This window comes from Lygodium microphyllum, chromosome 22 (assembly GCF_053477565.2).
Source record: "Lygodium microphyllum isolate KBCC chromosome 22, Lygodium_microphyllum_v1.1.10, whole genome shotgun sequence".
Taxonomy (NCBI): Eukaryota; Viridiplantae; Streptophyta; class Polypodiopsida; order Schizaeales; family Lygodiaceae; genus Lygodium; species Lygodium microphyllum.
The window spans coordinates 14,997,712-15,069,800 of NC_141156.1; the positions used below are offsets into that span (position 1 = coordinate 14,997,712).

At 39.5% G+C, this 72,089-nt stretch overlaps 1 protein-coding gene across 1 annotated transcript; it reads left to right on the forward strand.

The window, feature by feature from the left end:
* Nucleotides 1–16,442: 16,442 nt before the first annotated feature.
* Nucleotides 16,443–30,324, forward strand: LOC148016915 (nucleophosmin). Its single transcript, XM_087663309.1, has 7 exons — nucleotides 16,443–16,770; nucleotides 17,752–17,862; nucleotides 28,015–28,083; nucleotides 28,174–28,305; nucleotides 28,405–28,482; nucleotides 28,555–28,677; nucleotides 29,778–30,324. Exons 1-7 carry the CDS (start codon nucleotides 16,549–16,551, stop codon nucleotides 29,979–29,981), a joined length of 939 nt encoding a protein of 312 aa, XP_087519435.1. The 5' UTR covers nucleotides 16,443–16,548; the 3' UTR covers nucleotides 29,982–30,324.
* Nucleotides 30,325–72,089: the final 41,765 nt, after the last annotated feature.

The window sequence follows — 72,089 nt, forward strand, 5'->3', positions numbered from 1 at the left end:
CAAGTCACTACTTTTGTAAAAGAGCGCAAGCGCATCATGATTTAATTTAAGGAGCGTCGGGCTCTCACCCGTGCAATTTGTAAATGTAGATGGACGGTGGAAAGGAAGCTAGGAAGATAAAAGGACAATGGGAAAAAAGGGCCTAGGCCACAACCGGCCATGTAAAAAAGGGGATAAGGGGATGACCACCCAAAAGGGATTTAGGGTTTTGTATATAAAGTTGAAAAGTGAATGAGAAGCTCATTCTTGTGTGTAGCCAAAAGTGGCTCTCCTCTTCTTCTTCTTCTTCTTCTTCTTGCTTGCTTGATCTTGTGCTTGAGAGAGGGAGTGTGAGAGTGTGAGGGAGTGAGTGTGCGAGGGTGAGGGACCGGGGAGGAGAAGCTCTCCATCTTCTCCTCTCTTCTTCTCTTCTCTTCTCTTCTCTTCTCTTGCTCGCGGTGATGGAGCTTGGAGCGTGAAGCTTGAGGATGGAGCTTGCTTGAAGCTTGCACTTGAATCGTGGAGCTACCGGAGTGCATGGGAGAGGAGGTAACTCGATCGGCATAGAGGTAAGCTCACTACACGCGTAGATATGGATGGCACGTCGGCTATGTGAGAGGTAGCCATTAGTGCTCGGCTTGGAACGCTTGAACCAATAAGCAGTCCATAGGTCTTGGTGATTGAGCGAAAGCTCCCACAATGGGGACATTACAAATAGCCACCCAATAGAGACAAATAACTGACCTAAAGAAGAAGTTGAAAGTGAAAAAGGAAGTGGAGGCAAAAAAGGAAGGAGAGAGTGGAAAAGAACCCCATGATGCGAAGGTAAGGGAGGAGATAGGGTTGGAGATGGATTTTTCAGTCCTTTTACAACAAAATGAGAACATGGAGGAGCACCTCAAGCAACTAAAGAAAATCAAAGATGAGCTCACTGAGGAGCTAGAAAGAGTGAAGACTCAAGCATATGCAAAGTTTCGTAAGGAGAAATAGCAAAATAAATAGCTACTCAAAGAACTGTATGATGCCAGGGTACCGAAAGATGAGGTGTCAGCTAAAAGGCTAGCAAAGGTGCAAGACCAACTCCATACGACCCTCCAAGAGCAAGAATTATTGGAAAAGCAAATGAACCTCCACAAATAGTATAAGAAGAAGATGCTCAAGATCTGAAAGAAGCAAGAATAGATGATAATGATGTTGTCTCAATACCAGACTCATGGCATAGAAAAGATGGAGGAGAAGGCTAGGGCTTGGAAAGAAAAGAGTGCGAGAAGGCTCAAGGACCTTGTTGAATGCCTTGCCTTGGTGGAAAGGCAATGAATCGTGGCACTAGCAAGGGCAAAAGTAGTGGAGACAGGTATAGAAGTCCAACAACAAGCCTTTCTTAATACAACGATGCATGTGATCGAGGCTGAAGGTGAGGACATAGTAGAAGGGCTAAAAAGGAATCTAGAAATTACAAGAAGAGCCATAAGGTACACTCTCCAGGAGTGCACCCCCACAGCTAGCACTAGCCTAAGCATAGACCAACAACAAAAGTACTTGAGGCAGGCTAGGATCTCGACAAAGGAGCTGGCAGAGTTAGGGTTTGGAGAGCAGGAACAGCAAATGCAAATGCCCTATTGAAAAGCCAAGAAAGCCAAAGTAGGGAGAGGGGTCAGACTTTGAGCAAGGCCAAGATGAGGAAGAGCAACCACGTGAACCTAGCCCACCATGGTAAGAGATGCCACCTAAAGATCCCAAGGGAAGCGTGGTTCCAAAAAGGGTGATGTAAGAAAAAAGGAAGAAAAAAGAGATGGTGGAGCAAGCATAGAGAAGGCTGAGAGCCCAATTGTAGCAAGTTCCTGATGTCCAAATCCCTCAAAGAGAAGAATGCTATCTTTAAAGTGGGCCTAGGAACTAGCTATTTGGGAGTAGTGGGAGAACAAAGGCCAACCTTTTGAGTTCTCGTTTCACTACCCTCGCTCCTTAGACAAGGTTCTATCTCTAAGAGTGGTGAAGCAGGTGATTAGGCTTGCACAACAACTAGGAAACCGATGGATAGATGAAAGAGAAAAATATACTACAAGGTGGCAAAAAAGCTTGTGGACTACTAGTAGCAAGGCAATGTTTGTGAGATCCCAATGACCGTCAGCCGATAGGAAGCCCAACTGAAATGGTAGCGATGTGTCTAGGACTCCACCCTTGATGCTTGGATGGCCTTTTGTAACACCATATCAGAGGAGCGCAACGATCCCACTACATGCCATATCTGCAAAGAATAGGGGTAGGATGTGCATGGTAGGCATAATTTTCCCAAGATATATAATGCGAATGCAAGGAGTCCAAAGGAGTGCTTAATCTTCACTAAGTGGAACATCCGTCATCCATTACGCACTTCCTCGATGAGTTCTCATCCTGCCCCAAACCCGCATTCATCACTACCTTGTAGTTATCTCCAAGTACTTAGGATTTTGCTTGAGCAAAAACCCACAGGCGAAAGAGGCCTGACTGCCACCACTCTTTTTTTATCTCAATATAAGAATCATAGCTACACAATGGCCTGAGGGCCACACTCCTACCTTCCTTTTGTATGGCAATCCTTGAAGATATGAACGATAGCCACTTCACCAAGTGTCGTCACCCCTTCTTGTCAACAAGACCTCTAAACGTACGTATTGAAATAAAAAGCTACTTGCAAACTAGACCCTTCCTTACCAAGTCTAATAGGCCTCCTCGCAAGGTAGCTCCTGAAGAGTATCGGGATAACATCTAGCATGCTTCCTCTTAATGTATTAAATATTAAAAAGCAAAAATAAAAATAAAAAAGGAGAAAAAGAAAGTAAGTAAAGAAAAGGCAAGACTAATCACAAGAAAAGGAAGAAATGGAATTCTCATGTACCACCAGAGTGCCACAGACATTGCACCTAGGGACAATTATATCCCTAGCCCCTTTTCCCACTTCATACTTAGGGCACATCAAGGGTAGGACACACCTAAGGATTTTAAACTTGTCTACGGTAGACTTGTCTCCCTAAGTCACACCCACAGCACCTCCCCTTGCACGATATGGGTCCTCAAGTGTGGGACAATACCACATGCTTTTGCGTGAGATTCGACTCCCAGCTCTATTGGCACATACACCATACACTGCATGGTCAAGTAGGCATACCCTAGGTAGTGCACTTCCTTTTCCTTTTCAAGTACATTCGATAACCCACAACCAACCATTGACCTCAAAGGTCCCTTGTCACCCACTCAATCTCTTCTCGGCCTCCACAACCTCACATCCATTTTGTTATGCTTCTTCTCCATGGCCAATCTCCCCAAAGCCCCATCATCGACCCACATGGCAAATATTCAAACACTTGAACCCTCACTAACAAGTGCCATGGTACTGACACTCGATTAGGAGGGGGGTAATGTTAACCCCAATGCAAAGAAATTGAAAAAGAAAGTAAAAGAAAATCAAAAGACGCAGGGCAAAGCGGAAAAAAGGCAACCCAACAAAAAAATAAGAGGAAAAAGGCCAAAAGCATAGGAGCAACTTTAAAAGTCCAAGGTGAGTGCAAAAAGGGAAAGGTGCATTTTAAATATTAAATCACACCCTAAATTTTTGTAAAAGAGCTCGAGGCTCCCTCCTATACAATTTTTAAATATAGACGGGCATGGGTGAATGAATAATGTAAATAGGAAGGGCATAGGGAAAGAGGACCTAGGCTAAAATGCTTTGTCATGTAAAAAAGGGATGGGTGTCCAAGGAGGAGGTAGAGCATGTGTAAAAAGCAAAAAGTGAATGAAGAGCTCATTCTTATGTGCGGCCAAAACTAGCTCTCTTTTCCGTCTTCTCCTTCTTCTTCTTCTTCTTCTTCTTCTTGCTTGTGCTTGTGCTTGAGAGAGGGAGTGTGAGGGAGTGAGTGTGTGAGGGTGAGGAACCGTTGTTGTGCCGCTACGCAGTCACAGTGTGAAAAACTCTAAAGTGCAACGTCATTCAGCTTTCTTATCGATCTAGAGAGTCAATGCCACATTAGACATTAGTGTCAGTTTCCTAGTGTGGATGGTCCAAAAATATTAGATTTTTGGACAAGTTTAGCCAATCTTTGATATTTTAGATATTATCTCTTGTAAAAATCCAAAAATTTTAGATAACTTCTAGAATAGGATGACATGTAAAAGAAAGTAGGTAGCCATTTTGGGAGGATTTTATGTAAAAATAAGGATTGGGGTTAACATGTAAAATTCCTCTATTCAAAATTCTAGCCAAGTGTCCTAGTATTTTACCCCCTTTCGAAGCCAATGAAAGTATCAGATTTATATTCTCATAATGCAAAAATAAATTGACAGGATTCACCTCTGTGAGTATTCTTCTACATCTTCTATTTCTTTCAACCCCTTCTCTTCTGTCTACTCCTCTCCCTGAATCTCCCTTCACCCTAATGTCTCTTACCCCCGTGGTAGACTTTTGACCCCAAACGCTCCGACAGTGGTGAACCCAACATGAAAGTTGGCATTAGATGTGTAAAGATGGGGGATTCTACATATTCAAGTGGTGGTGATGCTTTACAAGAGATGATTACTTTGTTGCAGCAACAACATCAACAACAGTTGTTGTTACAATAACAGATGCGAACTCGATAGGAAGTAGAAAGAATTGATTCCTTAGCTATGAATGCATTGTAGGTAGTGGGACAAGAATTGAAGTAGTTTAAAGGTCAAAATGTTTCTGCCTTCATTCAATTGTATGAAGAAAAGATGTTTCATGGGGTACCGCAATATGCATGGAGTTAGTATTTCTATCGTTTGGCCATGCATGCATTGCATGATTGAATTGATGAGTTACATAGAAGAGATGTTGATTGGGCAGCTTTTAAGAAAGCTTTAAGAGAAGAGTTTTCCTTGGAAGATGCAAGATTGGTAACTAAAAAGACATTTACAAATTGGATTGAAAAGCCCAATAAAGGATTGCCTGCTAACAGCTTTGCTCCGTGAATTTGAAAGTCGGTATGCGCAATTGGATGCTGATGAGTGTCAATCATTGGAGAGTCAGGATATTGATTTGTTTCTGAAGGCTAAAGATCTTATCTTGCAAGAAAAGTTGATTGATTGTTTAGAAGATGCCTCTTCTGAAACGTGGCTGAAATCAAATTGGGCTAATGTAACTGAGGTAGTGCATATGTTGGTAAAGAGAGAGCAGATGAAATTAAGATGGGGTACATGCACCACACCTGCCATAGCTCAAAAGGGGATTGAAATTGCAGGCAAGGCACTTGTAGCTATGACGGAACAACCAGCTATACTTGTTGGTCTGGCTTTTAAAGGTGATGTTGTGGATGAATTAATCAAAGGCATGTCTAATTTGAGGCTGAATTTGACAAAAACCTATGCAAAGGTCAAAAAGTTGGATGTCAAGGTAGAAGAGAAGGCTCATGCAATAGCCCAAAGGCTATATAGAGAAGGATACAAGAGGAGATGCATTTTGTGTGACAGTTTACAGCATGAAAAGCGAGATTATATAGCCTACCATGAAGCGGAAGCAAAAAGGTTAATCTTTTGGAAAGATAGTAAAATACATGCAATAGAAATTGGTCTTCCAATAGAGCCAAATTTTGGAAATGGTGGCATACATAAGAGGTATGGATGCAAGGACAGCATTTTTTGCCATAGATGTAGCCACATATGGATTGAGAATTGAAAGGACTGATGAAGCTCATAAAGGAGGCATGGCTGAAGCAAAACCTTGCATTTGGATGCAAACATTAGATTGCATGGAAAAGGGAAAAACAACAAAGTTTGAATTGGCTGAGTGCACCATTGGATTCATTTTCAACCTATACTTATTTGACTGAGGTTCATAATCAAGAAGCTCTTGTGGAAGAAAAGAGAAGAAGAGATGAGGATAGTGCTGGTCCTTCCTCTTCAGGCCCATCTAAACGCATAACACGAAGTAAAATGGAGCAACAAAAGGAGGGTGAGAAAGCCATACATGAGCATGTTATGGAGGATGCATCTCAAGAGGAAAAAATAAGAAGGGAAGAAAAGGGGCAAGCATCCTCGTTATAGGTTACAATCGGATCTTAAGACTGCCATAAACCTTAAAAGGGTCTTGGAAGATCGCATACTTGGTAGTAGAGTGGAATTCACACTTGACAATGTTCTTGGAATCACAAAGCGTGAATTTCATGATGCAATCATTAATATACTGAAAAGAAAAAGATAGTTTGATGGCAAAGTTTTGCAAGCATTGACGCAGGTTGACAAAGACATAGAGAAACAACTTCAAAGGGAATATGATGATGCATGTAATGCTTATTTGAAGCAGGATGATGTTAAAAATAATGAGAATGTAGACAGTAAGCTTGTGGCTGAAATTGGTCTTATGGGTAGCACTAAGCATAGAGAGAAGGCTATGTATAATGGGGATGTCCATCAACAAGCACATGAAGAAGAAGATGCTCATTTTATTCCAAGCAGTCATTATTCATGAATGCACTAGGCTTGTGCTACAACAGAGACAATTGTTAAAGTGGGAGAAAGAGAGACGCCTTGCATAGCTCTCTTGGATCATGGTTTCAAAATCAATTTTATGGCACGTAGCTTGTATGAGAATGGAGGTTAGCTGATTGGTGTAGATCCGGGATGGCATATGCGAGCATCAAACAATTTATCAGGGGATCTTTATGCGGCTTGTCCAAATGTACCCATGATTATTGTAGATTTTAGGGATGAATATCATTTTTTTGTACAGGATTCATGTAGTTATCCAGTGAGTTTAGGGCAGCCCTATATTTTGGAATCAAAGCTGGAAACAAAAGCCTTGGATGATGGTTCTTCATACGCTTGGGTTCGAAGTAAAGATAATACAAAGGTGGTACAATTTCTCACTGTTTGTGGAAATCATCTCTAGTGTTCGTAGTGTCCGTAGTGTAGATGGTCCAAAAATATTATAATTTTGGATAAGTTTAGCCAAATTTTGATATTTTAGATATTATATCTTGTAAAAATCCAAAAATTGTAGACAACTTCTAGAATAGGATGACATGTAAAAGAAAGCAGATAGCTTTCAGTCATTTTGGGAGGATTTTATGTAAAAAGAAGGATTGGCAAATCGCGCGACACATGATCGCAGTTTTCAAACAATGAAGAGCACTTCGAACTCGGAGATGAAGAAGGAGTGATCTGGCAAAATTCTGGGCAAGTGTCTTGTTATTTTACCCCCCTTTCAAAGCCAATGAAAGCATCAAATTGGTGGTCTGAGCAGCATAGAGGAAGGTATTGTTTTATACATGTTTTTGCCTACAAGAGATTTATCTTCTCATAATGCAAAAATAAATTAACATGCTTCACCTCTATGAGTATTCTTCTACATCTTCTATTTCTTTCAACCCCTTCTCTTTTGTCTACTCCTCTCCCTGAATCTCCCTTCACCCTGCTGTGTCTTACCCCCGTGGTAGACTTTCGACCCTAAACGCTCCGACACCGTGGTGGAGAAGCTCTCCACATTCTCCTCCCTTCTTCTCTTCTCTTCTCTTCACTTTTCTTGTCTCACACATGGCAATGAAGCTTGGAGCTTGGAGCTTGAGGATTGAGCTTGCACCTTGGATCGTGGAGCTACTGGAAAGCTCGTGGAAGGAGGCAACTCGATCGGGCATGAAGGTAAGCTCACTACACTCATAGATATGAGAGTACCCATGGCTATATGAGAGGTAGCCATTGCACTTGGCTTGAAACAATAAGCAGTCAATGGGTCTTGGTGGTCGAGCATGAGCTCCCACAAATTACAACTAATCTATTGAACAATGAAGAAGGTGTATATTGATACAACCTCTACAAATAAGAGTATTTCATGGTGATAAAGCCTTACAAGTAAGGATAATGATTACACCTAATTAAATTTTCATACAATAATATATCATTATATAATAAAATAATCAACGTCAAGCAAAAATCTACAAATAGAGGACTTGAAAATCTTTAAGAAATGTTAATATATACCTTGCAACTAAGCAAATTTTGTGAGATGCACATTTAAAGACTAACATTTACTAAATGTTTTAATTCAATTAGGGATTTGTTGTACCTTGTTTTTTCTTTTTGGAATGATAAGACACTATCATGTAAACATTGAAAGATTGAACAAAATATATATCCTAATTCTAATCTTCTTGCTTAAGACAAACCTACTCCTATTCTTTTAGTGACCTAATTGCAGTAGCCCTTATTAGAATTTTATTTTCTTAAGGTACATAGGGCACCATGGTGATTATTGCATGAACTTGGCTAAATGACATTTAGTACTCAACTTCTTTGCAATCACCTTCCATCATAGTGGTTGAAGACGAAAGGATATGGATATAAGATAGGGTTCAAGTTGTTAGGAAAGCAATATAATAATATATATTGTGTGTATATTGACATGCGTGTGTATACTATAATAATGTATATATATAATGTATATATATCATTATAGTTAATATAGTTATATATTACATTAATATATATGTAATTAGCGTAATGATATGTTGTTTACTTACATACGTACATTCATCAAGTGCTAAGTGGATTCTGCCTCAAATTGGTGTGGCCAACACCTATGGTGAAAATAGCATTTTCAAGTTTAAAGCTTCAACACTCTATGTAGAAGACCAAGGTATTTTAATTGTTGGTGAAACTCTTGCCCAAGACCAACATGTTAATTTATTATCACTTGTAATGCATAAAATACAAAAACAAAAACCTTAACAAAAATGTCCCTATCTCCATTTAGGCTATATTGCAATAGGTATTATTCCTCTCTTTTGTCATGGGCTCAATATAAGTTGTATGGTTGCTATCTTAGGTACCCGCCATCATTAACTAAAGGACATGATTGTAGATGTTGTTGTCTCAGCTCTTTTTAATGGCCCTATATTCTTTGAATTGCGTCCTAACTATGTAATTGCTACAAAAAATCCCTATCTTCGTCTTCTTCATCAAAAGTAAAAGCATCATTTGTAGAAGCTTCATCCCAATAACTCCGAGTATTTATGGAGTATGTGTCAGACACAAAGGCAATAGATTCAAAGTGAGTACGAGCATCAGAATAGTCATCTAGAGATGAGTACTTGTTAGTCTCCAAGTCATAGGAATAAGAGGTGAGATATTCTTTAGTAGTAGAAGAATAATCAAAATATGAAGAAGTTGCTTCAGAAAGAGAGTGATGAAGATTAGCCACTTTAGGTTTGTCATCATTTTTAGCCTCTTCTTTGCCCTTCTAAGGACATTTATTGGCTAAATGCTTGGCACTTCCACAAATGTAACATTTTAACTCCTTATTTGGAAAAGATATGTGTGCATACTTGATCCTATGCATATCTATGAGAGGAATATCGGTGTGATTGATGGTGTCAATGGTAGAAAGAAGATTTGGATCTCCACTAGCTAGATTGAGATCGAGAAGAATTCCAAGGGGAGTAGATACATTTATCACAACCAAAATCTTTGTAGTATTTCCTAGTATGCTTACAGACTCCATTGGGAAACCTTTGTTATAAGGAAATCAATTTTTGTTGATGCCACACTTTTTTGATTGTCTCTCTATGGTTTGTGTGATCTAGCCAACACTATCATTAAATTCTCTTTTCTCTTGTTGCATTTTTTGCTTACAGAATAAAGGGATTGGTTCAAGAAAACAACACACTAAATGCTCTTTCATTGATGCATCATGTGCACCCATACGTTCATATAGCAGGTCTCTCATGTAAATGAGATAATCCTTGTATTGTTTGGGGTCACAATAGCTTTGCCTTAAATTTTTTTCCCTCACTTCTAGAATATCATCCAATTTGTTACCAACTAATTCACCTGTCAATAGTTCGAAGAACAACGTGACTAGTTTTGGTTGTTGTGCAATGGCCAACTTAATCTAGGGATGAATGGAAGTCTATAAGCCACCTACAAAACCATGAGTCATAGCATTCAAAACATCTAGATGGTTGGCTATAGGCCTTTCCAACCATTTTTGCCCCACATATGCATATATCATGTAGATAAGCAATTTTATTTCATCAAGGTTCTTTCCATCAATAGACCAAATGGGGAGACTTCCCACCTTATTAGGGACACCAAGATTATCAGGTTTCTTGGAAGATTCAGCATCCTTGGAAGAGTGAGCATTTAGAAACTCAGGTTCAGGTGCAGCATGGTGATGGGGGTTGATAGGGATAAATTGATCATCAACCAAGTCTATAACACTATCACCATCATCATCAAAAGAAGAAATGTTGTATATCAAATGATTGTGAGCATTAGCATCCAAGATGTACCAAGTAGGAATTAGAGCTCATAAATCCTCTTTGAAGTCCAATAAGTCCTATGGCTGCTCAAGAAATTTGAGTTCTAAAACTTGCTTAACAAGAATTAGAAGAATATGTGGATATGATGTTTCTAGAATGAGATCCTATAGAATATCAAATTGCTTTTGATCATATGGGTCATTTAGCATTTTGCATGGCACAACAGAAGGAAGATGCTCTTCTCAGAGAAATGCCCCTGAAGATTGCTCCTAAACGCTTTGATATGGATGAGATTTGTAGGTATGTACAAAATAAGTATGATTCAAGAATGATGGGCAAATCACTGGAACACCCTCCAATATCTTATATTCTTGCTTGGTACATCTTGGATGCTAATGGTCACAATCATTTGATCTATATCATCTCTTCGTCTAATGATGATGGTGATAGTGTTATAGACTTGGTTGATGATCAGTTTATCCCTATCAACCCCCATCACCATGCTGCATTTGTCACTCTTCCAAGGATGCCAAATCTTCCAAGAAACCTGATAAACTTGGTGTCCTTGAAAAAGTGGAAAGTTTCCCCAATTGGTCCATTGATGAAAGAACCTTGATGAAATAAAATTGCTTATCTACATGATGCATGCATATGTGGAGAAAAAATGGTTGGAAAAGCCTACAGCCAATAGTCTAGATGTTTTAAATGCTATTACTCATGGTTTTGTAGGTGGCTTACATCAATGGTGGACTTATATTCATCCCTAGATTAAGCTGGCCGTTGCACAATAACCAACCCTAGTCACATTGCTCTTTGAATTATTGCTAGGTGAATTAGTTGGTAACAAATTGGATGATATTGTAGAAGTGAGGGAAGCATTTTTAAAGCCAAAGCTATGTGACCTTAGATAATAAGATCCAAATCTTCTTCCCACCATCGATATCACCAGTCACATCAATATTCCTCTCAACACAGATATGCACAGGATCAATCCTATTATAAGCATAAGAATGACAGCTATGGCAACAATGGCAAAACAAATGACACAATAGGTATGCACATAGATATTTTCCAAAGTAGTTGAAATGTTGCATTTGCGGTAGTACCGACCATTCAGCCCATAAGAATGACCGATATGGCAACAATGGAAATAGATGCCACAACATGTATGCACATAGATCTTTTCCAAAGAAGGAGTTGAAATGTTACATTTGTGACAGTACCAACCATTTAGCCAATAAATGTCCTTAGAAGGGCAAAGAAGAGGCTCAAAATGACGACAAACCCAAAGTGCCTAATCTTCATCACTATCTTTCTGAAGCAACTTATTCATATTCTAATTATTCTTCTATTACTAAAGAATCTCTCACCTCTTATTCCTATGACTTGGAGACTGACGAGTACTCATCCCTGGATGACTTCTTTGATGCTAGTACTCACTCTGAATCTACTGACTCTGTGTCATCTGACACAGACTCCATAGATACTCGGAGTTATTGGGATGATGAAGCTTCTACAAATGATGCTTTTACTTTTGATGAAGAAGATGAAGATGAACAATATTTGAAACAATTACAAACTCTCAATGCACATGCCATCCCTTCTACCTTTTCACCAAAAGGTTTTTTTAAAAAAATTCCCATCTACTTTATATTCAAAGAAATCACACCACAAAGGGAAAAGTAAAAAAGAATCCTCAGAAGACAAATCCTTGAAGATATAGTCCTCCTCCGATGACTCGAATACTACTTTTCAGCATAGGAAGTAGAAACAAAAAGATAAGATTAAAGCAGAACTGTTCTCCAACCCTCATGACTTTCCTAGGCATGGTACATTAAGCATAGAGACCCTGAAAAATACAAATATATTTTTACTACATAAGTTAGAGCAAATGCACAACCCCAAATCTCTACAACAATTTGTGGATGATTCTCTAAGACTACTACTGAAACAACTAGTGAATGGATTGAAATGGTTGCAACATTTCAAACTATGTAAGAAGGAGTTACATTCTCTGTGCAAGTGTTTCAAGCGAACAATTAGGTCTCAAAAGCAAATTGCACAATCTATTCCAAAAATCCTCTGAGATCTCTCTACATCTATGTCATCACCTCCATTACACGAATCTTCCCCCAAACTAATCAATCAAATTCATGCTACTTCTTCTCAGCACAAACTCAACATCCTTGAAGGTGGTGGATCAATACCCACAATTTGTGTGAAACTTCACTCCTCTGGTAAAATCATGCTATTTTTAGATGCATTACTAAACACATGCCCTAGTTTAACTATAGCTCCTTATGAGTTGTTTTCCCTAGATTGCATATAGGATAGTAGTCCTATTATAACAGAACTCTCTAATAACAAAAGAATCACTCTATCCAAAATTGTCAAAGATTTCCTATATCTGGGAGAGATCAAACTTCCTATTGAGATCCAACTTATGTGCCAAATGCGCTATGATCTACTAATAAGTACTGACATTCTCCAGCATCTAAACCCAAATACCTTTTAGAATGATCATGTTGCCTTTTCCTATCAAGGGTAGAAGTCACAGATTCCATTATTTGAAAAAAGTTGGTAGAAGTATTTACTCAATCTCTCAAGTACCTCTTTTAGAAAAGATGCAACAAATAGAACAATGGTTACATCAAGAAATGCAAAAATATCAAGAAGAAATCAAGCAAATGGAAACTAAGCTCAAAGCTTATATGCATAATGATCCATTGGTGTTTTAGAAAAAAAGACAAAAATATGCTATTGCCTTGCCTCGAAAGGATAATGCGGTCCCTTCCAAAGCTATCTAGAAAGGTATGAAAGAAGAAGACTTGGTTCTATGTAAATCATAAATATCTGAGGTTTTGTAGAAAAAACTCATTGAACCTACCATATCCGCTTAATCTTGCCAAGCTTTCTATGTAAATAAGCATTTTGGGCAAAAGAAGGGCAAAAAAAGGTTGGTGATAAACTATAAACCTCTAAACAAGTATCTTATTGGACATGGGCATCCTATTCCTCTCAAGGATGTATTGATTAAGAAAATCAAAAAGGCAAAAATCTTTAGTAAGTTCGACTTGAAATCTGGATTTTGGAAACTACCCATTAAGGCCGAAGATAGACATAAAGCAACATTTTGTGTCTCCAAGGACATTATCAATGGACCGTTCTTTCTTTTGATATCAAGATAGCTCCAACATATTTCCAAGGATGGACAAACTCAATGATCCCCAAGTTTATTTTTTGCTCAGTCTACATTGATGACATTTTGGTTTCCTTTGAAACCATTCAAGAACATCTTAATCATTTGACACAAATTGTCCTAGCAGTGGAAGAAGCAGGGATGGTGTTATCCCTAACTAAATCCATTCTCTTTGTCACATAGGTGATTTCTTGGGTTTAAGACTCATCATGGTATGGTGGAATCACATGATCGTGTTAAAAAACATTTACAATTTTTATGCAAAATTACCCAATGTAAAAATGTTGCAGCAATTATTAGGTTGCTTAAACTAGATCAACTCTTCCACTCCTAATCTTACTTTATATACATAAGATTTGTGTACTCTCCTAAGGAAAATGGTTTTCATTGGAAGCCTCTACATGCTACTACTCTATAACAGATAAAGGCTCTTGTACAAAATTTTCCACCATTACATCTTCCTACTAGCTATCCTTTAGTTGACTACACCGATGCTTCTAATGTTGGCTGGGGTGCTATCTTATATGAAGATCTTCTCAACCTTCACAAACTAAAACTCAACTTGCCACTAAGCTTAAATCCCTCTAGATTTGTTGCTATGCTTTGGGCATATTTTCGCCAACACAAAAGGATTACCCCTCCTACCAAAGGGAGATACTCAGCATAATCAAAGTTATCAAAGCATTCCACATTTTTGTGAATTTTGTTCCTTTCATAGTGTGGACCGACTTGCAACATGTGCAGGGTTACCGCACCAAGAAAGCCCCTATAGAAATAGGAAATAAAAGATTACTTCGGTGGTCATTATTCTTTGATGAGCTTGACATCAATTTCAAATATGTACCTAGAAAAGAGAACGCCCTTGCGGACCTTCTCTCTCTCACTCATGACACAAAACCACCATAAAAGCTAACCACTTTAGCCATTAATATGTAAATGTAGCCACTACAACGATAACTTTATTCGGATGCTCTGACGTCCCATCAGGTACAAAGATGCTTACCCCACTTTGATAATGGATTGTTGACTTAATCTGCATCTTGGACCCTTTGTAAACTTTATAAATACCTCTTGTAAATCATAATTGAGGGAGAGGTAATACAACTTTCATTTCTGTATCTCGTTTGCACTTACTACTTCTCTCCTTTGTTGCCCTTCCGTTCTATGTCGACATTTTATATCTCTCTTTTGCTGCATGCTCTGTGTCTATGGTGTCGATGCTCTGTATCTCTCCTCCGCTCTGTGCTATCATGCCGCTACGCAAATATAGTGTGAAAAACCCTGGTGTGTATCATCATTTGGTTTCCTTATTAATCTAGAGAGTTAATGTCATATTAGTCATTAGTGTTAATGTCCATAGTATGGATGGTTTGGACCATTTTAACCTATTTTTGATATTTTGGTCATTATTTCTTATAGATATCCTCAAAAGGTGTTGTAAACTTCTAGAATAGGGTGACATGCAGAAAGCAAGTGACTTTTTAGCTAGTTTTGAAAAATCTCATATAAAAAGAAGGGCTCTCGAATTTCGAATTCGCATGACATGCGATTGCAATTTTCAAGTTGCAAATATATTCCAAATGGAAGGAAATAAGAATGATAGATTCATAAAATTTTTGACCAATTGTTCTTGTTTTTAACCCCTCTTTCGAAAGCAACAAAACCATCAAATTTGCCATTTGAGTAAAGGTGGGTTCAGACCGCGGCAGACAAACAGGCATCCCAAATACAGATGGCCAATCAAATTTCAGCATGGAAAACTGTATGTTCACACACATGGTGGAAGGCCAAAAAAATTAGGGGCCTTTTTTGACACGTCATGGCCAAGTTTTTGCTCCTCTCTTCCAGCCTGCCCAGCATGGATACTTCTCCTTCATGCCATGTCTTCTCTTTGGCTCCTTTCCTTGTCCACCACTAATGTGAATGAGATGGCGGACAACTCTTGGGAAATCCTTGTAGATGGGTGGAAAAGGGGATTTTTCACCCTTTTGTCCACCGGGCAAGTGTGAACGTGGGTTCAGACCGCGGCAGACAAACAGGCATCCCAAATACAGATGGCCAATCAAATTTCAGCATGGAAAACTGTATGTTCACACACATGGTGGAAGGCCAAAAAAATTAGGGGCCTTTTTTGACACATCATGGCCAAGTTTTTGCTCCTCTCTTCCAGCCTGCCCAGCATGGATACTTCTCCTTCATGCCATGTCTTCTCTTTGCCTCCTTTCCTTGTCCACCACTAATGTGAATGAGATGGCGGACAACTCTTGGGAAATCCTTGTAGATGGGTGGAAAAGGGGATTTTTCACCCTTTTGTCCACCGGGCAAGTGTGAACGTGGGTTCAGACCGCGGCAGACAAACAGGCATCCCAAATACAGATGGCCAATCAAATTTCAGCATGGAAAACTGTATGTTCACACACATGGTGGAAGGCCAAAAAAATTAGGGGCCTTTTTTGACACATCATGGCCAAGTTTTTGCTCCTCTCTTCCAGCCTGCCCAGCATGGATACTTCTCCTTCATGCCATGTCTTCTCTTTGGCTCCTTTCCTTGTCCACCACTAATGTGAATGAGATGGCGGACAACTCTTGGGAAATCCTTGTAGATGGGTGGAAAAGGGGATTTTTCACCCTTTTGTCCACCGGGCAAGTGTGAACGTGGGTTCAGACCGCGGCAGACAAACATGCATCCCAAATACAGATGGCCAATCAAATTTCAACATGGAAAACTGTATGTTCACACACATGGTGGAAGGCCAAAAAAATTAGGGGCCTTTTTTGACACGTCATGGCCAAGTTTTTGCTCCTCTCTTCCAGCCTGCCCAGCATGGATACTTCTCCTTCATGCCATGTCTTCTCTTTGCCTCCTTTCCTTGTCCACCACTAATGCGAATGAGATGGCGGACAACTCTTGGGAAATCCTTGTAGATGGGTGGAAAAGGGGATTTTTCACCCTTTTGTGCACCGGGCAAGTGTGAACCCACCCTAAGAGAGTAGAAACTAATGTTTGGTGCGCGTTAGCTGATGTTGTATCTAGTACCGTATGTGTGGCCGTACTAGAGAAAAGCCGGCTTCCATTTGCCGTCACCTACACTCGCGAGGCGCTGTAGCTGGAGAAAAACAAACATGGAGACAAGGCACAGAAGAAGGATAGCGTTCTTCTACTTCGCAGTCTTCATCGTCCTCTTCGTTCTCTCTCTGACGCTTCTTGCTGCTTCCAAGAAATCTGCACCTGCGATTGCTCGCAAGGAGGACATCAAATACATCAAATGCGAAGTCTGCAATGCAATCTCCAAGCAGCTCTCCCACCAGGTTGCGCAGAAACGCCAGCAAGTGGCCCCGAAACAGGTCTGCTTTCCCCGCGATCTGTTGAAATTCTGCAAAATTTCTCCGAGCTTTGAATTGTGCCATGGGATGGTTGTGCCCCTATCAGTATCTGAATTGACATAGGACAATTGCCTGAGTTCACATACCACAATTTATTTACCGTGTCTGTCTATCGTCCACTCCATTCGTTCCAGGATTGTGAGATGTGTTTGATTACTCCGATGAACTCGCATTTCACAAATAACGTAGTCTCTGAGTTCACATTTTCGTTCCATTGGCTCGTTCCAGAAGTGTGGGATGTGTCTGATTACCAATCTAAAGTCCCAGTTCCATTTCACCCTTGATCTTAGTCTCCGACTCCACATTTCATGGTCACAAGTGATATTTTTGGACTTGATGATTTGTGGGGATGGTAGCTTCTCTCCATCCCAAATCCCATTCCATGTGAGTACATAGTCACAAGTGATGGCAATTCCTCCCCAACCTCCATCCCCGACCCATTTTGCACCCCATGTGATATGCCATAGTGCTGTTGTATCGATTTGTTCGAGAATAGTGAAATGAGTTTGATTACCACTTAGTGTCTGAGTTTCTTTTGATTTGTTTTAGATGTGTTTGATTACCACAGAATATCTGAGTTTTGCATTTCTGTTCCACTGATTTGTTCCACAGTTGTGAAATGTGTTTCGTCACTGATTAAATGTTGCCTGGGCATGTCCTTTGTGCTACTGTCTAGGATTCTGCCAATCTAGCCAGTTTTCTGTTTTGCTGGATTATGTACTTTTCAGAAAGCTTATTCTTGCAATCCCTGATTTTGGGTCCCCAGAGCACGAATTTAATTCAACGTCCTTTTGACAATTTCCCTGGGGTTGCAATGAAGGTGGTGTGTTTTCTAGGCTTTTATACTTGCATTCATGATTAGTCTTAGCATGCAAATTAATGCAGAATTACACCCATAATGTTTGAGATCGCTGACTTTAATAGCTTTTCTTATTCTGGCAGCTCTCAGAGTACCAAATTATAGAGCTGGCAGAGAATATTTGCAATTTGAAAAAGACCGAGGGTGATTGGATTCTACACCAAGATATTGTTGAAGAAGGCAAAAAATTAGTGGTACGTATTCTACTTGAGGCATGAAGATGTAATACTTAACAAGTAGAGTGCTTTGCATAGGTTATTAGCTAGTTTGGCACATTTGGCCACACATGGGACCATCCTAGTAGCCAAAACACAAAATATAATTACTGCTAGATTGTACAGAGATCTCTTTCTTATAGAACTAGATGGATAAGCTACAAAATACGCAGTCATTACCTTGTGGCCAGCTGAGGTAGCTGGCTGGTGGTGTGAAATGTTGACAATGGCTGATTTATACTTTGGGCCTTTTTTAGACATTCACTAGACCCTAACTTAATTTGAAAGGCCTAAATGTAGCAAGTAGGATCCTCAAGTTATTAATAAAGGTGGGATAATGAAGTCACATGGACCAACTTGGGGCATGTTGATACAAATAAGCAAACAAAGATTACTTTTGTGAGCTCTTAGTATGATGACACTTAATTTGTCTCTTTTTTGAGCATATCCTTGCAAGGAGAATATGGTGGTGAATAGCTTAGAGTTGTAGCTTCTAGTTAAAATCTACAATGACCATGGTGAACAAGTTGAGCAAACAAATAGCAAAGGAAGTCTAGTCGTGAGTTTAGTGTCATTTCAATCGATTAATGAAGAGCCTATGATAACAACAAAACATGACTTAAGGAGCTGTAATAGATAGATATGGATAGGTCAAGCTTAGCTTGCTTTTGCTTTTGTGCTTTGTCACACACTATTGTGGTCATCTCTTGGCCGTGAGCCCTACATTGAGTCACTAAAGCAAATTAGGAGCTCTATAAAATCATGGTCATTTAGGTTAGTTTGGTTCACTTTTTGTCCTTTTATGACCAGTGTCTTGCCTTCAGATCTGCCCATGTAGCTTGTTACTTGGACACTTTTTGTGCCAGCCTTAGTTGGGTCTATTTATACAACATGAATCAATTGAAGGGGCACCTTAGATCTATGGATAGATAGTTGAGGATATGGAGTGCGATGTTGTTTTCCTAATTGACATCCTTTCTACACATTGTTGGACAGCTTAGGCATGGAAGGCCCTCAACCATTTGAAGATGCGACATCTCATAAAGAGAGCTGTATCCAAGGTGGCCTAAGTGAAAGATCAAAGTCACTTCTCATTCAAAGGATTCTTGGTCACAGCAAAGTCATGGATGTAATGAAACTCAGAGCCTTACATTAGGGTCTAATTGTTGTCCTTTGCTCCAAATTGTGCATCAATTGTTGTTAATTGGCCCCAAACTGATCTCCATACTCTTCTTTAGCCTTACATGGCCTAGAAGTGGCCTAAATGAAAGGCCAAAAGTTGCGTCTTGTTGGAAGGATTCTTGGCCACAGCAAAGCCATGGATGCAATGAAACTCAAAGCCGTAGATTAGGGTCGAGCTATTGTCCTTTGCTCTAAATTGTGGATCAGCTGCTGTTAATTGCTCCCAAACTGGATTTCACAGCCTTCTTTAGCCTTATATGGCCTAGAAACTATCCTAGAATAAGAGAGAAAGTGCCTAACATGGAAGATACACTTGTGTGCAGTCCAAACTAACCCAAATTTAACATTTGGAAAATTTCCATTTTCATTGGGGCCTCCACATGCAAATTCGAGTTGAATAGCTCTTTGGCCATGCCTCATTTAAAATAAAACTAAATGTTGCCCGACCTCAAATATAAATATCTAACCTCTTTGAACCTATAAGTGTTGAAACTTTTCACAAATGTTCGTTAGAGATATTAAATGGTTTACATTCCTAACCTCTATTGTTGGAAATGAAATCCATACTTACTAGAGAAAACTGGCTCACTATCAACACAACGACGATGATGTGTTGAGACTAGGTTTGAATCCTAGGCCAAAAAGAGGAAGATTTTCCATAATTGGATAGACCGGAGGTCATCTATTATCTTAAGGTTTTGGAGGCTATATGGCTAGTCCAATTATGGGAATCTTCCAGTTAACTGCACATCGGGATGAACAATGAATGGGAGGCCTTCTCAGGAATAGACTAAATGTCATTCATCACCTTATGGTTTTGAGGATTAGATGGATGGCTAGTTCAATTATGGAATCTTCTAGTTAAGCTCGCATTGGTGTGAATAATATAGGGATGGGTGACCTCTCCCAGTGCTCTAACAAGTAACTCAAAAAACAGATTAATTGGGTCCAATTGTGATGCAATTATTGCTTTTATTTGGGAATGCATAGAAGTCCAATAGATGAACAACAAGGCCATGAGTTGGGGCTTATTGCCTTGTGGGGTCTTGGAGTCTTCTTTTGCTCGTAAGGGCTTAGTGTGCATCTTGTGCGTCTTATTACCTTGAGCATAAAAATTTGATAGTTGATGCAGAATGATCTCTATAGTCCAGAAGGGTGAGATGGCACAAGGAGCGTTGAGGGGAAGAGGAACAAAGGTTGATGACAACGATCTTCAGTGGTAGGGCCGTGCTTACTGGAGAGGCCATAGCATTGGTGTGGCAAATGCATAAAGGGAGAGTGGGAGGGATAAGAGAACAAGGGTAACTCTTGATGATGCAATGGAAATAAGGGAAATGTGAAGGTGTTGTGAGACTTGCAACCTTAGTTTTGTCTTCTTCGATGAAGAGGATCTTTAGCTCTTTGAGCATCTCTTCTTTGATACCATATCAAGAAAAGTGGTACGGTATGCACTCATACCATAGAGACAATAGGGTTTGCGGGGAGAAGCCGAGTGTACGGCAAACACTGAGAGAAGAAAACTGAGAATAAGAGTGAAGAATGATGAATGATGAATACTGAATCATGTTGATACAATGGAGAAAAAGGTTGAAGATGATTGCACTATCCTGGCTGATTAGGCGGTTGTATTTGTGGGGAATTTGCATTGTGAAGAGAGCGAAATGCAATCCTTTGGGTAGTAGGGTATAGAAGATAAATGTTGAATGGTGAAAGACAGTTGTAAAAAGAGTGGAATGCAGTCCTCGGATGCCATTGAAGTGAGGGAAGAAGATCACTAGCAACCACTGCACTCCGGAGTTTAAGGGAGAGTAGGACAATCTACCTTTGATTGAAACGCAACAAAAGAGAGTTGTTGAAAAAGCCTTCACTTGTAGTTTGTATTTTACGTATTGCGTTTAGGGTTTCATAGTGGATAGTCCCAAAAAGAGATTGGGCGCCCATAGTGGGGCACCACCCTAGACAGTTGGCGCCCTCCCTCTAGGCACCACCCTAGACAATTTCTTGCCTATTTATAAGTGTCAGTTGGTGACACTAGAGAAGTGGCATTTAATGGTACTTAATGCCATCTGATGGTCAAAAATGGCACAGAGATACTCGGGAATGGAAGTTTCCTAGCCAATTCAATTATTGGCCAGTCAGATTATTTTTCAGGGCACCAAAATAATTATTAGATTAATTTTCAGCACTTAAAAACTGAAAATTAATATTTAATTATGGAAAAACCATTTGGGAAGGTTGCCATTTGTGAAAAATGCCCATGCAAGACTAAAAAACGTCTTTAGAGATTGGAGAAAGGCATTTTAGTATATTCAGCCTGTAAGAGAGGGGGAGGAGATGTTGCTGGTCTAATTTGCAGATAAACAATGATCACACGACTCAAAATAAAAGTAATCAAAAGGCAAAAGATACTGCAAAGCACTAAGCATTTTCATTCCCTTAAGCGATAAATGCCTAAGACGAGCATGTCAAAGAGTTACATGTGGGATAGAACCCACTAACAAAGCATGGTCAATAATACTAGATACAACCAAGGGGTAGAGGCTACCAAACTTTGGTAGAGGCTACCAAAGTTTGCAAGAACAAAACATGGTCAATAATACTAGATACAACCAAGTTTGGTAGAGGCTACCAAACTTTGCAAGAACAAGCCTGCCATGAGTTAACTTCCATGCAGAATCACCAAAGCATATATGATAACCTACATCATCAAGCTACCCAGTAGACATAAGGCTTTTAGTTAGTACGGGTACATGATGGACATTATGTAGAACAAAAGTTCTACCACAATGGGAAATTATAGAGTGACATCACCAATGCCAACAATAGCAAGAGACTGATCATCACGTAAGGACACAATACCAGATACATTGCGATAGATATGAAACTACTCATGGTAGGGGGTCACATGAAAAGGCACCCGAATCCAAGAGCCAACACTGCGCATGCATGGATGAGTCTCAGTCAGTTAAGAGAGGCATCGCATGAAGAGGCTGCTAAGATGTGGTCACCATTGGACTCCTTAGGCTGCATGACATTTATCTCCTTAATCTTTACGTTGGACTTTGCATGTATAATGCTATGATCATTTGATTTCTCTTGCATTTTTCCCTTTCCCTTTTCTTTGTGCTTCTCATCATGCATCTTAGGGCACTGCGACCGTATGTGTCCTGCTTTTCCCACAATAATGTCATGTAAGATCAGACTTGTTGCATCCATGTGACTTAGACCAGGACTTCTCAGAGTCCTTCCCATGACGATCATGATCTTTTTTGCCACCTCTAATGAATAAAGCATGTGAACTATGGTGGGAAGCATACTTGTTTCTCCTGTTAATTTCTTCAGTCAAAAGAGCACTCTCTATATCTTTCAATTTTAGCCCATCAAGTTTGTTGGTACAAATCGCAATGCGAAATACATTCCAAGACTTAGATAAAGTGCCAAGTAGAAACAAAGGATGCAGATTATCCTAAAACTCAGTACCATGTCCATTGGAGAACCTTTGAGGTAGCTAGTGTTAGGAGAAGACCAATCAACAGCTGGTGATAGCATCTATAGGTTGTTAGTAGGTGAACATCTATAAGCTGTTGAGATAGGGCAGCAGTAGTAAATGACAGATTTTCTTCAGTTCCCGAATGACGACAACAACAAATCTCTTTGCTGAATTGGCAAAGGATGCTCAATTTACCCGATTTTTGAATGCTCTAAAGAAGGACATCAAAGGCAAGAAGAAGAAGACGTCTTCTACACCTTTAGGACAACAAGATGTACCGAAGATAATGCCAAACCCTTCATTTGAAGCCCCCAAATATGCTAATGAAATAAAACAGTTGGTGCCTATGGGACAAAAAATACAAATGCAAGGCCATCACGAAAGTGCCAATCCAATGGATATTGGATAGGCGGGTATGTATGCTATGATGGGGCAGCCATGATATTTTGATGGAAGCATGATTTTTGATGCTATGGTTGGACAAGGACCACATACGGGAAGGTATGGCACAAATCCCTATGGTATGTGTCACGAGCACGTGAAAATTTGATGCTTTGCTTATGTTTAATTGACATTTGATTAAAGGATTAATCAAATGTGCAATTAAAAGATGCACATGTGTTGCACATGTGAGGTGCAAGTTACTTTTTCACAGTTGAAGGCCGAAGGACCCTGTGAAAAAGATGGGTGTCAATGGCAAAAGTTGTAACAAGTTACACTTGTTAGATTCTAGGTAAATTTTGGTGTCAGTTTGCCCCTAGGACCATTAATTGGCCATTACGTGTTAGTGGTGATACTAGGGAGTAGGCATTAATTAATGAATTAATGCTTATCCAAGGGTTAATTAATGCATGGGACCACTTTGGGTTGCAAATGGCCTAGCCAATTAATTTTTGGATGGGCAAGGTCAACTTTTTGGGCATGGATTGGCTGAATTAATTTTCAGAATTAATTAATTTTGAAAATTAATTAAATGGCTGGAAATTGCTGAAAATGGATTAAGAAAGCTGCCACCTGGCAAAACTTTCCCATGCAAGTGGGGGAAAGGTTAAATAGGGCTGAAGGGAGAGGGAAATCTCGTTTTTTCATTTTGGAGCTGTTGGAAAGAGGTGTTGGGTTGTTGCTGCCAGCTTTTGGGGCCAATTCCCAGCCGTTGGAGACCATTTTGGTGATGGAGATTGCATATACTTGACCTTGGGAAGCTGACAATTGCTGCTGATGCACTTTCTCCTGAAGATCACAGTCTCTGATGCTCCTATTGTTGTTGGTGCATCCGTTGGGGCTGGTACAGTAGGGCAGCAGCTGATTTTGATCAGTTCTTCGCGACAAATCTCAAAATTTTCTCTCTCTACAGCATTCTCTCATCTCCTTCAGCCTATGCTTAGCCATTCTCAGCAATTCTTAGCCATTCGGAGGAGATCTCAGCCATTTTTGGTGGGCTGATCTGTAGTTCCTGCAGTAAACCCTAATTCACAATAGAAATTAGGGTTTAGCAGCCACCTTGGGATCTGTGCCAAAGATTGAAGGCTCAAGGAACTGAAATCAGCAGCTGATAATTGAAGGTTATCAAGGGATTTCAGGAGCCAGCCCATCCCGAATTGATTTGGGGTAGCATTTGGCCAGCCAAGGGTCAAATTGGAGAAGAAGTCCTGGGTGAATCAAGGGGCAAATGACCCAAAAGGCTTGTTGGACATTTATGACAGCAAGAGCAATTGGTTAGCAGGAGGAGATTGAAGAATCTCAAATTGTACTCCTTCCAATTGAATGAAAGCTAAAGAAATACAGCAAGGGGCGCCAATTTTGGGGCCAACAGGGTGTCTACTGTCCAAGAATGTTATGGTAAAGTGTATATTTCATTTTATGTGCATTTATTTATTGCTGTAATTAACTCTTAAATCAGGTTATCACCACCCATTCCAAGAAGGAAGGTTGGTTTCATGGTTCCGTTGCCGGGACATGTCAAATCTCTTGATTTGGTGGGCCCGAGGCACCTGATTGCAAGCCAAAGCTTTGTGCTAGTGCTAATTTTTGTGCTCAGCTGAGAAATTACAGCAACATGTCTTCATACAGTGAGATGGAATCAAGCAGTGATGATGCCTCTCAGTATGGACATTCTCATGGGAATGAAGGAAATGCAATTCGTAATCTTGGACAAGGCTCTCATGATGGACAACAAGCTGAAAATGTTGCTGTTGGGCAAGATGCAGGGCCTTCAAGCCGTCATGAGGTAGATGACCAGCAAAGTGAAGAGGAATTTGATGACGAGTTCAAGAATCGGATGAGGACAGTAGCAAATCTCTTTGTTGAATTGGCAAAGGATCCTCAGTTCACCTGATTTTTTGTAACGTTCGCGTAAACACATTTTTTTAAAAAGGATAATATAATTTTTTTAAATATTCCCCTCCCCAGCCGACTGATGTGCTGGAAGGGGAGGGGAATAGCAAGGAAGTGGAAGCTCCTCGCTGAGAGCTCGCTGGTGTAGAAGGCCATGCCTCTCGCCACGTCGAGAGGGAGGATCCCCCCCCTTAGCTATTTAAGCCGGGGATGATGAGACCATGAAAAAAGGGGGCTGCTGCCATAAGTAAAAGGGTAGTCTAAGGGTATAGTATCGAGGCGTCGCCGCTGAACAAGAGGGAGAGAGGGAATACTGAGACTGCAGTGGTCCGAAAGGAGAGGGGTACCGTCACCTTGTTGCGCTGAGCTAGAGAGAGAGAGTTCATGTGGATATCCATGTGGATATCTCACCCCAAACCCGGGTTTTCCTTTCTAAATTATTATTCGATATTGTTGTAATTCAATCTTGCAAGGTTAATTGTTAGAAATAGGATATATTTTCGTCCTAGTGGTTTACGTCGAAGGAACTTAGTCATCAATACTTTTAATGGAACATGCAAATTAAGGAAAGTATAAACTACATCTCGTGTTGTTAATCCATATCCTCTTTGCAATGAATCATCATGGAAGGTGCAAGCATGATATCCATTGAAATAGTATACTTCGATTAAACCTAGAAGTATAAACTGCATCTCGTGTTATTAATCCATCGTCGGAAGGTCCCCGAGAACAAAGAACACTACTTTTTGCTCAAAAACCAAGAGAGAAAATTTACACGACATGAAGCAAAAAGACCAATTGGGTACAATCTCCCACCATGCCTTGTGTGAGCACTCCACAAAGCATGTATTTAATATATTATTCATCTCAAGTGGAAATCTTGGATCTTCGCGATTCTTTTCTTGTTCATCGTATCTCTATTCGCTCCTCTTTCTTCATCCCTTTTTAGGCTTGAGAGGGGGTGTTGAGAAATCACTTCTTCAGTTCACACACTTCATTTAGGGTTTCGCATTGATAGCCCCAAAAAGGGTTGGTGTTCACATTTTGGCCACTTTTTTAGTGGGCATCCACACAGTGGTGCGCAATCCTAGACAAAGTATGCCTATAAATAGGTAGTCACTTCATTCATTCTTTACTTCTACCATCCCTCTCTTCAAATGTTCTTAAACACCCTCTTTGGTCACCACCACCACCTCCCTTCTCTCACTGGCCCCTTCCACTGCCCTCACACCCTTTCAGGAGGACATTGCGGTTTGTGGCTTGTGGCTACCTTCACTCTTCCTCTTCTGCTTCAAGCACTCTGTTCTAGCATCAAGCCTTGCGTTTGGAGCATCTTCCACTTGGCGTCACCATCCTTTGCTTGGCGTCGGCACCCTTCTCCTTCAAACTCCACCTTCACTTGCTTTTTTCACTTGCTTGGTGTCATCATCTCTAGCTTTATGTCAGCATCCTAGCCTCTAGCAGCAGTCTACACCACCTAGCATCAGTGATTTTATCATTCGTTTATCACAGGTATTGCTAGGACTTGCGCCTTTGCAGCCCGGTTCATCCTCCATCATCTGGCATCATCATTATCCTCTTGGCGTCAATATTTGGGCTGCTCTCCTTGCATTTGACAGCTCTGAGACTTTGGAATTTGTGTCTTGCTACCCAAGTCATTCTTTGGCATTAGAGGACTACGGTTCGCTCCCTAGATAGTTGGTGATCATCTTCCACATCTTCGACGGCATCAAAGGATTGTGGTCCACTCCCTCGACGGTTGTCTTTCACCTTCCAACGATTACTTTGATAGCCTACAGCCCAAAGGAGTGCATTTCGCTCCCTTCACTGTGTAGATTTCCCATAGGTGCTGCTGCCTGATTAAGTTAGGACAGTGCAGTTACCTTTTGAGCTTTGGCTCTGCTGTATCAACTTTTCTTCTCATAGCATGATTCAGTGCATCATCACTGTGTTCTTGTGTTTTTGAGTATCTCTTCTCTCTTTGTGTTTGCCATATACACTTTGTGTTACTCTCTGCAAACCCGAATGTCTCTCTGCAGAGTCGCTTATTTTGACATGGCATCAAAGTATACTTGTTAATTTGACACGATATCAGAGCATACCTATTATTTTTTACATGACCACCTATTCTTGAGTTTTGGTCACATATTCCATACCAATACACACAATATGAGATTGTTTCTTTAGCAATTGTATTACTCCCATACTTCTTGTCATTGTTCATCACCATCAAAGGGATATGTTTGAGACTCTCTCTCTCTAACTAGTAGGAGAGAGCTCTTTTCACACACGAATAGCTTGTACTTCACCACGTGCTTCATGATGAGGTACCATAAATTAGTTATACTTATCCTTCAGTCTTATAGTTCACTTCAGCCTTCGTAGGAATTATTGTAATTTTCTCTCTCCTCTTTTTCTTCTCCTCCTCTCTTTGTGTGTGTGTGTGCATGTGTGTGTGCGCCTCCTCCCTTTCCTTTTCCCCTTGTATGAGTCATTGACATTTGTTAATTACATACCATCCTCAAGTGGGCCAATGGATTTGAATCATCGCTGGGCTGCAATGTGCATCTCCAAGTTGTGCACCTTCTTACTGAATGTATGCCTGGCTGTTTGCAGAAAGATCCTCTCTTCATCTCCAACAGTCAAAAGTTCGAAGAATGCATGCACTCCTCATGAAGACACATTGGATGGCATGTTCTCTACAATGTTTTGAGTTGAAACATCAGCAGCTCTATGTGATGGTGGCAGTATGTAAGGCAGCGGGCTCACTGTGTCATGGCTCTGCAACATGATGTTTGAACTTTTGGAAGCAGGCTGTTGTGAAGTTAAGGGTCAGATGTCAAATTTGCCCATACATTATCAAAAACTTAGAAAAAAATTCAGTGCGCTAATTTTTGCTTTTTGAAATATAATGCATCAGTTTGTGTCAGATATTTTATGGAGAACTTTCAGTTTTAGAATCTGGCCTTTTTATGGGCTCATTTATCATAAATGTAATGGTTTTGACATTCTTCTGTGTGTTTACAGTGATCAAATTAGGGTTATCTTTTCAATGTTAGTTCCTAATACTTAGATAATCGGATTTTAAAGCAGTTATCACTAATAGCATAAATCATTTTTTCCAGCTCATAGAACACGAGGTCGAAGGAGAGTGCAACACGGAATGCAAAACCATTGAAAAGGCTTGCCAAGAGGTGTGCTTAGCACATGTAGAATTGCTGATCTTAAGAGAGAGACTAGCTACACATATTAAGATCTGTTCTTTTTGGTTTTGGGTGACTCAGGTGATGGGTTATCATGATACTGATGTCGGTGAATATCTATATAAGAGGGAGACTAACACCGAATCATTGTCAAAGTTTCTGTGTAAGGACCTTAGTAGGGTTTGCCAGGGCAAAATACCGGATGTACCAAAGGTATATCTGTATGGTTGTGATGGTCACCGGTTGTTTAACTAATGAGCTGTCCTTGAGTTGTCTCATAGAAGTTGTAAGAGGTTTTGTCATCTTTCACAGGATAGGGTTCCAGGCAAGATGTTTGAGCCAAAGTCGTCAAAAGATGCTGAGATTGAGAGAATCATGCGGTCAATGAGTGTAAGCTTCTTTAGAAAGTTTGGATAGTTTAAACTTACCACTAGCTGGTTGTGAAGCTGCTTTTTACTGCAGGACATGCCAGGTGCACCAGGTATGAAAGTTTATTCCAAAGATGATCTTCTGAGTGGCATGCCTAACTTCAATGAGGATGATGAAGATGAGGATGAAGATGATGAAGAAAACATCCCAAAAAAAGTAAGTCAAACACCTGAAATATGGAATTTAAGTTTATGAGAAAGGTTTCTTAAGATGCACATCAAGAAATGCATTCATGTGGGTAGATGGGTTCTTCATAGTAAGATTAACATACTATTCTGATTGGACTTGACTCTTCTTATTTTGCTTCTATATGGCCAAGCCTCGATACCCCTGTTCTTTATGAGATTAGGGAGGATATTCAACATGAGATGACTAAACTTCTTTCTAAGATTGAAACCCTTGAATGCCTGCAACATGCACTTCATTTCAAGGGATCAGATAAAACCAAGCACTCGTTAAACCACCTTCTGGAACACTACTGAAAAGGTTGATGCCAAGGCAACTGGCATTTGCCTAAAAGCAACCCTACTGCAGCACTCGCACCAGATTTAAAACAACCTTCTGCAACTCTATTTTATTTCCTCTCTTGCAATTGGGAGCGCTTCTAGTATGTGATCATTGTCCTCTTGCCCTTGCCGATTTGGGTGACACAATTGTTTCACTCTATGCTAGCAAATATTTTCCTTGATACCTATCAGCCTAGCTTGGTTATTTATCTAATCACATCGGAGACATTTGAGCATGGATTGAGACTTGAGACGGACTGCATTGATTGCCAATTCAAATTTGACGAGCACTCCAGCTCTCTTTAGCATCCTGGGGCAGCTTTTCAACCACACCATTTGTCAGCTTAGATACTGAATGAAATCATCTTGCATTAGCAAGAGGAAGTAGAAAATACGTAGTGATGAGCTTGATAAACATGGCTTTCAAAATTTCCAGAGGGTCCTTTTGACAAGTAGTTCTAGATCCTATCATACAATTTAACTTGCCATATGGATTTGTGGCATATGTCTGGTAAATAATAGGGCATTTGATCCTGAACTGCACTGCCCCTTTGCATCGTCAGATTCTAACACAGAATTGTGACCAGAGAGAAGCCCAAAAATATCATGCATTTGCTGTTGGGAACAGATCCTAATAAGGTTGTTGGTGTGATATTGTGTGTGCATGTGTTGATGCATGTGACTCGCTCTGAGAAAGTAAAGATACACAGCTCACTGTTTCAATTGTCTTGTTCTGATTTCTCTTTTCAGGGGAGCTCAGGTGGATTCAAGGGTAGCCCACCCAATAAGTACCTGAGTAAGGGCCAGGAACTTATGAATCTAGTCAGAAAAGGCACACAAACAGCTGTTTTGAATTCCCAAAAACGCTTGCAGCAAGCTTCTGATTGGCTTTATAAGTGGTGGTCAGGCAAGTCAGACTCAGAATCTTCATATTCCAAGACTACCGAGCTTTAGAAGATCTCAATCAGTTTTGTTGCTTGAGTGGAGATCCAGCTTGCACATTTTCCAACCTCTAAAAAAAGGTGAGTAGAATACAGTAGTCCAAGCTTGAGTCAGCCACTTAGCTGTCAACCTGATGTTGTGAGTTGTAAAGATTGCTGAGCAGTAATGCCGACTTTCTTAGGGATTTACATGTGGGAGATCATGATCATTCAATGTAAGATGTTGTGAATTGACTCTGCCAGTTAAAAGTGGGCAGCAGTCTTTCATTATTTGTGGCATTCCGATGGTTTTTTGTTATGTTAGATGGACATCATTAATATCATGGTAAATAAAATCACGATACAAGTCCTCTTAATGATTCCAGCTACCTCGTTACTTAATCAAGCAGTTAATTTCGTATGGTTCATCAATACAAGCTTGTAGAAGATAGCAGATTATCCTTGTAAGATTTTCCTGAAATTCACCTTCTTTGCCAATACTTAGATCATGTCATCCCTCTTTATTTGTCAAATTTGATGGCTTTCCACAAACGTGCACACTTCTGCCAATCTTTATCTGCAAGTCATCCACATCCACCCTCCAGTTAGTGAGCTTGAACCATCTCTTGCGGATGTCTGCAGATGACTAGCATGTGGCTTGATGATGCAGTTAATTATTTTAACTTGACTAAGCTAAGAGCTTGACATAGAGATTAGACTTCTAGTGGCATCACCTTTTTTTTGCACTCTTTTGGAGCTACCTGCATGGTCCATGATAGGCTTGGCCCTTAGCACAAGTGTTTGTATTAACATGTTGTACAAGTTTTGCCAGGTTCCCCTTTTGTATGTATGCACATTCTGCAGCCTTAGTATTATGGGGGGTCAAGACATTTTTGGCTTGGGGCCAAAGGCACTAAACTCTTCTTAGGAAGCTTCTTAATTATCATATTTGAGATCCTATCTGCTTGTCTTTTTGTTGACAACGAGCTTGCTGCAAAACCAAGAATCACGAGTGGGGTACAAAAGCAACTTGGCCTACATCGTCTCAGTAAGAATCAAATTTACAATGTTAATGATTACAACACATTAACATGTGATAGTATGGCCAGTGGATGCCAATAGTTGTGCAATTTAGCAGCTATAAATGAGCGTGTGCACACAACCAAGGTACTTGCAATGCATGTACCAGCAAGCGAAGTTAACATGTACACCATACAATAAGTAGAAATTCCATATGCTAGAGATGAATCACTTTATAATACAGGTTTCCAAAATGCAAGTGATTTTTTGAGAGCCCAAAAGTCTTATCTCTATTTTGATGCTAGGCTTAAGTTTGTGATTCATTTGAAAGATTCAAATTGTGATCTTATAGATCACAAGATTGTAGACAAAAATCTTGGAGATCTCAATATCATAACATACTTGGTAACAAGATAAAATCTCTCAGGGAGGCTTGTAATACAAGGTAACTAGTAAAACAAAACTTGAAAGAGTTATTAATATCTCAACCCAAGCAAATATTATACTTTATGTACTAAGACCCTTATTGTCTCACCCGATTTAGTATATAATAAGTACTTAGATTCAAAGCATTAAACTAATGGTATCAATTAAGCAACATACCCCGCTAAAGTAGTGCATAGGTTTCTTGGTTTATAAAATATGGCCGTTATTCCTCAACTTAGAGCCTTGAATAATCCACCTTGCTTTTGCATTTTTTAAGGGAAAATGTTAATGTAGGGACAAGATCGAAAATGATTCTTACAAGCTTAGTATACTTTTTGAGTCATCCTCCTTGATTTTATATTTTATAGAGAGAACATTAATGTAGTGAAAATATAGGAAAGAAAACTTAAAACTTTGGTTTACTTTTTGACCTATTGAAGGAGAGTCCTTAGTGTTTTGGAATTGAGGGTGCTTGTTTTTCCTAGGCATTTACAAAATGATAAAATATCTACTTTGTATTTTTGAAATAATAACATACATCATTTGTTAAATATTTCAAGCATCGAGTACATGATGATATTCTAAACTAGTCATATTTATGAGTTCTTTATTGTTTTGCCCCTTACACACACACACACACACTCTGTGTGTGTGTGTGTGTGTGTGTGTGTGTGTGAGGTGTTTGTTTTTTGAGGTCGCATTGATCATTATTAGTTGAAGTTCAGAGTAGCGAAATAATAGAGGAAGCCATCTTAGGTTGAGATATATGTGGCGCTAGGCAGATGCATGTTGTTGGAGGCAATGAATGAAGATTATATTGATGCAATCACACCATAGTTTGCGTGTACACTAACATTGTGTGACACCATAATGACCTTGCACTCATTTGAGTTGCATGGTAAGAGCATTGCTCCTTACCAAGATGAATTTTAAGACATGGTGGTTCTTATCCTTGAAAGCCAATCTCTTTATAATGCTCCATACCATCAAAATTGACTAGAACAAAATACATGTAGAGACTAGTAGAAAATTTGTTAAATCAAGGACTCATTAGGTCTAGTAATTCACCCTTTGGAGATCTTATATTGCTAGTCAAAACAAAGAACAAACTTACAGTGTGTATCTATATTATAAGTCTTTTAAGAAAGGCATAATTTAAACTGCTAGCTATTCCTCTCCTAGATGATCTCTTAGATAAGCTTCAAGTGTTGTTAGAAGGCACCTACACAAGGAAGATAGTGCCTTTATTGGTTCTTCCTTGTATGCATTGTTTAAGGGATGAGTGCTTTAAATGGTCCTCCCTTAGGGCAAGGCATGTTCTCAAGGAGTTATTGTTTTTCCTTTGGCAAAGAGTTAATAGGGACTCCTATCCTTTTCAAATCTTCAATGCATATTGATGTGTATATACATGAATCCACATGTGGATGATTTTCCTTTGGCGAAGAGTTGATAGGGACTCCTATCCTTTTCAAATCTTCAATGTATATTGATGTGTACATACATGAATCCACATGTGGGTGATTCTGTAAGAAACACAGTTAATCTACCAAGACATCTACACGATTGGAGCATGCATGATTCTATTGGAATGCTTTATGTTGATGGATATGTTGTTTATCTCATAATTAAAATTTTGATTTGGTGAAAATTGAATAAATTATTTATCGATTTTCATGCTAACTTGTATTTCTAAATGTTCAACTAATGTCAAGAGATATAACAGTTCTTAGTCACCTAGGTGAGATACTTATTTAGAGAGTTTTAGTTGTTAGGTGACTATATAATAATTATTTTTTCAAAAGGTTGTGAGCATCACCAACTACTCAATTTAGTAAAGTTTTTTGGCAATTTAATAGCCTTAGATATTTTGTCTTATTTCAAGTAACAATATCTTCTCTAAAAGTTAATATTGAAATATGAGAAAATATTGGAACTATTGTACATACTTTGTGCAAAAGATCATTATACAAGGATCATTCTGCTATACTTGAATAGGTCAATGTTGTGATTACTAACCCCAACAATCACATGTTACATATTGGATGACATCCCTATTCCTTGTGAGCCCATACTCCTCATAAAGCCTCCTCTTGTGAACAAAATCGATTGAGGGTAGGAATATGCCATTGGAGAGATGTACTCCTTGTAACAATTGGTTTCATTAACATGCATGTTTCAAGGGTAACCATAAAAAACTCGTTGTATGAAGAAATTTAACATACATAGTCTAGGAAAACTAGCTTTACTGTCTGAGTATGCAAATTTGCATATTGTTCATGTGCTCTCCTATTTGCCAGCCATTGCATCACCTTTTGTCATGATGACAATTCCCCCAAATACTTACTCTTTTGAGTGGTCATGATATTGAGAGTGCCCAAGAAAAAACTCAATAAACCATAAAGGTAACAAAATAAATTTATGTACATGCTAAGCTATTTGCTGAGAGAGAGAGAGAGAGAGAGAGAGAGAGAGAGAGAGAGAGAGAGAGAGAGAGAGAGAGAGAGAGAGAGAGAGAGAGAGAGAGAGAGAGAGAGAGAGAGAGAGAGAGAGAGAGAGAGAGAGAGAGAGAGAGAGGCACACATGTGATATTCTTCATTGTTTACAAACAAAAAATAGACTTGATTTCAATAAAACAATGTAAAGTATTTTTTTCTTCAAAATACTATGCTTTTCAACGTGAGAAACCACACTTTTAAGTGGAAATATTATACAATCTAGCCTTGCCATTACTCATTCATATGCACACTCCATTCTCTCAACCTAGTGGCTTCTCAATTCAATTGCTAAATTATGAGCATGTTGTTACTTCTTCATAATGACAATAGTGCTTGTTAAGCAAAGGCATTGAGGTTATGTTTAAAAGTATCTTCTACATTTCTCCTTCAACAAACAAGTGACATTATGTTTAAAAATACCTCATACATTCCTCTTGTATAGAAAGAAGTGAGGTACTTTTGAACATTATCTAAATATATTCCTCTTCCTATCAAAATAAATAGCAACTACATGATGGATTTTTGCCAATCATCTTTGAAATAAGAGAAGTAAGACTATAATGATGATTTCCATGAGGTATAGTCTCATGAATAGGTCATTTGAGATATAAGTTGAAAGGTAGAGTCGAAATGGAAGCACGCAAGTGAAAGCAAGAGCTATGGCAAATGAAGTAAGAGAGCAAGAGACAGTGTATGTAAGAACTCCAACAGTCACAATGTGTGACTAGCCTTCCCTTATTCAATAGTCATTGAAAGAATAAAGAATAAAGAATAAAGTGATAGTGATAATAGGCAACCCGCCACCTATAGTATACAAGTGTGCAGTCATGGTGTGTGAAGTAAATACATGGTGGCATAGACACAGATGTCTTTACCCCCAACAACCTTCCACTTAAAGGTGAATGTGTCTTGAGCGAGGAGAGAACAATTAAAAATGACAAAGTAAAAATGTACATAAAGTATAACAGGATGAGAAATAGACATAATGTCATCCTACACTCATCATCTTCCTAAGGAGGGTAAAACGTTCCACTGAGAGACTTTTAGTGAGCAGATCTACAAGATTCTCATAAGTTGAGAACTTGACAAGCTCAACAAACTTGTCCTTTACCACCTCCCTAATGAAGTAATAGTGCACCCCAATGTGCTTTATCTTCACATGGAAGACCGAATTCTTGGCCAACTAAATAGTGCTCATAATGTGATATTGAGCTACCTTGTGGTTGTAGTGCACCATAAGTGTATCAAGGTGGAGATATGCAAGTGATTTGGTAGTTACTTGTGATTGGTATTTATAAGATAGGAAAGTGTATTGATGGTTATTTGTGAGTGATACAAGTGCATAGTGTAGGCACTAAGGTGAATGACTAGCTCTAAGGCAAGTATTAGGATCATTGAAGAAGATATGCCATAGACTACCTTTAGTATGAGGTAGGAGCACTATTGTAATATTCTTTGGGGTGACTACCTTCAATAGAGGAGTACATGACATCTCCATGCTTTATCTTCACAAGTTTGGTCTTGTCTTCTTTGATGATATCCTAACCTCTTACACTAGGTTGTGTACTTATGCAAGAGGGACATCACATGGCCTACTCCTCAAGGAAGCTAAAGACATATTATAAAATTCTACTACTCAGTATCTTAGAGTTGTCAGTTATGATTTACCACACCCCTCTCACTGACTTTCTTAAGAAACGAACTTATAGTGTATGGACCCCCACTGAGCAATCTAGCTTTAAAAGGCTCAAAAAAAGTATTATTGTCAGAGAGAGAACTAGGGAGAGAGAAATAGGAGAGAGAAAGACTGCAGAGGAAGAGAGAGAACTAGGGAGAGAGAAAGAGGAGAGAGAAAGACTGCAGAGGAGAGAGAAAGACTGCAGGAAGAGAGAGAAATAGAGTGACGAGGAGAGAGAGACTAGAATTAGAGAGAGAAAGACAGGAAATATGAAGAAGCCATGGAAGCTTGGAGCAAGAAGGGAGAGAAAGTTTGTGAATGTATTGATATGTCAAAAGATGTGAAAAATTACAACTTCTCTCCTTATATACCAGTGTCTAAGTGACATGGCATATTATTAGCATTCTAACTATTCCCAGCTTCTTACAATCCATCCCTTCCCAAAAGTTTTTGTCCTAAAAAACAAACCTAGAAAGAACTAAAGAAGAGATGGATTGAACAGAGTACTACTCTGTTTTACAGCTTTACAAATGGGAAATGAATGAAAGATTATCATTACAAGGGCTGAATTAGTAGAATGAAAAGAGGACCTCATTATATACATGATTTGAAGAACTTCAAAAGCAATTGGAGCCATAGAATCTTCAACAAATAGTTCCAGAAGAAAGTAGACAGTTTGCTGAAATAACAGTCCCTGCTGGACCAAATCTGCCATAACTTTTGATAGAAGTGTCCAAATGAGATGTACCACATATCAAAACGAAGCTCTTGAAGAGTACTTTAAGCTCATGTAGATAGCTCAATTCTGAAAATGAAGTACGATAAAAATTGTTCTAAAACAGCGTGCTGTCCTGAACCAGTCTGCACCAATACTAGCTCCATAAGCAATAGGCTTCAGCCACCAATGTATCCTTCAAGTATGGATACTCATCCAATATTGAATTAGGTCTCCAAGAAGCCTCTTCAGAGGGTAAACCTCTCCATTTAATTAAATATTCCACAATAGAACGTGATCGAAGCTTCTTTTCACGCTGACCTATAACAGCCTCTGGGATGTACTGAACAATACCATCTTCATCAATAGGTGGCAGCTCATCAACTAAATCCACTGGATCACCATAATAGGGCTTGAGCTGACTAACATGGAAGACGTTATGAATCTTTGTAGAAGAGGGAAGCTCTAGTATGTATGCCAAATCTCCAATCCGCTTAAGGATCCTGTAAGGGCCATAGAATCTGTGGGCAAGCTTATTACTGGATCCATCTTTCAATGTAGAGTACTTGGATTTGGGCACCTTCAACAAAACCAGCTCTCCTTCCTGAAACTCTAAAGGCCTCCTCTTCTCATCAGCATACATCTTCATCTGATCTTGAGCCTTCCTTAGATTCACCTTGCATTGCTGAAGAAGGGTTTGCATTCTTTCCAACTCTTCCTTCCCATGAGGGTTGTCTTTTCATTAAAAATGACTGTGGGTAAGGGCACCTTGTAACCATACAAAGCCTCAAAGGGTGAAACTCCTATGCTCGCATGAGTGGAATTATTATAAGCAAACTTAGCCAGGTGTAACCAAGAATCCCATGAGGTTTGGACATCATAGCAAAAATGTCGAAGATAAGTCTCCAACCATTTATTAACTCTCTCTGTCTGTCCATCAATTTGGGGATGATAAGCCGTAGATGGAGCCAACTTGGTACCCATAGATGTAAATACCGCTTGCCAAAAGTTACTCATAAACTTTGAGTCCCTATCATGGACAATCACCTGTGGTAATCATGTAATCTGAAAATATGCTCCATAAACTGGTTGGCCACCTGAGAAGCAGTAAACTGAATTTTTGTTGGGATAAAATGAGCTGCTTTGGTGAGTCTGTCAACCACTACATAAATACTATTCCACCCCTTCTTGGTAGTAGGTAAGCCAGTGATAAAGTCCATAGTAATATGAGTCCATTTACCCGTAGGAATAGGCAATGGCTGCAATAAACCTGCTGGCTTATGGGTGCTATCCTTATTTTGCTGACAAGGCATACACTTCATAATGAAGTCCTTGACATCTTTCCACAGTCCTTTCCAATAAAAGCTCTTGCTGATCCTGTCATAAGTCTTGAAAACTCCCAAGTGTCCAGCTAAAGGCGAAGAATGCAACTCCTCCATAATTTTTCGCTTGAAAGAAGAAGTAGAGGGAATAACAATCTTGCCCTTCCACCAAATAAGACCATTTTTAAGCTGGTAATGTGAGTTTTCTTCTATAAGACCTTGCTGTAATTTCTGAAATATTTGGCAGAATTCCTCATTTAAGAGATATGCCTCTTGTAGCTCTTCAATCCAATCACTATGTAATTCTGTCATGGCTGATACTTTGCAGGCCCACATACGAGAGAGAGAATCAGCCACTATGTTATCTTTGCCCCTTGTATGAGTGATGTCAAAGTCATAACTTTGTAATATTGCTACCCATCGTCGTTGCTTTGGAGTTAGATTTGACTGAGTAAGGAAATACTTGAGTACACGATGATCACTATGTACTCTGAATCGGCTGCCATATAAGTAATGGTGCCATTTCTTGATTGCATGCAGAATAGCCAACATTTCGTGATCATAAACATTCATGGCCATCTCCTTATCAGTAAGCTTACGGCTTTCAAATGAAATTACTCCATGCTCCTGAAGCAAAACAGCCCCAATGCCACGGCCACTAGCATCACACTGTATAGTAAATTCTTTAGAGAAATCCGAGCATACAAGAATAGGAGTAGAGGTAAGTAATTCCTTTAACTGGTTGAAGCTGCTATCTGCAAGAGTATCCCAAAAGAAAGCCTCTTTCTTCAACCTGTCAGTTAAAGGGGCTGCAGTTGCCGCATAATGCTTAATAAATCTACGATAGAATGAAGATAGACCAAGAAATCCTCTAAGAGAGGTAGTAGTAGTAGGCGTTGGCCAATCTTTTATGCATTGCACCTTCTTGGGATCAGCTTGTATTCCTTTTTCACTGACTATATGTCCCAAGTATTCCACTTCAGTCTGCATGAAAGAACACTTCTTCTCCTTAGCAAAAAGCCTATGATGTCTCAACACATCAAAAACCTTCCTCGTATGCGACAAATGATCTTGAAAAGTCTTGCTATAGATCAAAATATCGTCGAAGAACACCAAGACAAACTGAAAAAGGAAAGGTTGTAGAATCTTATTCATTAGGCTTTGAAAGGTAGCTGGAGCGTTTGTAAGGCCGAATGGCATCACCAAGAAATGGTAGAGCCCACGATCAGTCCTAAAAGCAGTCTTGACCTCATCACCCTCTCTCATGCGAATCTGATGATACCCTGATCTCAAATCAATCTTCGTGAAGAATCGAGCCCCCTTAAGCTCATCAAGCAAATCATCTATCCTGGGTATAGGATACCTATTTTTCACTGTTATCTTATTGAGATCCTTGTAGTCAATGCACATTCTGAAAGATCCATCTTTCTTTTTGACTAACAGGACTGGGGATGCATACGGTGAAGAACTGGGTTCAATAAATCCCATTTCAAGAAGCTCTTTGATTTGCTTAGCTACTTCCTCTCGTTCACATTTTGATAGTCTGTAAGGTGGCTTATTGATTGTCTTTGAGTTGGGTTCCAAATCAATGGGGTGATCCACCGCTCTCTTAGGAGGCAATGAAGTAGGTACTTCAAATAAATCTCTATACTCCTCAAGCAGAGCTGTCAAGGCTGGATGGTTTGCTGAATTATTGGGCTGATCCTATGTTTCTTTGTTCAAATGCAATACAAATATCTGTGAGCGCTTTTTGTACTCTTTCTTTAGTTGTTGAATGGTGATAAGCTGAAAATCAGATCTACTAGGGATCCCCTGTAAACGGATGAGCTGTCCATTGGAGAAAAAATCCATATATAACTGAGAGAAATCCATAGTAATCCTGCCTAAGGTCATCAACCAATCACAACCAAGTACAATATCTATGGGTCCCATTTCCAAAGTGATCAGGTTTACTTTGACTTCAAAATTTTCAGCCATCTGCAAAGAAACCTGTGGGCAAATCTGCATATTGGTTTCCTCTTCACCATTAGCCACTTGTACTCTAATGGGCTGCTGTAAGTCGGTGGGAACACAATTCAACTTGTACATAATGGATTTATTGACAAAACTGTGGGTAATACCACTATCTATCAAGATGAACACTGGCTTTCCACATATGCTTCCCTTCATACGAAGTGTATTAGGGCTCTTAGATCCCGTCCAAGCATCCATAGAGATAGAACAATTAGTGGTAGCAGGCAACTCATTACAAAATCCACCAGGATCAAATGGGATATCACCGCCTGGATCAAAAGGAAAAGAGTCAGATGGATCATAGAAGTACTCCTGTCCACCATCATCCTCAAAATCTTCATTTTCAGCATTGATTGTGACTGCATTAACTTCATCCATGTCATTTTCAAGGTCCTCAAGAACTAGCATACTCTGAATTTTTGGCTTGGCATTTTTGTATACACACTTTGAAGCATGGTCAGGAGTATACTTTTCTCCACACTTGAAGCATAAGCCTTTGTCCTTTCTTTCCTTGTAAAGATCCATGGGAATATTTCTGGAATTTGTATTGGCTGAAGTAGACTTAGGCTTATTATCACCTTGCTTAAATTCAACCTTTGGACTGTTTGCTGTCCTGAAATTGCTTTGAAGCCTAGAAGCATTAAATGGAGGATAAGTTGGTATCCGTAAGCTCCCACTAGGCATATGATTGCTGCCATAATTGTTACCAACTTGCCCTTGCTTTAAAACAGTCCGTGGCTGTCCATAACTTGGCTGAAATGAAGTCTCTTTCCTATACTTCCTTCCAAAGCGCTCTGCAAGCTCAATAGCCTTGAAAAGTGAAGTAGGATTCTGCGGCATAACATCATCTGACAAGGATGGTTCCAAACCATACATGAACTTGTGTAACTTGGCCTCATCACTGATGTTTTCCACATACATGATCAAGTTGAGGAATTGGTTTGTATATTCTCTTACACTTAGGCTCCTTTGTTCCAAGCCATACCATCTTCGTTCTAACTTCTCTTTTTCAAGAGGTGAAACAAAGACTTCAACCATAAGTGCCTTGAAAGCTTCCCAATTCTCAATAAGTACATTCTCTTTCTTAATATACCTCCACCAAGTGTGGGCAAATCCTTCTAAGTGTAAGGAGGCAAAGTGTATCTTCATATCATCAGTTTTAGGAAATATGTCAAAATAGGACTCCATCTTAGAGGTCCATTCCTCTAATTCTGATGGTGAAGAAGACTGGCCATTGAATTTGGATAAAACAATTTTGTCCTTGAATTCTCTATCATGAAAGGGTTACTGTCCCAAAACTGGCTGATGAAGATTTCTAAGTACAGAACCTCCAAATTGAGACTGAAATCTTCCAACAGGTGGCTGAGAATTACCATGTAATCTTCATGTTGGTAAGGCACCTCTAGAATTCTGAGTATGCAGTCCAAAAGTTTGAGTATTGGCTCCATTCAAACTGCCCAAATAGTCATCATGTCTTTGTGAAGCTTCCCCCACTTCATATTGACTATTTGGTATGCCTCTTCTTCCTATGATCCCATCTCCACAACCATTTTGGTTGGAAGGCTGAAGTGGGACTGAAGGGTCACTGTTTGAACAAGCCTTCTCATTTGCTTCTTTTGATGCTACTTGCAATTGTATGAGTTTAGAGATTTGTGCCGAAAGTTGGTCATTGGATAATACTAACTTTTCCATAAGGGCCTTGGTTTGATCAGTAGATTGAACCATCTGATCCATTCTTGACAGCATGGCCTCATGTCGCTCTCTATGCCTTAGTTCATGGGCACACAAAGTATCATTGAGTATACTAATTTCTCCTTGTTGAGACTCTTCAGGGTTCTCTTGAAGTGTGCTTTCCATCATAGAATCCCTGATTTGTTGTGCATAATCCTCATGGACCTTATTTTTGCCTTTATGTCCTGCCATACTAGTGCAATACCCCCTGTCAGTAAAACGGCTATAAATTTGGCTAGAAAACTCCGATTGCAAATTTTTTTTGTGCGAATTGAAGCTTACAATGCCCTCTTCGAGATGAGCTATAGCACGCTATAACAGGTTTAGGACAGGAAATTTTGTAGCTGAATTTCAGAGTCTGAACTGTCCAGTCCTGCACCCTGTTTAGACCTGTAAGTGCCCTGTTTTGACCCTGTAATGCAAGAAAGTAACCTCAAATGGCTACCAAACCCTGCAAAGGAGTATATAGGACCTGTGGGTACCCTATAGTACCTGCACATGTACTTCAATATCAAAGGGTGTACCTGTATCCACCTGTAAATACCCTGTGGGTAACCTGAAAATGCCCTGTTTTACCCTGTTTTAGTCCAGTAGGTACTTGAGTCGTTGGAAAGTCTTCAATCTTCAATTCTCCACTCGCTGTACCTGTGTGAGGGATAAAACGGCAGGACGGGCTCCCTACACGGGCTCCGAATCACCGGGAGGTGGGCAAAGTTCCCCCCGGGTCGGTTGGTTGCACCCCTTCGGGATCTTCGATAGTGAGGGAGGGTCACCTCTCTTTTGTCCCACTATCTCCCCCGGCATCCACCTTTTTCCTCGGTGGGAATATCAACATGGCAGAGGCTAGTGTGCTAAGCAATCAGCATGATATGCAATTTGAAAAATATTCATTCAGCCTTTCATGAGATGCAATTGATTGAGATAAAGAACTTGAGATGGGAGAAGGGTTTTACCTATGCAATTCAGTGACTCACTGATTGCTAGTACTTACCCTTTTACAATTTTCCAATTTAGGCAAAAGAGAATCAACCAATCAATTGGATTAGAGTATACAAAGGAATCAATCAATGTATTCAGTCAATAAGATTCAAATGTTATGCTGAAATCTCAGATTGAGGCCTTTCATTCACTGATTGAAGCTAATATGCATTAGGCAAGCATTGCATTCTTGAATAGATGAATTCAAGCAAAGATTGGCTGAGAATTTGATGAAAATGTTCAATTCTTTAATCTCTCAGTCAAATGGCTTAAGCTCAGCAATTGGATTAATGAGAGAGATTAAAAATTGAAGAGAAATACATTGACATGGCTGAAAATAACTTGCCAAATGCTTGATAGGGCTCCCGGTTGTCCAATGTTAGCAAAATAATCCATAAGGCTTGCTTATCTGATGGTTGAGACCAATCTTGAAGCTTCAAATGCTTGAAATTGAAGCATTAAACCCGTTTCCCCCAAATTTTGCTCCATAGAAGCTCTTGATCTTCAATCTTAAGCCATCCCGTGCTTAATCCTTGCAATTTGTTGAAGAATCCTTGCTGAAATGATTCCACGGGCCAAAAGGATGAAGAATCTTCAAGAAATTGTCAAGAAATGAAAGCTTAGGCTGAAGCTTTCATGGCTGCCCATGGACTGTTCACCTAGGGTTCAAAAGAGCTGAGGAATCCTTGAATGTGTATGAGAATCTCACTATTGCTGAAGATTTATGTTTGAAATTGATCAAAAGGAGTGCCAGAGCTGAGGAGAAGCAAGCTTGAAGCAGGGCAGGGCTGGAATCAGCCCAAAAATTGCGCCGTAATTTTCGGGGCTGTTCTTGGCCTGAAGGCTTGCTCAATCTTGAGCAAGCTAGTGCTCAATCGGAAGCTCCTGATGAATAGGTTCTATTCCAGGTGGTTTTTGGTCAAGAAGATCAGAGATGAGAGAGATATGAACAGATCTTGGGGCTGAACCTCCATGGAACCTGCAGGAATTTCCAGGAAAGGGGAAAGAGAAACCCCTCTTTTCAAAGTAACCACAGTTTGTTCTCAAACTAAGCCCGGTTAACCATCCTTTACCCTAGTTACCTCCATTTTTGCATAATATTTGGTGACGTCCAGCCATTTAAGCCTTTACCCGCCATATCTGACCTTGGATATCTCCAGATGTAGTCATTTGCTAACTGTAGTTGTCCTGCAGCACTCCACTAGTCACCGTCTTGTACCATTTTTGTCTGAAATTGGTTTTGAAATAGGAAAATAGGGGTGAAAATGGAAGAAAATAATGGATCAAAGACTGAAGCTCTGATACCACTTGTCAGAGAGAGAACTAGGGAGAGAGAAAGATTGCAGAGAAGAGAGAAAGACTGCAGGAAGAGAGAGAAATAGAGTGACGAGGAGAGAGAAAGACTAGAATTAGAGAGAGAAAGATAGGAAAGATGAAGAAGCCATGGAAGCTTGGAGCAAGAAGGGAGAGAAAGTTTGTGAATGTATTGATATGTCAAAAGATGTGAAAAATTACAACTTCTCTCCTTATGTCTAAGTGACATGGCATATTATTAGCATTCTAACTATTCCCAGCTTCTTACAATTATAATTGTTTTGTTCTAGAGCTTCCTAATCAGAACTAGAAATTTGAGGTCATGAGATAGATGCAATCTCTCTCACACTAGGTTGTGTACTTATGTAGGATAGACATCCCATGGCCTACTCCTTCAGGAAACTAAAGGTACATAAAAAATGTTATGTTAGTCATGATTTAGAGCTATCAGCTTATGATTCACACTCTCAAGATCTAGAGACACTATTTTCTTGGAAATAAGTTTACTTTAGTAATTGATAATAGGAGTCTCAAATGGATCTTTACTAACTAGATCTAAACATGAACAATGAAGGTAGATTGAGGTCTTACAAGCATATGACTTTGAGATCAAATATAGGCCAACTAGGAGAACATTGTTGTGAACACACTAAGCCATAAATCATTACTCAATGCTATCACCTTTTAAGAATCTTCAAGAGTAGAATCACTAGCCTCCATAATGTTGATGCCCAATAACCCTATTATCTAGCTGGCCTAGGAAGAAGTTAAAGAATATCCAAAATATCAATAGTTAAGGAGAGATGTTCAACTTAAGAAATAAGATCTTAAGTTATGACTAAGTCATCAAGACTTCTCCATTAGAGAAAGAGCTTGTATACTTCAAGAAGAAGGTACACATCCTACCTAATCAAGAGCTAAATAAGAAGATACTTTGGGAGATACACAATTCTTCATTCTAAAGACACCTTAGCTATGCCAAGGAACTAAATACAATCATGAAAATCTACCAGTGGGAGAAGCTAAGGGGAGATGTACTTATGTCACAAAATACCTAAGATCCTAAGAGTAAATATCACACGATGATTCCTCAAATGAATTAGGAATTCATTAGCATGGATTTTGTGGTAGGGTTGCCCTCATGAAGGATATAGCTCGATCATGGTGATTGTGGGCATTTTACCCAAGGTTTCCCATCTTGCTCCATTAGGACACACCACAAAGCTTCAAATATTGCAAGATTATTTGTTAATGAGATATTTAGGATTCATGGTTGACAAAAAAGAACTGTTAGTGATCAAGATTCTCTATTTACCTCTTGATTTTGGAAGAGCTTATTTGATCTATTGGGACTTAGTTGTGCTTCAAAATGGCTTACCACCCACAACCCTATGGTTAACAAAGTGAGTCAATGAAGTCATAAAAGACATCCTAAGAACATATTATTCTATTGAGAATTTAAATAGTATGTGCAATATTTCCCTTTTGTAGAATTTACCTATAGTGCCTTTTATCATCAAAATGTCGAGATGGGGACTTTGTATTGGCAAGTTTGCCTCACTTTTCTCAACTTCTCTAACCCCACTCTAAAGGTTAAAGCTTCCAAGAAGATGTTAGAAGAAATGGACGACAAGTTAAGGTAATAATACAAGATATCCAAGCCACTAAGGATCAACAGCAGAAACCTTACGTTGAGCTTGGAAGATAGGAATGGATCTCCAAGGTGACATGTTGTTTCTCCATGTTTGCCCAAAGAAAAGTTAGTTATCCTTGGGTGAATTGAAGAAGCTATCAATATATTATGGACCTTACAAGATTATAAAGTGCCTAGGGACCAATGTATACAAGGTATAACTTCTTGAACACTTGAAAATCCACAACATGTTAGTTTATAAAAGGTCTACACACCTAATTTTGAGCATGTTCTTGATAATGGCTAACAAGTTGTGATGCCAATCCAAGAAGTCATTGAGCTTCAACTGTTAGAATATAAAATGGGAATCCACCCTAAGCAAGGGTCTATGAGGGTAGATGTATGTGAATGACCTTAAGGGGCAGGGGAAACCCTAACCCTAGCTTGGTAGAGGCTATATAAATAGCCTATGGGTCACTATCATGTGTGAGAGAGTGTACCCAAGTTGTACTCTAAGCAACTTAGTAAGCAATATTTTTTTCTTGTACTTTGAGCTCTCATCTCCCTGTTGTGCACGTTCTTCTTGCTGCAAACTCTGATTCTCCACATGGTATCAGAGTCTCCTCTAATCCTTTCAACTTCCTCTATCCTCAACTTCACTACGTGCACATGATTTTCCATCATCTTCATCTTTTCCTTCTTACCTCTGACGAAGGAAATTCGGTATGGCAGCCTCTATACTATGCCAAACTCCCTTCTACCACAAAGTGAATGAGATAAGGGCACCACCTAGTCACGGAAGAGCGGACTAGGACGCTATGCAAGAGGGAGAGGAGATTGTAAGGGAGAAGAGATGAAAACTAAGAGAGGAAGAGAGAGAGAGTGAGTGAGAATGAGAGAACTACGAAAAAATAGATGAATCAATAAACTTAAGAGATGGAGAAACCTCAGGACATAACCAATATACACAATATGGACACCAATATCCTGGGCTTATTACATTGTAGAGCACACATAAGCTATAGTAAGAGAAGGAATTCCATAAGCTCATGAAGGTGAATGGGGAAGGCTCAATAGGGCTGAAGGAGGCCTCTTTGCTCTCTCTCTTCTTACAAATTACAAAGGAGAAGGCCTCTTTATATAGGCCTTGAGGGTGTTTAGGGAGAAGGTTAAGATGTAATAGGAATTAACACCACTAAAGCTGCATTAAGGCGGTTCCACCAATATGGAAGCTCCATCTAGATGTTTTGTTGGCCAATTTGTACTTAATCAAGCTCCATCATAGGTGAGTTGTCTCCATTCTCCCCCCCATAGCTTGAGTCCAAGAGCTCTCCTATAAAAAAATATAGAGAATCTTCATAAAATAAGATCATATCTAGCAATAATAGAGAGAGAGTAATGAGAGTTCATACATTACTACTACAACTAAGGATGATTTGAGGGTGATTTAGGAGGGGAATTCTAATGGTTTATTAGCTTGAGAGAGAGGATAAGAGAGGGGAAAGGGTTGGGGTCTAATGAATGATGTTTTATGGAAGTGTTAAGTGTGGGGAAGAAAGTATGGATGTGTATTGAATTGGGAGGTGGTCTCCACTGCAGTTGGAAAAAGTTGGCATCCACCATTTTGGCCATATCTCCCGACTCGTAGCTCCAAAAAATTATTAAAAAATACCAACCAAAACTTCAGCTCACGGGCTACAACTTTCATGTTGAAAAGTTTTTTTGGATCGGAGTGGAAGTATTTTTAAAAAATCTTACAAAATCATGTGCCTGATTTTTCTTCCACTAATGCTTCCAAGAAGGGTCCCATTTGGTTGAATTGTCATAAGGCTCCAAAGTCATGACATTATGAGCCTCACATGCCCTTTGGATGGCTCCAAATCCATTTCATATCTTTCCTTTTCACATTATACATTTTTCCTTCACCTTCCTCCATTGATCTTTACTCTTCACCCCCCCTTGGTAAACCGGTCCATGAAATATTTTCATCCAGTGATGTCTTGGATTTTCCAAGAGGTTGTTCCCACCCTCTTCTTTATTTCAAAGCTCCAAATGTACAAAAAATCAAAAAAATGTTAGACAAATATTTTTTTGTGATTTTCTCGGATCATATAGCCCCCCCCCAACCTGGCTAGAGGTATTTATGCCTCTAGACACTCTTTGGTATCTTGAGCTAACCCCACCCTGATGTGATAGGGTTTTAAGCGCCATCCATTTACACTGGTCTTGTGAACTTTTCCCTCAATGTCTTGAAGTTTGTAGGAGCCATTGTTGAATTTTTTTGTGACCCAAAACGGTCCCTCCCACCGGTAGAGAAACTTGCCATCCTTTCTTTTATCAAAGCGATTGTCATATCGAAGCACTAAAGATCCCTCCTTGATGTTTTTATCTGTTAGCTTCTTGTTGAAATTTTCTCTACGCTTCTCAGCTTCCTGGGAGTAGTGGTTGATGGCTTCTTCACAATCCAATTGTAGCCTCTCTAGGTCCAGTAATCTTTGATGTAACTTCTCCTTTTGAGAGCCTACTGTGTCACCTAATACTCGAAGGCTAGCTAATTTTACCTCAATAGGCAAAAGAGCCTCTTGTCCATAAACTAGATGAAAAGGTGTGAACCCTAACATGGTTTTGAAGGAGGTTCTGTCAGCCCATAGAGCTCCACTAAGGTGCTTGTCCCAATCCCGGGGCCTTGAATGTACCTGTTTGCTGATGATTTTACAAATCATTCCATTTACCTTTTCGACCAATCCATTGCATTGAGGGTAGTAAGGGGTAGAGTGTCGTCGTTGAATATTTAGCTTTTGCATGAGTTCACCCACCACATTAGCTCTAAACCCTGGTCCTCTATCTAATAGTATTTCAAGAGGGGTACCAAACCTACAACAAATGTGGTCAAAGATGAATTTACTCACTTCCTTAGCAGTGATTCTTCTAGTTGGCATAGCCTCGGCCTATCTAGTCATGTAATCTACCCCCATGATAATATACTCTTTTCCTGATGGAGTGCGTGGTAGAGGCCCTATGGCATCAATTCCCCACTTCTCAAAGGGTCCATAGACCTTGATTGGGGTTTGGGGTTCTGCTATGAGCCGTCGTGGTCCTGATTTCTGACATTCTTCACATGTTTGACACCAATATTTGACATCTCGGTGTAGACTGGGCCAAGTAAAGCCGGCTTGTAGAACCTTTCTACTTGTGATGTCGTGTGCAAAGTGGCCTCCACACACATCATCATGGCAAGCTTTTAAGATTTCTTCAATTTCCCATTTTGACGGCACTTTCCTAAGCACACCATCCTTACCAAGACAATACAAACTGTCATTTACTATGCGATATCTTGTAGCCTTCCGAGCTAGCCACTGTCTTTCTCCCTTAGTCAGGTGTTTGGGAGCTTCTCCTTGTTCTAAGAGATGTAGAATATCTTCTAAGTCTTCTTTGCCTTGTCGAAGTGGGGGTTTGATAGCCACTGCTCCCACCATTGACTCATTCAGCTTTGATGATGCTAGATGGTCGGCATCTTTGTTTTGGTCTCTTGGCACATGATGTACTTGTGCCTCCCTAAATCTTCTCATTAGAGATTTGGCCTCTCTCATTTTACTAGAGAGGTTTGTATTTTTGCATGCCCACGTACCTTGCATTTGCCTTACCAATAACATGGAGTCTCCAAAAGCATTCAATCTCTCGATTGAATTACTAAGATACCAACAAAGACCATGAATTAAAGCTTGATATTCTGCCTCATTGTTAGAGTGGACACCTTCCAAGATGATTCCTTCACAATAGATTTTCTCTCCTAAAGGAGAGAAAACAACAATGCCTGCGGCTGCCTTATCCTTAGTTCTCTTGTATGCACCATCAAAGTAGAGGCTATAAGCATCTACAAGAGTTTTTATGGATGGGGGTGGTGGAAGGTTTTTTCTTTTCACCACGAGTTTTTTCTCATAGCACCTATTTGTCAAAATATCAGCCAAGCATGCCCGAGTTGTTTTTTCAACCTGCACTGTATAGTCAAACTCTTGAAGTCGGACCACCCACTTTGCTATTTTGTCAGAGATTTCCATATGTTGTAGTGCATAGGGAAACATATCCTCCACAGTGATGATCACAAACCTCTTTGGAAGTAAATATGGTCGAAATTTGGTTACTGCAAACATGAGGGCCAACACTAGTTGTTCCATGGAGGTGTAAGCCTTCTCTGAGGCTTTCATGAGGCGGCTGGCAAAATACACAGGCCTCATGAAGGATGTTTTTGGATCTTTTTGTAGGAGAGCAGCACCAATGGCCTCTTCTCCCACACTAGGGTTTACAAAGAATGTTTCTTCCCAACAAGGCTGGAGGATTATAGGAAGTGACCCCAACATTTTCTTTATCTCCTTAAAATGTCCTTCACTCTGTTCACTCCATACAAGTGTTTCTTGGCGTGTCAGTTGCTGCAGGGGGTATATGGCCTGAGAGAGTAAGTGTATAAATCTACCCAAATATCTTAGCTTTTGTAAGAAGGAGACCAATTGTTTGATGGAGGTTGGGGAAGGTAGTGCTAGCAATGTTTCTACCTTATTTGGATCTACCTCAATTCCTTCAATTGACACTACATGCCCTAGTAGTGTAACCTTGCTTTCCCCAATGTGACATTTATCCTTATTTAGTTGTCCACCCAGCCTAGCTAAGCGAGTAAATCCTTCATCAACCTTGCGTAGATGTATGTTCCTTGAGCTGTAAATACAAAAGTCATCTATGAAAACCCTTATGGACTTACCAAAGTAAGGTTGGAAAACCATATTCATGAATCGTTGAAAGGTTGCTGGGGCATTTGTGAGACCAAAGGGCATGACCCGAAAGACAAAACAGCCCCATGGTGTGATGAAAGTGGTCTTCTTTTGATCCTCCTCTGCAATGCGAATCTGGAAGTAGCCAGAGTAGCCATCACACACCGTATACCGCTCATGTCCCGCTACTTCATTCAAGATTTCATCCTGAAATGGGAGAGGGAAGTGGTCCCTCTTTGTTGCAGCATTTAGTGGCTTGTAATCTATGCATACTCGCCACTTACCATTTTTCTTTGGCCTCACTACTACTGGGGAGACCCATTCTGAATCTTCTACTGGGTATATGAATCCTGCATTCAAGAGTCTCTTCACCTCCATCAACAGTGCATCCTGTTGCACAACTCCCAGTCTTCTCAATCTTTGTACTATAGGTTTGCTTCCTTCTTTGAGTTGGATGTGATGCTTCACTGCAGTGACACCTGTAATGTGAGTATAATCAGAAATAAACAATGATGCATGCTTCTTGAGAACATTCACATAACCCTCCCTTTCTTTATCCTTTATATCCTTGGATATCATCTTCTCTAGGCTAGCATCCCACACATCTTCTCCTTGGATTCTTGGGTTGTCTTCTGATAAGGTAGGTTCTTTTAAGGTGACGCCCATAACTTCGAGAGTGCTATCACTCTCTCCACTTGAACTCTCTTCCTCTTCTACTGATGAGGAACATCCACTTGAGCTCCACTCATCGGCAGACGTTTCTAGTTCAAGGTTCTCTTGACCCCCACTCTTCAAGTTGTAAACCACCTTTTGATCGTGGCCACCCACCTTACGTGGCCTCAACTCCAGATCTCCTGTTGCCCAATCTTGCCTAGCTCCAATGCCCATAAGCCAAGGTCTCCCTAGGATGAGGGGATATCCTTCCCCCTTTACTGGCATCACATAAACATCCACTGCTGCAGTGATTCCAAAAACAGAAACTCTCAAAGCTTTCACTACACCCACACATGTGATCGCATCATTGTTGGCCATCTTTGCCCTGAAGGTTGAGGATTCCATTACTTCTAAACCTAATTGATGCATAAGTTTTTCTGTCATGACACAAACCTCTGCTCCACTATCGATGTATGTTTTTTGAATCCGTTGACCTTTAATTTGAGCCTCCACTATAGGCACTATATCTTTGAGTCCATATGCCTTGATTGCACTAACCATTTTACCTTGCCTTGCCCTTGTGCTTACCATTTTTTACCATTGTCGTCGTAGCTTTGGAGAGGCATGAAGTAGTTGTGGCCAAGTAATGTTTGGCCCTTGAGAGCTCATGTCTGCTACCAGATCATAAGGTTGTGTCCGAGAACCCAAAGGGAAGTTAGAGATATCAATTTTAGACCTAGTTCGAGTCTTTCTCTTCTTTCCTTCATCTCCAGGTGCCCGTGATGTACTTGCCTCATTGATTGCTTCCTTGCTTGCCTCAGTCTGGACACGTACCCGCTTGATAGGCATGGTCTCTACTACATCTACCTTCATCTTACCTCTTGCTATTTCTTCTTGGAGCCTTCTATCCCTGACCACCTCCTCTATTTTTATGACATTAACATTTGGTTGAACAACAGGGGTTTCAGCTTGAACATAAGGTGGTTGTAAAATTGCAGGTCGTGATTGCTCTTGCTCTTGAGTCCTAGCACGAGGAGGGCTTACTTGTTGTCGAGGAACTCTGGCAGGGTGATCATATCTTCTAGGGTGGGGACAATTGTACATGCCATGTCCATTTTCTCCACAATTGTAACACAACATCTCCCTTGCTTGTCGCCGCATTTGTGGTCGATTCCCACCATTCCCCTCGATAGGTCTTCTTGCACCTTGCACAAGATTCACTCTCAAACCCTCTAGTTGATTAGTAAGATTGTTTATTTGTTGGATCATGTCTTCTTGACCTCTAACAAGGCCTGGTGCATTAGATACATTTGGGAAAAATTGAGAGGCCTCCATAGTTGTGATGTTGTTTCCCAAACCTGCTTGGCTAGCTTGGGCTTGGTACAGAATCTTTCGATTCTTTTTCCTAGTGATTCTCAAAGCATCTTCAAAAGTGTTTGGAAATTTCACCTTTACCTTCTCCCTGAGCAAGGGATACAAGCCTGAAATAAATCGATCCTTTTGAAGGCAGTTTGGAGCTCTCTCTCCAGGGTTCAGTGAGTCTGACCACTGCCCCCAAAGCTTCAAAAATCCTTCCTCATAAGTTGCATAACCATAAGGATCACTTTGATGGAGGGCCAAAAGCCGTTGCCATAACTCTTCAGCTGAGTTAGTTTGTTGAAATCTCTGCAAGAAAGCTGCCTTCAATCCTTCCCATTCAGCTCTTTGGGCCGGATTTAGAGTTTGGAACCACATTCTAGCTTCTTCCTTGAGCACCAAAGGAAAAGCCCTCAACTTTAATGCTTCATCATCCCTCCCAGAGACAAGGAAGGCCATCTCAAGGTTGTCCAAAAAATCCAATGCATTTTCTCCATTGCGCCCAAAGAAGCTTGGAAATGCCATGTTGCCTTAGTAGAGTACAAAGATGAACACGTCTAGACTTAAGTTGTATTTTATGAGGGGAAGGATGAATGGGTTTACAGATGCATTGATTTCAGCAAGACGTCTAGTCCCCAATATGCTTCTAATAATGCCTTGGAATCTAAGCTTTGTGCTAGCTACAATATGCAGAGTTTGCATAGCAAGTGGACGGATAGGTCCATACAACTCGTTGTGATTCATGAGAAACTATTATAATAGGATAAAGACATGTACATTGAAGGATGCATTGTAGTCTAGCATTGGGAAGATTATAGGTTCTGGTGATACAAGAATCTCCCTTAATCTTTCAGCCCCAAAGTACATGACAAGACGCTGCTGGAAGAAAATCTTCCTACTGATGCATACATTAACTTGGATGTTTTGTACAGAGTGGAAGGTGTAGAAATTCGGGGCATTATTATTATTCATGAGTAGAAACTACTTAAGGGAGTAGAGGAAATGCACTTTCTTGAATTATGAAGGATTTTTCCCAGAATGTTTCTTTTGGGATCCCACCAACTTTGCTATACGGAGAATTTGCTCACCAATGATTGTTCTTGCCTTGGTGTGTCCATCCTCGGCGACATATATTTCATAAGGTGTGATGGCCACCTTTTCAACCACACCCAACCTTCGAGCTAACAACAGTTGAAGGTAGTCTTCATACTTTGCACTTCTACAAAACTCCACACCGTTCATGCATAGTTGTCCTCCTTTGATGTGGATTAGGCCAGAGAGAGAGAGGGATTTGATGATTTGGAGACGAGGACCTCTCGGAAGGGCTTTCACTTTATTTGCAAAACACTCACCACAATTATGAGAACCTAGCAATTGATGGCAACATATTTTTTTCCCTTGTGAGATAATGGAATTTCTAAAGTGAACACCTTTTACCCGCATGCGTGCCGTCATCCGATAGGCATACTTTCTTTCTTGGGCTTCCTTGGGAGACCATTGTGGGAGTCGTGGACTTCGATCAGCTTCAAAAAGAGTTGGTGAAGGCGTTGGAGAAGAGCCACTTGGAGTACTTGTTGTAGAGGATGCACCACCATGTGTTGTATCGTCCCGCATGGATGAGAATGTCCTCAGGGGGGGCATCAATTTATGACAAATGAAATTCGGTATGGCAGCCTCTATACTATGCCAAACTCCCTTCTGCCACAAAGTGAATGAGATAAGGGCACCACCTAGTCACGGAAGAGCGGACTAGGACGCTATGCAAGAGGGAGAGGAGATTGTAAGGGAGAAGAGATGAAAACTAAGAGAGGAAGAGAGAGAGAGTGAGTGAGAATGAGAGAACTACGAAAAAATAGATGAATCAATAAACTTAAGAGATGGAGAAACCTCAGGACATAACCAATATACACAATATGGACACCAATATCCTGGGCTTATTACATTGTAGAGCACACATAAGCTATAGTAAGAGAAGGAATTCCATAAGCTCATGAAGGTGAATGGGGAAGGCTCAATAGGGCTGAAGGAGGCCTCTTTGCTCTCTCTCTTCTTACAAATTACAAAGGAGAATGCCTCTTTATATAGGCCTTGAGGGTGTTTAGGGAGAAGGTTAAGATGTAATAGGAATTAACACCACCAAAGCTGCATTAAGGCGGTTCCACCAATATGGAAGCTCCATCTAGATGTTTTGTTGACCAATTTGTACTTAATCAAGCTCCATCATAGGTGAGTTGTCTCCATTCTCCCCCCCATAGCTTGAGTCCAAGAGCTCTCCTATAAAAAAATATAGAGAATCTTCATAAAATAAGATCATATCTAGCAATAATAGAGAGAGAGTAATGAGAGTTCATACATTACTACTACAACTAAGGATGATTTGAGGGTGATTTAGGAGGGGAATTCTAATGGTTTATTAGCTTGAGAGAGAGGAGAAGAGAGGGGAAAGGGTTGGGGTCTAATGAATGATGTTTTATGGAAGTGTTAAGTGTGGGGAAGAAAGTATGGATGTGTATTAAATTGGGGAGGTGGTCTCCACTGCAGTTGGAAAAAGTTGGCATCCACCATTTTGGCCATATCTCCCGACTCGTAGCTCCAAAAAATTATTTAAAAATACCAGCGAAAACTTCAGCTCAGGCGCTACAACTTTCATGTTGAAAAGTTTTTTTGGATTGGAGTGGAAGTATTTTTAAAAAATCTTACAAAATCATGTGTCTGATTTTTCTTTCACTAATGCTTCTAAGAAGGGTCCCATTTGGTTGAATTGTCATAAGGCTCCAAAGTCATGACATTATGAGCCTCACATGCCCTTTGGATGGCTCCAAATCCATTTCATATCTTTCCTTTTCACATTATACATTTTTCCTTCACCTTCCTTCATTGATCTTTACTCTTCACCCCCCCTTGGTAAACCGGTCCATGAAATATTTTCATCCAGTGATGTCTTGGATTTTCCAAGAGGTTGTTCCCACCCTCTTCTTTATTTCAAAGCTCCAAATGTACAAAAAATCAACAAAATGTTAGACAAATATTTTTTTGTGATTTTCTCGGATCACCTCCATAGCCAAACCTTCACCCCCTGACCTTGGAGGGATTGGGGAGAACAAAGGAGGAGGTTTTAGCTCAAGGCAACATAAGGCATCGTGGAGGGTGTCATTGCAAAAATTTTGAATATGTTGTGCAGATTTTCCAACCTCCTGTTCAACTCCCTGACATGGCTTGTAGTGGGTGAAATCATGGCAAGTGTCATAGGGCTATTGTAGCCCCTACACTAGACCATCCTCACCTAAGAGGGTTTATCCTAATTCATCTCTTGCAGTGTGTTGTGTTCAAAACCCTAATTGTGGGTCTTCTGGCAGCCATAGCCAGAAAGCCTCAAGCTTTTCCATTCTTCAAAATTTTCAATTTCTAAGCAGTAGCACTGATTCTAATCACTGATTGATCTTCTCCAAAGTTTGTTGAAGATTTGAAAGCTCTATTTCAAAGTCTCTTACCCTCAGTGGACCTCCTTAGTTCAATCAAACAATCCACATTTCACATCTCAAGTGGCATAAACTTTGAGATGAGTGCTTGTAAGCACTAATGTTGCATTTTGCAATCATGTCGCTAGCTGGATATTGACTCAATCTGGTGTTTTTATTAGAAAATTAAATCCGTGCAGTACTTTATGTCATTAACCTCGTCTTGCTTGGTTGTAAGGCTATGTGTACAACTATAAACACGTAGACCATATCCCAATATTAGTTAGCTACTGGTACATCAGAGATATGAGTCTTATTGTACTCTCCTCTAATTCATCCTAGAGCATCGAGTTGATTGATAAGCCATGCTCCACCAAGAACTCCTCTAATAGGCCACATTATCAGGAAGAGCCTAAAGTCCCAGTCAAAGCTCACCTCATTGAAACCTTGGAAAACAGTAAAGCTTAAATCAAGAATTGTTCGAAGAACAAGACCTCCTAAATCCTATCTTGAGATATTGCATATGTATGATTTCCAACTATTTTCAACTCTACAACTTTAAAATTTGGCTATCAGTTCTACTGTTCGGTTGTACTTGGCCACTTGTAAAGAACTAGACACTACCATTGCTTAAGGAAATAAGTAAGACCTTCCTATAATGCCCATGGCCTATGCAAATGTAAGGGCTCAAATTTTCAAGTTTAGTGGAAAAGATTTCAATCCTTGGCAAGTTCTGGTAAAATACGAAATGATGGAAAGAGGCTACTAGCCCTTCATAAAAGGGACCAAAGTTAGTGACCCATCCAATCCCCTTGATATAGAACCTTGATGTAGAAGATGATGAAAGGGCTCAGGCCATCATCATGCTTCATTTAGATGAATCTTTAATTCATCATATTGACCAACTCTCCACTGCCAAGGAGAAGTGGCATAAATTGTCATGCATTTAGAAGGGAGATATAGCTTATAATGTCTTAGAATATGGAAATAAATTGTCCATTAGAAACTAATCATGATTATCCCTTAAAGGACAGAACTACTAGAAGTAAAGATAGATGCATTTCTCCTACATAATAAAGTGATGCATGCTAATGTGCTATATCATTTATAAGAAAAGCTTATACATATAAAGGAAGTTAAATATTGCATCCTAAAAAATAGGCAATACTATTATGTATTGCATTAGGATTGCACCTTATGAGAGATGAGTCACAGATCGCATCTTCTCTTGTGGGATATCTAAAGGAAAATGTTTTGATTTTTTATGAAATGTTTATGATATGCTTGTTTCTTGGAAAAGAGATGGTTTCCTAATTCAGAATAGGCTAATTTCCTTGTTTGTGGATTTTGAAAAGTGATATTGTGCCTGCTTGGGCATATTCTTGGACACGCCCCTATGTCTCCCCCAAGACTAGTGGTGAAGCCCTTCACCAAGGGGCTGAATTTGTCTGCAATGGGTACTAGGATTGGCCTTGAATGCAAGAGTTCTCTTCGTAGGGAGGATGCTAGGCTAAGAGGCAATAAGGGTGCTAGGGGGGCTTTGCTATAAATTTCTTAGGTACCAAGGAACCCTTGTGAGCCTAGGATGGTCTTCTCGAAAGGGCTAGATAAGGGAAAATCGGTGGATTGTGCATAAGCATGGGTATCTAAGTAGCTAAGATACATGTCGTGGCATAAGGGACAGAATGCCGGCACAGAATTATACCTTGGAGAAGATGTGGATAAATATATTACTTGTGACTAATTGCAAAAGACTATTTGAAATTGTATTTGTATCAAGGCCTAATTTACGTGAAGTAATATTATTTTAATGGGGTAATTAAGGAAGTTGGTTGCCATGTATCAAACTAAATCATGCTAGGAATATCTAGCAAACTAAAGAAAATCGTAGAGGAAAGCTAGTGGCTAGATTCTTAATGAGTCTTGACAAATGTAGTGTGGTCTCGATTTGTCGAGAGGCTTCCATCACAACTTTAAGTATTAGTTTTAGGCAATCTAGGGAGAGCTAATCATTGATTATCCTATCTTATTGTCAATAAAAACCAACTAGTGTCATTTTAGGGGGCTGGAGTTGAACATTTACCCTATGAGTAGAGGGGTTGATGCACATCACTTTCCCCTCATTTCTCACTCTCTTTGAACCAAGTGCAGTAATGTTGGTTTGAGGGATGATAGCATTGCTATCACCTTAGAGTCGATGCTATATGCCTAATAAGATATGGCATTTAAATTAGGTTCATGTTTCAATTCAATCCTTGTGGGGTTGGAGGCAAAGCTTCCCCTATAGAATAGACTTAAGTAGCTCAAGTGTTTAGGTAGGCATGTTACAATGACCGTGCCTTTTATTGTCAACTTAGTCCTTTGCTACTTGCAAAATGATGCACAAAGCTCCATCAAGAAAGCATCCCATAGCAATATGTGAAAGAACTCATTGTGGGAAAGTCCTTAGAGAGAAGAGAGAGACAATGAGAGAGATTAAGCATGGAGTGAATACATTGAGGTGAGTGTAATATGCTTGCCTAAGCTACTTCCTCGACAGTACATCCTTAGTAGCCCATCAAGGGATGTCCTAGGAAAGGACATCCAGGATTTGATGAAAACCCTCGGAGTTGGCTAACTAGGCTCGCTTGAGTCTACCTCCCATAGTGGAAGTTTTGGTCGTTCCCACAAGGATCGAGTTGAGTCTTTTGGTCAAATCAACCACTAATGGTTGATTAGTGTCAGTGGTTCGAGTTTCCACCCCTTATAGAATTTTCTGACTGAAACGGGCTTACATTGCACTAAGTCCAAAGAGAATGGGAGACGAAGGGAAGTATGGCACTTTGATTCCTTCTGCCCATGGTTCTCAAGTGATGAAACTCAGACTTTCTAATCTCTAATGGTCTATCAAAAATGTAATTTTTATTCCTTCTTAAGAGAGCTCTCGGCTCACCGAGACCACCCAACCATAGGTGTGGATCCATCGGAGGTCCATCCTCCCGCTTCCCTCAAGAGAGTATTTTTAATTACCTAATTACCTACCACCTTAGATTCAAGTTATGAAAATGGATTCTTTGATCATCTCGTGATACAAATTCGTTACACACCTTTATTTCACGACACAAAAATAGAGTAAAGCAATCCCTTCTCAATAGTTCCTTTAAGAAAAGTAACTTTTACAATGTTTTCTGTTCTAGCTAGAAATTATGTCAACCCAAAGGTATTACTCTCTCCAAGTTCAATTCCTAAACTATTATTGGAACTTCTAGGAAACTATTTGGTATTCGAAGGGTAGTTGGCAACTCATAAGAGTCTAAGGAGTTTATGACCAGAGCCCCTTGGTATCCTCACCTCCTCATGTTGACTAAAGTTTCCTACAATAAGATCTTTTGCATTATGAATGGTCTATACTCACTAGTGTGAAAATTAAAAAAAGAAAACCCCTTGGAGTAGGTTTTATTCACGTTGGCCTTGGGGAGGTCTAGCACCAACAAGAACATTACCTTAGTCGACATTCTGTGCTCATCAGAATACTACCTCAATTGGTGATCTATACTTGATCATCCATCTTTTAGCCTAATTATTTTAGGAAATATTAGTACCTAACTTACAATCACAAACATCTTATTTTGAATGCACAAAATTTTAACAAATTTATTTCTAAGACAAATATTTTCTTTCCAAAAATAATAATATCAAGGCAAAACTTAGCGTAAGTGGCAATACCTTCCAATAATCTTCTCAGATTTCCCCTTCGTTGGGATCTAGTTCGGATTGAATCTAATAAAAAATTCTATTTTTGAGAATAACTCTCTTGATGGACTTTTCTCAATGAAGTTTTGTGGGTCCTTGCCCGCAATAAGAAAAAGATATTGGTTATTTTTAATACAAAAAGTATTCTTTTGAAAATTCCATCTCAAGGTATTTTATATACCGAGAATTAGCATCCGTGTTTGTCCATCAGAGGTTTCGTTAGATCTATACAAATAAAAAATATTAAGTCTTTTTAGGAACACAATACCTTCCTTGTACTTCTCCTTAGTACATCTCGTACAAGCCCAAATTACCCCTTGGAATTTGCAAGTAAGAATCCCTTAAAAAGTTTTTATGCAAGAAATAAATTAAATCCTATTTTACGAATGCAACTTTTTGTTGCCAATTCATGGGATGAGAGCTTGCTAGTTGCCTTTATTATCAAAATATAGTACATGGGGATCCATGACGAGTGCTTGGTTGATGGTATTTGCATTTTTGTTTGTAATGCCAGTACTCATCATTCCATTTGTAGTGGTCGTATCCACAGTGTTATTGGCAGCTCTTGCCTCCACGACCTTCATAGCTTTCTTCTTCGGGGCCAAGGAGTTTAATTGTGAGATTGTAGAGGGGATTTTTGGCAAGAGAGCTTGGGATTCTCACAATTGGATTGATGGGAATTTTATTGATGGGGGATGGCGATCACTAGGAATTTAGAAAAATTGAGAAGAGTCTTGATTCCACAGGGAAGTGGGGGTAGAAGGAATAAGGGATTCGATTCCAAGAGCCTGCGCAGTATCCTCCTTGTCTTTGTGACAAGAATTCCCGTCCTTACGCTTCTCTTGCTCCACTCCCTCTTGCTCTATACTCTCTCTAAGTCCTATCTTATGTGGTCTCTCAAGCAATCTATTTTCCAACCATGTGCACTTGGCAAAGGGGTATCTTCTGAACTTAATTAACTTACATTTGATACTTTACTCTAATTACATTCCCGACATAACATATCATCTTAGCATTCCCCAAGGGGTAAGAGTTGTTGTATCACTAGTCACATTCATACCTACACCCTTGAATATATCTCCCACATCACCATCAACTACTACACACTCTTCTTCATTGAGTACTATGAAAGAGAAATCCGATCAAAATTTCTTTACAATACTCACAACTTCTATAATCTACTACTCTCAAGCTATACTTATTATATAGGATGCTTCTAATTACTCCTTAAAATACATATATCATTCATTCTCTCTCATCTTGTATCGACTCAATCATCATAAATAAACCTTTAGCCAACTTGTCCTGCAACTTATGTTGGGGATAAAGGCACTTGTGTCTACACCACCCTGTATTTTCTTCACACACCTATACACTACAGGTGATGGGTGCCCATCACTATCACTTTATTCTTTATTCTTTCAGTGACTATTGAATAAGGGAAGGTTGGTCACACATTGTGGCTGTTGGAGCCCATCACTATCGCTTTATTCTTTATTCTTTCAGTGACTATTGAATAAGGGAAGGTTGGTCACACATTGTGGCTATTGGAGTTATCGCATATAGTGTCTCTCTCACTTGCTCTCTTGCTCCATTCACCATAGCTCTTACTTCACTCTTGCTTATGATTGTGTGCTTCTACTCTAGTATCATAGTAGGAATTCAAGGAGCTTCTTTATCCTTTGCTTTAGCTTGGATTCAAAGTTTTGGTTTAAGGTTTCATGGAAAACATTGTTTCTTCCTCCTAATGTGTGCATTGAGTCTTCCCTTATTCTAGCTTGTCAAGGAGCTTCCTATGGCTTACCCAAGCCTTGTTGAGTGCTTATTGAGCTAAGTAGTCATTCTATCCATTTTGACTGGATACAAAAAATGTTGCAAAGGTCATGGATAGCTATGGAAACTTGACAACACTTTTGTATTTTTGCCATAACTTTTATATACAATATTCGATTCGTGTTCTATAGCTAGAAACAAAGAACACAATGACAGAGAGAGATTTGAGCACTCACAGAGTTGATTCTATGAAATTTTCATTTCTCTATTTTACATAGAACAAAACACTTTTGGCTTGGCCATTGATTGATGTAGGCTCTACTGATGCTTATGGAAAATGTTTGTAGTGCTCGAATAATGGGTTGATGCTCCATAAAGAATTTTGGGCTTATTAGAGCTTGATTAACCTTGTCATTGAAGTGTTTATTGTTGTAATAATAGTTCGGGAAGTAAGTATAGTGAGCTTCATACTTTGAATGCCTATTGTGCCTACATGGTACTTTTGGTATGCTACATGTCTATGATGATGTCTAACATTGATGTATGAGTTAGGATATAGTTATGACATGCTTTCGAACTTGGATTTGAGCTATATTTGATGTACCTAGGCTTTGGTCAGTTGCTTTGAGATTTTGCGCTTACTCACTTATGGGTATTGAAGCTTCATTGGACACTTATTCTCTCAGATATATTTGTGATATGATTAGGCTTCCTGGATGCTTTGATGTATATGTCTTGAGCTTTGCTTGCCAACTTTCATTCTAGATTTTCTTCCAGTGGGAGATGCTTGTACTTACTTTGGTAGAGCTTGGTTTTTTGAGACAATGGGACTCTTGGTTCATGTATATGCTCTCCTGTATGTATTAGACGTAGTTACTTATGCTTGTGGACTAATTTGATTCTATATGCTTTGAACACAAACACTTATCTCTATTAGTAGTTTGTTAGTGATGTACATGCTTATGGAATGTATGGTCTAATGACATTTCGAGTTCAAGATAGTCTTTGGTACCAATGGTCTATGCTTAGTCACTGCTCGTCACATTCATTGTATCCTAATTGCTACTCATATATCCTTGGCAATAGAAGTTTTATTTCTTGCCTATATGCCCATAGTTAGATTCACATATGCTACTGTCTTTATTTTAGCATTGCTATACTTACATTTCAACATTGTCTTGTAAAGCAAACATTTGTGCTTTGGTAGTCTATTGCTTGTAATTGGTGGATATCTCTGTCTTTGGTATTCTTTCATGTTTTACCCTTGTTTTGGCTAAGTTTTGGGGACTTATTTACATTCATTTACAATAGCCCATTCTCTTGGATTTTGCATTGATATACTATCATTGTGGCTAGTTCTTCGAATGATAGTGGTATTTTCAATATTAAAAAGTTTGATAGTACAAAATTTCCTGATTAGAAAATGTAGATATGGCAAGTACTAGTTCAAAAGAAGCAATTAGGCTACTGAAAACTAGGACTGTAAATCTTAAAGGCATGGAACAGGATGATTACGATGTTTTGGATGAGCTCTATGAATTCACCCTTATGTTGTCATTGCCTAAATAGGTTTACGTTAATGTTGTTGCACTTGAGGATAATGCCTAGTAGTTTTGGAAAAAAATATGCAATCTTTATGACTAGCAAAGTCTTGGATCACAAATGTATTGGTTGAAACAACTTATGGACCTTCTCATGAAGGCAGGGACTAGTTTGTCCACACATTTGAATGAATTTCATTTTATTTTTAGCCAGTTGACTTTGTAGGGAATTAAGTTCAAGGATAACCTACCTCCCTTATTTTTGCTTGTGATACTTCCCAAGTTATGGACACTTTCCGCACAACCATGTGTGCTAATAAGCCTAAGGATGGCCTAAAACTCTAGGATGTTGAGGCTGCTTTACTCACTTGAAAGGAGATGAGCAAAAAGAATGTAGATGCATCTCGTACTTTCATGCATTGAGTATTAGGGGCAAATGTGATGGTAAGAGCAATAATGATCGATATGATATAGACTCACAAAGGTGTCATTTCTTACAAACAGTCTTACATTAAGTCTTAAGTCCTCTCTAATATATCATTATTATGAAAAATAGAGACAAATTCATGTGTACTATCATAAGATGCATGATGATAAATGCAAAGAGATAAGCATGGGGAAAGTGTACGAAAATTTTGATGATCGGAGGATTGTCTCTCATAAGTCCATTGTAAAAATCAAAGAGCTAAATGTATGTACATCTTAATTGCCTCGTCTCTTGCATGCTACTCCCTTGACTTATGCTTTGTCTACATATTCTCAATGTTGGCTACTTGATTTAGGGACTTTTTTCCATGTTATCTTGTATCAAGATTGATTTCATACTTATCGTAGCATTACAAGGTCTATGCAACTAAGAAATGACTTGGCATCAGATATTATTGGAACTGGGGATGTAAGGATATAGTTCCCTTCAAGCAGCTCTTTTATTCTACATAATATACATGTATCAACTTTGACAAAAAGCCTTCTATTTAGTGGAGAGTTGGATGATACAGGCTATTATGTATCTTTTGCTAATTCTGCATAGAAGATTACCTATGGGAACCTTGTCTTTGTATGAGGTGCCAAGGCTAGCAACCTCTATCCTTTATTTGTGTATGTATTTATTGACTATGTTTTGGTTGTGGCTAACATACCATATATATCTTTATGGCATTGTTATCTTGGGCACATGTCCTTAAAGGGAATCAAAATGCTTACTCGTTTACAATATCTTCTATCTCTTGAGATTACAAATGTTTTGATTCTTGTGACCATTGTCTTTATGGCATGCTAACCCAATAGTTCTCATATAAGAAGTCTAGCATTATGTCCATGGGTGACACTTTGGATTTATTGCATTCTAATGTATGTGCTCCCATGACCTGTTAGTCATTGGGTGTGGTGTGAAGTACTCTGTTACATTCATTGATGATTATTTGCATAAGTTCTAGGCATATCCTATTAAGCAAAAATTGAATGCATTTTCTACATTTCAACATTGGCTTACTCTTGTTGAGAACTAGTTAGGATACAAGAAGTTGAAATGCCTAAGGTCTAACAATGGGGGTGAATATGTCTCTAAGGTATTTGAGTATTTTTGTGATGAGAGGGGAATTAAGCATTAATTCACTACTGCACATATCCCATCTTGAAATGGTATTGCCGAGTGCATGAATATGACCATTTAGGAAGGAGTCAAAAGTATGCTTAGTGAGGCAGGCTTACCACAACATTTTTGGGCTAAATAGTTACTGATACTATACATTTGACAAACAAATCCCCATGCACTATGATTGGTTTTCAAGTTACAAAGGAGATATGGTGTGAAAAAACTCCCTTATATGCGCATCTTAGAGTCTTTAGATGTGAGGTCTTCTACCACATACACAAGGAAAAATATAATAAGCTAGATTCAAAGTTGGTGAAATGCATATTTCTTGGTTATGGGGACCCAGGTGAGATGGGCTATTGCCTATGGAATTCACAAGCTTGAAAGGTTATCCATAGTCATGATGTTTTTTTTCATGAGAAGAAGATGCATAAGTAGCATGAGCATGTAGTTGAGGTATGCATGGTGATCTTTTAGGAGGATCCTCCTATTATAGTACAACAAACTTGATAGCCTACAACTGATGTTCTAGTGGCCCATGCTCATAATATTAGAGAAGATTTATAGGCCCCATAGCTTGTTTTGAGATGGCTTGGTCTACTAGAGATACATATTAGCCTAATCATTTTGCATCCTCCATGAATTATGTTGTAGTGATAGATTATGATGAGCCTCTTAGTTATGAGGAGTCCATGTATAGAAGTGATAGTCACTCTTGGGAGAGGGCCATGTCATCTCAGTTTGATTCACTATAGAAAAACCATACATAGGATTTGGTTCCTTTTCCCAATGGAAAACATGCATTAGTGCAAGTGGATGTACAAGTTGAAGATTTCCCCTGAAAGCTGCAAGCCCACATATAAGGCCAGATTAGTTGCTAAGGGCTTTAAGCAAGTGCATGGTGTTGACTTTGATTAATTCTTTTCTCCTATAGTCAAGATGTCCACCCTACGATTTGTTTTGGTCTTAGTTTCATAATTAGATATACACCTTTATTAAATGGATGTAAAAAATAATTTTTCTACATGGGAACTTGCATGAGGATATCTATATGCATTAGCCTAAAGGCTTTATGAAAAAGGGCAAGGAAGACCTAGTGTCCAAGTTAAGAAAGAACCTTTATGGCCTTAAGTAGATACCTAAGGAATGATATCATTAGTTTGATGCTTTTATGCGTTTGCAAGGATATACTCAGAGTGATATAGATCCATGTCTTTACACAAGGAAGACTTGTGATGACAACCTTATTATATTGGTACTTTATGTCAATGATATATTAATTGTTCGGAGAGATCATGGTAAGCTAGATGCTTTAAAGACTCATCTCAAGAAGAGGTTTGAGATGAAGGACATGGGACAAACCCTCACATATTCTTGGTATGTGCATCACACATGATCGCTCTAGGGGGTTCCTTTTCTTATCACAAGAAAGGTGTATACATACAAGATGCTTGAGTGATTCCATATGTAAGATATTGAGCCTATTTGCTATACTTTACCTTTCTATGTGAAAGTCAATCATGTTGATTGTCCCCAGTTAGATGAAAAAGGGCTGAGATGGCCAAGATCCCTTATGTATCCGTAGTGGGAAATTTGATGTATGGCATGATAGCCACTCGCTCTAACATAGCATTTGTAGTGAAACTTGTGGTACACTATATGGCTACACTTGACTGACGACATTGGGACACCGTGAAGAGTATCATGAAGTACCTAAAGGGCAATACAGATATGGGCATTTGCTATGGTGGCTTGGATACTACAATTGTGGGTTACACTAACTCCAACTATGCAGGACTTGCAGATAGTAGGAAGTTCACCTCTGGGTATGTCTTCACTTTTGCTAGAGATGTTGTTTCTTGGATATCTAAGGTGCTACTACCAAGGCATGGAGTATATTGCAGCCACTAAGACTTGCAAGAAGGCCCTATGGTTAGGCCATCTGGTGGCAGACCTTAGTGTTATTGTTACTTCTACACTGCATTCGAATCCCTTGTTTTTTTGCTATTGCTCCTCTATTTTGCCCATGAAATTGTCCTTGTTGAAGAAGTTGGTTCAATTTTGGACACTGTCCTTTGAAAAATCATGGTTCATTGGGTCTTATTGCAATGGTAGCATCTTTGGGTCTCATGCTTCAATTGGTGGGAATAAGGTTTTGATTGCATTAATCTTACCCTTATTTCTTGCACTTGACTTGGGTCATTTTGATGAAAGCATCAGGTCCTTTGTTCGGAGGCCCTTGCCTCCAATATCTTTTGCTTTCAGGTTCCGATTAGATGAATTGGAAAATGTTTTTTTCTTGCATTAGGGCATCCTAAAGATCTAAGAGTCACATCACTTCCAACTAGGCATCTAGTGGGAGGGTTCAACCATTGGTAAAACCTAGCCACTGGCTAGGTGATAAAAATTGGAATTAGTAAGCTTGTAAGTTTATCCCTATAATAGCTGGTGAAGGGTGAATAATTCATTTCTCTTAAAGATATAGGAAGACTATGTAAGATATCTTCCACATACACCTTCCTTCATTTGATCCCTTGTGGTGGCTAATTCCAAGATTTTGCTATCTCGACATCACAGTTTCTACCATAACTATGCTTCTCCTATCAATTTGAGATTGGCTATCATGGGTTGATTTGGGATGCTAGTTTCAATTGTGAGAAAGTAATCTTCCATAGTTTAATCCACACCTTGATATCCATTTCGACATCTTTTTCCTTACCATCAAACTTGAGCAGCTTAACTTGTTAAAGGAGGATTTTCTTTTCTTGTTCTTAGGACTAATAGTAGGTGGAAAACCCAAAATCACAAAGCAAGGAATTAGTTTAATACATATTATTAAGATTTTATATAGATCTTTCCCCATCTCAACTTAAGTCTTAAATAGACGTGAAATGTTTTGTACAAGTAAAAAGAAAAGAGACATCTTTCATTCAAATTCTTAATAACCAAAGGGGCATTACATCATGATAGGGTTCCTTTTACAAAAACTTCTCTATCGAAATTAGTTATATCAATAGTTTTATATATTGGGGAGGATCAATAAAAATATCTAAATTTTTGTATGAGAAGGAAGATTTGTATAGCCTTCTCTATAATAGTTGTGGCAATGAGAGTGTTCTTCTAGGATAGCAACTCATTATCGGAGCGTTGTGTGCTCAATGGTCAGAAGACACAGGGTCTCATGCCGTAGGCATGCCGAGTAGGGAGTTGGTACCTATAAAAAATAAGATAAAAAGCTAGGAAAACACCAACAAAATCATCCCTATTAGATCCTTAAAAACCAAATGACATTCTCATACTAGAAACATAACAAACACTCTTAGCTCTTAGCCCTGCACTTCATCCAAGCAAACTATTGCTTAGGAGTAGTCGCAACCAATTCCAAACTCTCCTTAGACCTTCACTTCTTTCGAGCACACTGTTGCTGAAGAGTGATTGTAACTAATCCCTCAAATCACATAGAATCTACAACTATTTGATTGGCAAGAGATAGAACCTAGATATTTGTGTAGCTTTCCTCTCATAAAAATGACTCGCATTGACGATAAGAACAAGGTCATCATTAGACTCAAGGTCTTCACTACCATAACATCACATAGTGGAAGAGCATGAACTCATTTTATCTTCAACTCTCTCTCAAGAATATTTCACACATAAGGGCTCCACATCTTGGAAACATAATCAATACATGGACTCACATGTGTAAGATAGGAGGATAGGAGTAAACAGAGTACACATCTCAAGGTAAACACATGGACTAAGGGTGTTGGGTAAGAGATGTACTCATGGTAGTGCTTTCTACTCTTACGTCAACTTAGGATTGTAAGTACTCCATGGAAATTGAGAGAGCCATGCCTTGAATCATATCCTTGTTGAGCCGCAAATCTCAAATCCTTATGGCTATAGTGGTTTCAAGGCAAAGCTCTTGAGTGTAGCAACTAACCATGTTATTGGAAATGCACTAAGGTTTGGGCTTAAGATATTAAGTGACCACTCAAGCAGTAGCATATCTTCTTTGAGTTTGTAAATAATTCCTTCTCATGTACTATGCTTTTGTTAAGTTGGAGGCAAAACTTTATGTATTCTTTTGATAGTTCTTCAACTTGTCCCACCACTACAAGATACATGCCTCATACTGATGTTCAAATCGATGAAAATGTTCATTAAAAAAATTACCCCCGTCATTGCTAAAAGTGTCGATATAAGCTTCTCTATAAAATCGTCGCAGAAACCATCTCTATTTGCATCGCTATTTATGTCGCTTTTCTAATGCATATAGTGACAGTTTGCAATGGTAATAGCAACACATGAAAAGAAATTAGCAATGATAATAGCAATGGTTACAAAGAAAAAAAAATTGTGGCAAGGCAAGCACCATGGGCAATATAATATTTTACAAATGAATTACATGTTGGGTATGCAATGGTCATCAAGATGAGTGCAAAATGTGCTTGAATCCACAAGACTGATACATAAAATAAGTACAAGACCGTTGATGAAAACTCATGACATTACACGGAACTATGGAGAGAGGGGAGAGCCAAAACTAACATGAAATTCTACTTGTAATTATCATAAGATATGATTTTATACAAAGGATGATAAGTACATCTAAGGAATAGTACATGGAAGATGGTTACACATATCTCAAGACCAAAAAAGAAGAGTGTGTGTGATTTACAAATCCAAGTGCCAGCTATAGATCCTCGCCATTAGAAAGCTTGTCTCGATACAAAGGAGCATCAAACAGACTCTGCAAAATGAATAACCACACATCAGTCCACCATACATAATGCATTTTTAAAAAAATAGTAACTATGGACAATAAAGATGATTGACTTACTGGGCCGCCGTATACGTAGAGTATATTGATGAGTGTAGTGAGATCATGTTTCTCTACATATCGAGTTTGGTGGGATCATGGTTTAAGATGGAGTGTTGCAAAGAAAAAAGAATACAGTTGTTAGAAACACAATTGTTAGTACAAGTGATATTGAAAATAAGAAAGTGAGAAGAACAAAAGAAAAACTTAAAAAGTCCTCCAGATAAATCCTACCTCCAATTGTGCCCTCGCTGCCTCCCACTGTTGTCGCCAACATCCTAGAGAATTTGTAGCCTCCTCCCTAAGTCTTTGCCAATCATCTGTATCTAGCCACTCGGGCTTTGAGGCGCCCCTCTTGAGTGCCTTGCATGCATCCGATCATCTATGTGACATATATGCACGCATACACTCCATCATCCACCCAATGGAAAACCTCTCTACCGCGGAAGGTACCGAAAACTCCTAATGCAAGGATGCCACTATATAATCCTTGCTCCCCTTGGGCATATTCTTCCAATGGTCCAAGACGTTGTGCCTAAAAACTTGTTGGCACAACTCTCTCATGCGAGATATCACCCTCCTCCCCTTATCATTCATGATCACAACACCTGGTCTATTATCTACAAGGTATCTATACCCCTCTAGAATATATCCAAGGTGTGTCCTCTCCCACCTACTACCATGCTCCTTGACATAACCAAGATACCCTTGTATATCTGGTGTACCCACAGGAGTAGTATCTCTTGGAGTAGCACCCATAGGGGTACCACCTATGAATGACTCAACAAAAGCCTAAGTCACTAGAGTAGATGTCCCCGCATGTGTAATAAATACTGGAGGTGACACATATCCACCAGAATGATGAGACATAGACACTGCATTAGTGCCTCTACAACAACCATCTCTGTGTCACCGTCTTTGGAACCTGTATGAGACTAAGGAGTAGAACCCCTATCTAGAGTTGATTGTAGACTCACAATATCCACACCTCTGCAGCACTCTCCAAAACTACTCCCTCCGTCTAAGCCCAATCTAGAGTGTCGACCTCGTCTATTGAAAACCAAAGCATCACAGCGTGCCAAAGTAGATCTCAGACAACACGGCCTGATGGTGTCTGAGATAGCTCCTGGTCTACCATATCTTTGATTTGGGCCATCATTTGATCTAGAGACATACGTGTGAATCTCTCCTGCAACTCATCATCGCTCATCCCTCGACTCATCTTGCTCTCTAAGTATCATCAAGGTAACCTACACATACAAAAAATGACAATGGTGTCCGAGATAGCTCCTGGTCTACCATATCTTTGAATCAAGCCATCTGATTTTGAGACATACGTGTGAATATCTCTTGCAACTCCTCATCGCTCATCCCTCAACTCATCGTGCTCTCCAAATATCGTCAACAAAGGTAACCTACAAAGACAGAAAATGATGTTAGCATAATCAATATAAAGATTTAAGTAAAGCACGGTAATATAAATCTTTTAAAAATGATGCTACTTAAAATGCATATTCTAAAGTACCCTTAAAAGTGATTCATCAATGAACTGAGTAGGAAAATCTAACAAGTATGACCTAGCCTATAGTCCCATATCAATCTCCTAGCACAACTCCATGTACGCTAGAAGGTCTATAGATAGGTCATCATAGAAGGAGGAGTTCATTTCATTCTCAAAGAATTCCTGGCCTCTTGTCTTTTCGCCATCATCGTTACTCGTGTCTACCTCCTCCACATGCTCAAAGCCCTCTCTTCGACCTCCACTCTCCACAATATCAACCCCTCCACCTGCATACTCTCCTCATCTATGCTAGGAACATTGCTTTTATCATATACCCTCGCACTCTGAGGAGCTGACAACACAACATACCACCATCAAGGTTTCAAGGGTTTGGATAGAAAATTACTTGTTCAAAATCACATATAAGAGTGATTTTGTTCTATGTCGTGAAAATTTTTTAAAAACGGGTCATCTACCTATTCATAATGGATCGGCAAGGCAAACATGTCGCGCAGATATGTCCATCTTTTCTTAGAATCTATTTCCAAAAATCTATGTGGACCTTCCCCCAAACTCCTTGTAATACCACTTTGAATCACTGTACATCAAATATGATCATGGAGAAGCTATGGTAATCCACTAAAATAACACTTTGCAAGTTTCCAAAATACTCCATCTCATCTATAATGGTGTTTGGATATGTCACTTGCCGTCGGCTCTCTTGCTCAAACTTTGCCATGATACCACAATCCGTTATGGAGAGCATTTTACCGATGCGCTCAATGCAAAAATGTCGCCCGAGCGACCACACCGCATATAGATTTTGATTGTACATTGAAACAATTAGATTAGTTATCGCATATAAAATGAAGATATAATAGCTTATAAAACATGTGATTACCTTCGGACTACATCCCCTTGAGATTTTCCACTCCTCAGTAGAGACCTTCACCCCGTGAGAAGCTTATGATCAAAGCTCCATATAAACATCACATAGGCATAAATTGTGGCATCTCCTCCAGGCCCTCAAGATATTGAATTGGTTAATGGCGTGTATTGTGTTGAAATTTCGATCGTGCTTCTTCATAATCTTTCTTGGCCTGCTCGTACCTAACGAGTCACTTCTCCATGGATGCATGATGCAACATACAAAAACGATTCACTTTCTCCTCCATTGCAAAATCCATCATTTTTTCTACCCCATTTTCAACCACCACATCTCCGATCATTCTATCATCGTCCTTTAGTGACCATAGCATACTATCATCTAAATCCACCATTGGTAGCCACTATAAAATATGCACTAATACCTTCGTCACTAGCCAACCTTCAGCTATGCTACCTTCTGGCCAAACTCGTTGTTGCACAAAGCCTTTCAGGCCCTTTTCATGAAGCACCCCAAGAAGAACATCCATCACGTATGGCTGGGTCTTGCAATCTCCACTTCATCTACAAGATGCACCAGGAGGTGAGTTTGTATCATGAGCACGCTAATAGGCAGGTACTTCTCAAAAAGACTGTCTCCACCGCTCCTCGCCTTGTGGATTCAATAATGGATATATTGATCTCCTTCTGTGAGATCTATTGCACTAAATTCAACAACTTATAAATCTCCTCGCGTAT

Coding starts and splice junctions, on each gene's coding strand:
- LOC148016915 (XM_087663309.1), top strand. CDS start 16,549: ATGGAGACAAGGCACAGAAGAAGGATAGCGTTCTTCTACTTCGCAGTC. Junction 17,863..28,014: donor AAGAAGGCAAAAAATTAGTG/GTACGTATTCTA, acceptor CATTTTTTCCAG/CTCATAGAACACGAGGTCGA. Junction 28,306..28,404: donor AAATACCGGATGTACCAAAG/GTATATCTGTAT, acceptor CATCTTTCACAG/GATAGGGTTCCAGGCAAGAT.